Source organism: Varroa destructor, unplaced genomic scaffold (assembly GCF_002443255.2).
Source record: "Varroa destructor unplaced genomic scaffold, Vdes_3.0 BEIS01000002.1, whole genome shotgun sequence".
In the NCBI taxonomy this organism is placed as follows: domain Eukaryota; kingdom Metazoa; phylum Arthropoda; class Arachnida; order Mesostigmata; family Varroidae; genus Varroa; species Varroa destructor.
Genome location: NW_019211455.1, coordinates 1660932 through 1732574, shown reverse-complemented (window position 1 = coordinate 1732574; position 71643 = coordinate 1660932). Strand labels below are relative to the sequence as shown.

At 40.2% G+C, this 71643-nt stretch overlaps 7 protein-coding genes and 1 long non-coding RNA gene across 27 annotated transcripts in view; 6 read left to right on the top strand and 2 right to left on the bottom strand.

Moving 5' to 3' along the window:
- The window catches only part of LOC111245905 (uncharacterized), a 71664-nt gene extending 64152 nt beyond the window's left edge, over positions 1-7512 (top strand). For 10 of the 13 annotated variants that reach the window (XM_022794893.2, XM_022794899.2, XM_086980729.1 and 7 more), the window contains 8 exons: positions 673-836; positions 1450-1685; positions 1927-2025; positions 2247-2338; positions 3037-3156; positions 4356-4553; positions 4852-4940; positions 5853-7512. In XM_022794893.2, coding sequence (XP_022650628.1) covers positions 673-836; positions 1450-1685; positions 1927-2025; positions 2247-2338; positions 3037-3156; positions 4356-4553; positions 4852-4940; positions 5853-5922 — 1068 coding nt within the window. In that variant the 3' untranslated portion in view covers positions 5923-7512. Of the gene's footprint in view, positions 1-672; positions 837-1449; positions 1686-1926; positions 2026-2246; positions 2339-2922; positions 3157-4355; positions 4554-4851; positions 4941-5852 lie in introns of those variants that run through there. The other 3 variants (XM_022794891.2, XM_022794895.2, XM_086980727.1) reach the window with 3 other exon arrangements.
- An 824-nt stretch (positions 7513-8336) lies between these two features.
- On the top strand, positions 8337-11705 carry LOC111245910 (scoloptoxin SSD43-like). The gene is made up of 3 exons (XM_022794905.2): positions 8337-9131; positions 10178-10422; positions 10674-11705. The coding sequence occupies exons 1-3, from the start codon at positions 8723-8725 to the stop codon at positions 10911-10913; spliced, it is 894 nt and encodes a 297-aa protein (XP_022650640.1). The 5' UTR covers positions 8337-8722; the 3' UTR covers positions 10914-11705.
- LOC111245906 (uncharacterized) lies at positions 11298-18899 on the bottom strand. The gene is made up of 8 exons (XM_086980734.1): positions 18876-18899; positions 18427-18493; positions 17239-17290; positions 16471-16827; positions 15165-16151; positions 14354-14699; positions 13871-14184; positions 11298-13614 (listed from the first exon to the last, which is right to left on the bottom strand). Exons 2-8 carry the CDS (start codon positions 18432-18434, stop codon positions 13450-13452), a joined length of 2229 nt encoding a protein of 742 aa, XP_086836860.1. The 5' UTR covers positions 18435-18493; positions 18876-18899; the 3' UTR covers positions 11298-13449.
- Positions 18900-26629: 7730 nt separating this feature from the next.
- Positions 26630-32773, top strand: LOC111245908 (uncharacterized). Its single transcript, XM_022794903.2, has 7 exons — positions 26630-27441; positions 28478-28856; positions 29232-29339; positions 30362-31072; positions 31399-31535; positions 31951-32106; positions 32506-32773. The coding sequence occupies exons 3-6, from the start codon at positions 29233-29235 to the stop codon at positions 32064-32066; spliced, it is 1071 nt and encodes a 356-aa protein (XP_022650638.1). The 5' UTR covers positions 26630-27441; positions 28478-28856; position 29232; the 3' UTR covers positions 32067-32106; positions 32506-32773.
- A 5694-nt stretch (positions 32774-38467) lies between these two features.
- On the top strand, positions 38468-41499 carry LOC111244666 (uncharacterized). Its single transcript, XR_002671004.2, has 4 exons — positions 38468-38928; positions 39264-39374; positions 40528-40644; positions 41130-41499. It is a non-coding gene; the product is annotated as an uncharacterized LOC111244666 (long non-coding RNA).
- A 5267-nt stretch (positions 41500-46766) lies between these two features.
- Positions 46767-47549, top strand: LOC111244831 (uncharacterized). The gene has a single exon (XM_022792314.2). It carries the CDS (start codon positions 46891-46893, stop codon positions 47536-47538), a length of 648 nt encoding a protein of 215 aa, XP_022648049.1. The 5' UTR covers positions 46767-46890; the 3' UTR covers positions 47539-47549.
- Positions 47550-61521: 13972 nt separating this feature from the next.
- LOC111245477 (uncharacterized) overlaps positions 61522-71643 on the top strand; it is a 43254-nt gene continuing 33132 nt past the window's right edge. Inside the window, exon 1 of the mRNA XM_022793870.2 lies at positions 61522-62118. The gene's annotated coding sequence lies outside the window, so the exon portion shown is untranslated. The remainder of the gene's footprint in view (positions 62119-71643) is intronic.
- Positions 62834-71643, bottom strand: part of LOC147757234 (uncharacterized) — a 14029-nt gene continuing 5219 nt past the window's right edge. For 4 of the 8 annotated variants that reach the window (XR_015321069.1, XR_015321070.1, XR_015321067.1 and 1 more), the window contains 2 exons: positions 64443-70466; positions 62834-64082 (listed from right to left, as the gene is read on the bottom strand). Coding sequence is in view for 3 of the 8 variants with exons in the window: in XM_086980047.1 (XP_086836173.1) it covers positions 63939-64082; positions 64443-64582 (284 nt within the window). In the remaining 5 variants the exon portion in view is untranslated. The remainder of the gene's footprint in view (positions 64083-64442; positions 70467-71643) is intronic. The other 4 variants (XM_086980047.1, XM_086980048.1, XR_015321071.1 and 1 more) reach the window with 3 other exon arrangements.

The window sequence follows — 71643 nt, the reverse complement described above, 5'->3', positions numbered from 1 at the left end:
AATACTACGGTTTCACTGATTACGGAAAATGATATGTTACAGCATGGGCTGTGACGATTGCAACTTTCCACGCTATCGAACTTGGGCTTCTATTAATACAACTTTAATTCTGACAGATCTATAAACTCTCTGTCTGCCATCTGTTAGCTCAATACTGAAGTATAAGGTTAAGTGTCGCAAAGGAGAAGCTTCTCGTTAGCACAAAGTTGTGGTTCTTCCTAGCGTTAAAGTTTAGGAAACTGGTAACGGTCTGTACTGATTTGGTATGATGATGCATACACCCACCGTGCAATATTTCTGAGAAAGTTGGGAATACAACATCGCACTTTCTCATAAGTTTCTTTCCTGACTGTGCTTCCTGATACTGTTCGGACGTTTTCAGTTATCCTTTTAAGACGAAAACTTTGTGAAATGGAAGTTGACCTGAAAAGGTTTATGAGTATGAATATTGATGTCTAACGGCTGAGGTAAGGTAGATTAAACGCCGATTAGAGCTAAATTGTATCAATTTTTCGTTTTAACACTTTCAACTTTAACTTCAACTTAATTACTTCGCAAGTAATACAGGCGACATACGAACGATATAACAGTTAATGTAGCAAGTTCATATAGTAAATGACTACACTCTCGCTCTTTTTTTTTTTTTTTTTTGTTGTTTCGATACATTTTCAGTTCACAGACTGCCTCGTATACATGACGCAGGTGCAGTCCACCCTAAATACATTCAGACTCAATCGGGAATTGCCGCTGGCAGGTCTGACTGTTAAGCGTGACGAAGCATTTCCAAAAGAATTTCAGGTTCTTTCAGCTTCTAAATCGTTCATTCTCATCGCACAGTAAGTAAAAGTGTTTATATAATACGGCATCTTTAAACGCCCACTCAGATGCAGGTGGCTGAATGACGTTCGCTTTGAGAAATCTAATTAAGGAAGACGTATTCTGACTACAATGGTAGCAACTCCTGGCGAAAACGTTATTTAAATTTGTCTCTATCTATTACGTTATGTTAACTGTTTCTGATAGCAGTACATAGTGATAAAGAATCCGTCAGCTTGATTTAATATTTATTTTAGTCAATTACCGCAAAAATATTATTATCCAGAACAGATTTCTAAGAAGTATGTTTGGGTATAGTGCTATTAGAGTGCAACTCGTGCTTATAGGCAAAATTAAAATATGGGGACATTTTGTGAGCTCATACAGATTTTACATTGATGATATATCTATTATTAGAGTCAGAATCCAGCTCTCTTCACGCCAGTTCTGCTAGAAAATTTCACTTGATTACAAGTAATTATACCTAGTTTTTATATATAGTAATTATATCTAGTTAAGGACAGGTCCTTGATGCCCCGATATGCCTAAGAAATGATTATAACCGAAGGCCATAAAAAGATTAAGGCCGTTCTACTTACTGCTAATTAGACCTACAAATAATTTGCTGCTCAGGACTTCGGAGGAGCGCGAAGAATGGATCGAAGCGATACAGGCCGCCGTAAACGACTACAAACGAAAACGGCTTACATTAGTCACACCACATGAACATAATAATCAGGCCATTTTGGAAGGAGAATCGATAGTGCAGCAGGCCCCCGTTTGGACACCCGACTGTCGTGTCACAATGTGCCAGAACTGTCAGGCGGGTTTTACGACTTTCCGTCGAAGGCATCACTGTCGAGCATGTGGTAAATAATGTAGCGTGTGTTCATATAAGGACAGGCGTTAGCAGAAATGGCTCGGCTAGCGTGAATGTGCCTATTGCAGACCGGCAAGGCAATCTCGTGTTTTGTATTGTAGATATTCTTTCTTGACACTGTTATACTTATATGACAACCACTTCGGGCAAACATATATATAAGACATGATAGCTCATCTGTCTGATGGTTGATTGATTTTGCTCGTCCACATATATTTAACGTGAAACAGGACGTGTTGTCTGCGGTTCGTGCTCAAAACGCGAGGCCTGGCTAAATTTCAACGGAGGAAGCTTTGAGCGCGTCTGCGATAGCTGTGTCATCAAGTTTCGTGAGTAAATCATAAAACATACTCTTAGATCTATTACATGTATGTCATACACTTTTTAATGATTCAATATTTCTTATTAAAGATATTCAATTTAAAATAAGTGCACGCAGCATCAAAATGTCTTTCCTTCAAGATACGAACAAACTATGAGAATATAATAAAAATGTAACTTTGAATATGGTAAAAATTACTTTTCCAATTTTTTTCGTGGGAAATTATAGCGCGCGAACGACTAAAATCGTCGGCAGGCTTGCCTGAGGTCACCCCTGATACACCGACGCCAGATCCGTCGAAGTGTAACAACATAATTTTTGTAAGTTAATTTTCACGTTTGGTTCCCTTGAATGGCGCGTAAACTTGTCGAGCTGCATAGCATTAGTGTTCACAATGAAAACAGACACATGGAACTAAGAGAAAGCTGAGAGAGTGTCTTCGAACTTTTGTTGTCGAACGAATTGTTTTGTGTACTACTACATTCGTCTCTATTTGTGCAAAAATTGCTTTGTTATTTAGGAGAATTTAAGTTTCCATTTTCAGTCTCAAGTTCTGTATGCCAGAATTTCAGTTAGTACTGTCAATCCTGCTTACATACCCTTAGCCTGATTTATCTTAATTACAATTTTGGTAAGTGGCAAATTAGACCCTGATTATTGGTAATGATTTTATTGTTGCGTTGTCTTGCCTTGAGCAATAACCCCAACCGTCGTAACAGACTATCTGATACGTGCCCGTACATAATGTGTTTTATGTTCTAAGTGTCATCTTGTGCGCTAACAAAAACTCCTGGGAGCCAATTACCGAAAATAGAATTGTTTTTACGTGTGTCTTCTTTTAGCTTCTCCAACGTTGCGACTGGATGTTTTAAATCAAATGTAACGTTTTTTTTTCCGATTTTAGCTGGACGACGCAAGAATAAAGAGACAGGACAAAGAAAACGCCGTCCGGTTTTTGAATCATTGTTTTAAATCATCATCATGTTCGTAATATCGCGCTCGATATATTCTGTTCTAGTTCTCAAGGTGTCTAACGTTTCTGTGGCCGCCAGCTGTCCAGACCTGTCGTTTTGGTGCGAATAATCGCAGCGGAGTTCCTGTCATTGTGGTTACGCCCCCAGCCAAACACGAATGTTATGTGCGTTGTGACGTATTTTTCTTCAAACGAAAGAGATGCGCGTTGCACGAAATGGGGCGGTCTTCCTGATCGCACTGGGGGTTGTCTACAGTTTGCTCATTACCTCAGTCGTTCACATGCGCTCTAATTGTAAATAATGTCAATGCCTGCGCTGAGAAGCAAAAGACAATTAAACGTAGTAGTAATAGGATGCTGACATTTGTTGCGTAATTTCAACTCAGCAGAGAAACGCGTGGAAAAATGACTGAAGCAGCGTGTAGTGACAGGCTCCAGATATCTAGGCTTATGGGAAAGAGACTGTAGAAACGTGTATGGCTTAGGAGAAGACGACTAGTGAATAGTTGAGTGGAATGTTCAGTTGTCATTGGATGAGTATCTGACGTTCCGGAAAAATCATTTTTCACCAAAGGTTGTTCGAAAGTAGATCTTCCTCTGCTGGCTTTTTCGGCGCTTGTCTATCTTTTGCAATGGTAGAGTCACCGCTGTTCGACGCAACTGAATAGATCTCAATGCCAAACAAAATTTTCCGTCACATGAACTGATCCTTCTGCCTTTTTTTTTTTGGTTGCTGATGCTTAAAACAAACTCCCTTTAGCTTAACAACCCCAAACATCTATCGAAATTGCTTTAATCTGAAAATATCACTTTTGGCTGCGTTGTTAGACAAGTAATTTGCTTCTTTACTTTAATGCCGGTTAATTGCTATTTGATTTTGTATAAACGGATTTAAATTAGGCCATAGTGAAACTTCTGTTAACGAAATCCACACTTCTCAGTAAAGTAGACATTGAAGCTGCGATTATGACGCTCCAAGATACTTATCAATAAATAAATGCGTTGATGCACGTTTCTGTGTCGAAAATGCAAAAGTGTACAATGTAACTGTTTGCACAAACAGTTTGACAGAGAATAGTGTTTATTTTGGAAATAGCTAAATATGCTTGAATTTAGCCGCCACACTATTGACACGTTGGAAAACGTGTACATGCGAATATTGAAGGCGTGGACTCCACTATGCTTCGGTGCTTTGTCGGGTCGGCCTGTCAACATAAGTTCTGCCTGACGTTAATTACCAAATGCAATTCACTGCTTATCTGAACCACTATAGAAGTAGTCAAGAACGTCTAATTGCATACGATGAGAAATACTTTTAACATTTGTCGTCGTATTTGATCCACTTGGAACGTCGCGTCGTGCAGGAGATATGTGGCGCCAACGACGATGGGTGCACGATGAGTGGATATCTGAAATTGTTTAGAAAAGGGGGTTGGAAACGATACTGGTACGTACTGAAGAAGCGGGTATTGTTCGTCTACAAGGCGAGCGCGGACGTCGCGCCGATCAATCGGCTGCCTGTGCTCGGATACGAGGTCGTCGACGCCGACGACGCCAAAAAGGTACTGTGTGCCGTTGTATTGCGAATTTGAATTAGAGACGGTCCTAAAAATTGTGAAACAGCAGTAAAAGATATAGGTGCTCGCCCGGTGAAATCGAATAATTAACTCAATTTTTCTGACAGACGTCGCATCTGCATATGCATTGCCATAGGAAACTTGCCCTGTCCACTGATAATAAGACAACTAGTCTGCTTATATATCTAATGCATTGTTGAAAACTCTATAGAAGGAGAAAATGGTGGAATAGCAAGAAATCATCTAAATATAAGCTAAGTAAATAACTTATGGAAACTTGCAGGCCGATCAACAAGATTTATGTTTCAAGCTGCGTCACCAGGGCCTCGAGGACGTCGTGTTGTGCGCGGAAGATCCTGAAACGGCCGCGAAGTAAGTTGTCAAGAAAAACGAGGGGGCATTTTTGTCTATTTCCCCGTAGGTTGTCGATAATACGACGTATGATGGTGGCGATGACGGTGCTTCGGCTAATTAAGAGCCACACCGATTTCAGGCAGATCCTAAAATCAGCCAATACTACAACACATACGTGTCCGATGCCCTGCATTCCGCTAAACGTACCGCCAAATATCTCTAGAAGGGCACGCGAATAGTTCTCGCAGAGGCCTGAGGAAGCATGATAGAGCTTTGGAAGAAGTATTTGGTTCATACCTCTTCCGATAAGCTTAACCTTGATTTTACGCTGATGGGCTGACTTCCTATTCAGAGGTGATCACAGCTGTTCATCGTCAATTAACGTTTGATGTTGGATCGTTTTTTAAACTGGAAGATCTCACTATGCTTAACTAGTGCTATTTAGTCTCGCCTAGTTGCATAGATAGATACATTGTCAAGACTTGTATCATAACTGAAACTCCTTTAGAACGATATTTCAACTTAGACGGTCTTAATTGGTCAACTTAATTGGTGCAAGATACATAGCCTACCAAAATTCCTTGTTTGAGCCAAACGCACTTAATTATTAATTTCCTGTGTATAGTATGAATATATGTTTGAACGTAGATCTTAGTACGATTTCAGTATTGGGCTTGATGACGATCGTATGTTTGCTACTCGTCGAGTTCGATTGGTGCTGCTAGGTTTTTTTAAATATTATTGTGCAAGTCGCTATTATGAGTAAATGTATGAGCTGAATCAAGCGTCGGCAGAGATTGATGGTACGTCAGTCAGCTACAATGCACAGACCGATATATTTGCTTCAACAAAACTTTTGATAATACTTCAGTAATGCATTTTTGTACAACGATAGGCATTTTAACGCGTAAGTTTCTTATCTGGGCGCAGGTGGAAGCAGCGTATTCGGGATGCGACGCAGCTCGAACCCACGTCGCCTCATGAGCCTTCCGCGTCTTAGTCCGGAACGCCTCTCAACGACGAACCATCGCACAAAGCAATTGGTGACATTATAGAGTAAACCCTTATGCAGCTGATTTTGGCCAAAAACAGTTGTTGTTACTATTGTTGTGTACATAAGAAAAAAAAAGCTTTTAGAGTCTACACCCTCTCTAAAACGGCTTTTCTTAAACAGCCCGAGCTTATATGTATGAAAATACGTATACTTTGCGATTATTATGGCCATTACGCACTCTTACATACATACATACATGCCAGCTAATGTATTGGAATTGTCTGTCGTTTTTTTCAGTGTCTTACGTGCCGAAAACTAGGGAGAGACATTAGCATAATTTATTAGCTTATATTTAAGCTCGGTTATGTGTTAGCTGCTTTTTGGCCGAAGTAGAGCCTTCAGAAGTTATTGACAGTGTAAAGGAAACAAACTCGAGAAACGGATCAACATTTACTTGAGTGATAGTAGAATAACAATAACAGTACTAATTAATAAACAGTAGCACAAATGGCTTGGTTTTATACAATCCACATTGAACGTCCACAGACAGACTATACACCTTTACAGACACGTTCAGTTGAACGTGATACGAGATTCAACGCAATAACGGGGTTGTTAGGCGTCTTTAATTCGTATAGCTGATTGGACAGCCAGTGCATGAATGTACAGCGTTTGCAAGCGAGCGCCGTAGTAAAGTCATAGTAAAATAATTTGTGCACCTATGAAAATGCACTAGACAGATATGAGCTATACATATCAAAAGATAAGTAGTCGTACAGTCAGCTTACACCGAGAGAAATAGCAAGGCCAGTAATGTACCGAGGAGCTTGAAGGGGTTTATTTACTTTCTACACGTTGCTCCTACTTTTAATCAACCAGAGATCAGCGAATACCTGCAAATAATGCATAAAATTCGCGACGTTAGTGAGAAAGTGCAATGAATATACATGTTACGTACCGCAATTATTTCTCTCTACCCTGTTGTTTCCACAGGTTTCGATAAAAATACAGCATATTTGCGTGCAGCATACAAACAGACATGTGCTTTAAACACTACGAGTGATTAGATGCTAGAGAGATAAAAATGGCAGCGGAATGTATGTTAGTTGTACGACTCCTGGGTAGAGCTCGAAAATAGGGTCTCTAGCCAAATCGCCTCACCTAAATACGGTGAAGTGTTAAACGAATTATCTGTTGTTCATATAAATTATATATAAGATAAACATCATTATATTTATTATGATTATGATTTTTCTTGTTACTATGAAGTAAAAACACTAAAAGAAGAGCGAAAATCATATTTATTGCTCGAGAAGTCTGACACACAAAAGAAACATTAGGATCAAGGAAGCCTCGTAATATAATAACACTCGAAAACTATTGGGATCGGTAAAGAATGGATGGTGATGTGTTAATAATAACAGAGCTGCACTGTAGCTAAGCACTATATGAGGTGTTTTTGCATTGTTATTACGCATGTGATGATTATAATATGTAATGTAACGATAATCATAATGACAAAATAACCACTTTGAATAAGAAAACAAAACTGAATAAAAAAAATAATAAATACAGATAGATTTACTGTTTTATTAATTCGAACAGTGCTTTTTGTTAGACTTTAAATGTTTAGGTTAGCGGCTGATTGAACTAGATATTTCGACAGAATAAAAAGGGTCTATCTGAGGTGCGTCAAGATATCCTCAAAATAAGATTATTTAGAAGTCCTACAAAATCGTGTCGGAGTAAGTACATCGTGGATAGTCTGCTAGTCAAGGTATGATCTTCTGTCCATATGTTACGAATTTAGATTTCGAAATATTTTACTAAAAAGATCTTGATCATTTAAAAAACTCCGGCATTTACCACTGAATGAGAAGTACGTATCCTGAAATGCTCACTTTTTATTGTTAACATGATGAGAATTTTTTTACTTACCTTTCTAAGTTAGCGCGTCGTAAATGTGATTACCGCACAAAAAGTAGGAGGATACTGTATAATCAAATTCCCTACAAACATTGTGATCACAATCCTGTCACGTAAATGGCATCTAGACGATTGCTTTTTCGATTGCGAATTTGTAACCTGCCTACGACGCCAAAAACATTCAGCCTCTTACTCAAATTGGAGTTGCAACTGATGCTTAAAGCTACAGCAACGTACGTTTGTGGGATCCCTGTTTCGTACCATGTTTCGTTCTATAGTACATATATACATGTTATTTTTCACACTCTAAGAATATTCTCAGCGTTACGCCTATAGAACTAAATCAATACTGTTCCATATAAACCTTACAACTACGAGAAAAACACTTAATATCAGATTGTTTTCTACCTATTAATATTCGGTCCCTCTGATTAGTTTAATGCCGGCATGTACCAACATGACAGAAGTGTGCAGCGCATTTCAATAAACACTCTCCTGTCTACAGAGAGGATTGTTATTTGCAGGGAGTATCATTTTTATTACATTATCATTATAATGTATTACATCACTGATATTATTGCGTATGTGTTAATGCGATGGCGCGTGGTGGCAGGGCAAAGTTACAGAATTTAAAAGAATAGCGCATCCGGTCTCGCATTTATGCGTGAAACAATGAGAGGCACCGTGACGCAGACAGTTGACAGCTGAAATTTGCAATTCAATTTTCTGGTAATTTAATGGAAGTCATTTTGCTTCAGCGAAAAGTTTTCGTTTCAGAGGTAGAGCGGGCACATCACGACGAAGACTACTTGTTATCCCTCGATAGTGCAATACGCCGATCTGTAGATTCGACACACTGCGTAGCGATCTCCAGTATCGGATGTGTGCAGCTGTCGAAATGCTGCCTCGCTCGACGGTTGCTGCCTCTTTTATCGTTGTTGCCATGCTGGACCTCGGCCAGGTAATGAGCCAGTGTCCCAAGAAAGATATCAAGTGCATCTACCCCGTGCTCAAAGAATTCGATCCTTCGGGCATACAGTTGCTTGGTCACGCATCCTGCCTTCGTAGAGAGTGTCCCAATCTCGTCGATGACGATAAAGGCGAGTCAAAGGATGTTGTTCTAAAACTACATAACGAACTGCGACAGAAGATAGCGCTCGGAGAGGATGTTCACTTTAGACGGACAGCGAGAACCAGCCAGGGGGCCGGCAACATGCTACAGATGGTCTGGGATGATAACTTAGCTGAGAATGCCATGAATTGGGCCTTTCAACTGTGCTTGGATAGAGGTATACATACATTTTTAAGCCGTCAGCATGGCTATTGTATTCTAATGGTATAATTTTGGAAGTGAACTACTTGAGTCTCAGCTCCACCGTTACTCGTAGTGCTGGGTGCAATACAGAACCCAATGATATAGCTAAAACTTTCGTATTGCGGTGAATTTTTGGATGAAACAAAGCATCTCAGTAAGCGAATAAATAAGTTGGCTGCGTAGAAGTTTTGAGGGTCATCCCGTTGCACTTTTTATCGGCTCCCTTGAAACTTGCACAATTCCTCTTATTACGTGTGACGTTTACAAGCTTTGAGCGTAGATTAATATGGTGTTAACGGAATGCCCAATGGCGATACCAGACGTAAAACTCCAAACATAGAGATTAATACGGTGTCACAAATGAGCCTGATCACACATACCGCCGAAAGAATCTAGTTATTGCAAATGAAGTGGCACATTTGTATTCGTTTCGTAGCAGTCTTGTATGCTAAATATGTTGAGGTGGCGGGATGGTCCTCATAAGCGCGCGAGTTCCGTGAATCTTCTCCCTTTCGTATCGGTACGATTGATGCTTACCCGCAACTAGTCCGTAAAATACCACTCAGAAAATCAATAATTGTCTAATACCCGCAATATTACCGATTGATGGCCAGCACGGCTCGACTTAAAGTATATTTTCAAAGTTCATTGAATGTTGTGCACTAGTGCGTGGTAATCGGGCGCACTGCCGTCACTGATGTTGTAGCTTATGAATATCGTAATATAAAAACTTTGAAAGTTAGCCCTATCACCGCTTAACTGTCACCTGTTCTCGTTATGCCGCAGCTTTATGAAGAATTAAACTATTTCGGTGTCGTGCATGTATACAAGCTATCTCGGTGTAGTGCATATACAAAAGAAGTAATAGTTGAAACAAAAATACATTTGTCTTTATGAACTTTCAATATCATTCATCATGTTAATAGTAGCAAAAAACTTGCATGGATCTCAATACGTGAATTAGCACGTGAACATATTTGCGTATCCCAGGAAGAAAATCTTGCCCCATTTATTCCACAGGTAGACCAACCGGCCGATTATGGAGACATGACCAATTAAAATGCCGCAGCACAGACCAGTTCATGTATGTTGGTCAGAATCTCTTTTGGGTGCATGATGACCACGGCATTATCAACTGGAAACATGCCATCGGAACATGGTACAACCAACGTTTCAACATGAACGACAATTTCGTTGAGCAGCCACCGGGGCTATACACAAACGTTTCTGAGTTCATACAGCTTATATGGGCACATTCGTTTAAGGTAAGCTGTAAAGAAACCGGAATGGTCATTAGCCTTAGGTTAGGGCGCACGAATCAAAGATATCACCCAAATTCATCGAAGTAATGCACATACAATTCTTCGTCTTCTCTGTTCATTGCCAGAACCCGATTGAGATATTGTTTTTTTGATTCGATTGATAGCCCTTAGAAACAGTTGTCTTCTTAGTCACTTTTACGTTTTTGCTGTAACACTTCTTTGCTTTTGCCTTTGCTTTGCAAAATTTTCATCAGGTTGGCTGCGGCTATTTGAAGGCTACTTTTGATAATCCTGTGGATCCTGCACATCGCTACGTTCAGTCATTCTACATTTGTAACTATGGACCCCAAGGAAATAGGCCTTGGATCTATATTTATCGGGTTGGCAATCCAGCATCCAACTGTCCCCAAGGATCACTTCCAAGTAAAGAATACATAGGCTTATGTAAAGTCTACGACGAGGATGTAGTTCGACAGAATAATGGGAACTATTGAAATGAAAAGACACCGGCAGCTCAATAATAAAAAACCCTGTTAAACAGATTCCTTGCTAAAAGCACAGGCAAATTATCCGATTGAATTTTGATTGTCGTGTATTACTATAAATCATAGTATATATATATGTAATGCATGTAAAAAACATTAATTTTTTACATGCATTACATATATATATAATGCATGTAAAAAATATATTAATTTTTTACATGCATTACATATATATTGCCTATACATATCTACAGGGGTCGACTAAAGGGGTGTAAAAGAAATTTGTTAGATGTTCTTAGACAAGCGTTATGCTATCCGTTCGATTCGGGAGATTCAACTAAATTTTTCTCAAAATAGTTGTAATTGTATTAAAATAAGAAAAACAATGGGATCTTATTTTTGCATTCACGCGCCGTTTATTTAACATAAGCAGTGTACAGCAGAGTTCCGTTTGTCCGCCTACATAAAGGTTAGAAAACGATTGTCAATATACAAGTTCCACATAGTTACTAGTATGTCAAATATGTATATATATACAACTGCTATATATACAGTGGGAACAATAGCATTCCATCTAAATTGTTTCATTTTGCCATAAACCGTTATCAAAATTGACATAATGCGTTCTTATATTATACATACATATATGCTATTATATATACAAGGCGGTGAGATTTTTGAGAAGGCACCAATTAATATCGTTCAGTTTGTCACCCCCCAAGAAACGACCGGTAACAAGCAATCGTAGCGAGTAGCTTCGCCCCGACGCAGTCTTTTGCAATAAATTCATTTTAATTCTAATCGAATTGCGTATTTATATTTAACAACAATTAGTCCAACTGAATGCAGTGAGCTGTTTTTCGAGGATAATGACAAAACCGTAGTTTTGGTATAATTAGGTTCACTGTTCAATTTACGCAAAGCAAATTGTATTAATACTCATGTTTTAAGGAAAACAAACAAGTCACGTATTTGACTTAAAATTTTGGGTATCGAAACACAAGTTAATCGAAATGCTATTCGTAAAAATGACAATCACTCTTAATGTGCTCTAGCTGTCAAGCTTCACACACAGACACATCGTTCGTAGAAATGTTTTGCTATTTAACAATGTGTCCAGTTAACGTATACTCACGAGATAATTCGTTTTCGGAAGCAGCTAGTATTTATTATAAGCTGACACTGCTTTGTTGCCATTACTATTTCTTGCTTCGTACATTACTCGCCTCTTGACAGGTTCGTCATATAGCATCTTCAAAGATCGTAATTCATTATGCTTAATTTTGCTATTAATAAAGCCTTAATATTAATAAAGTACGAGGCCTAATTTGCAGGCTTAACTTCAAATCTCGATTGCATAGGAACGTTTATGTGGTGTAAGCATAAACCACGCACAATAAACAATTCCCTCTAAATTATAGTGATTATGTACATTTAATACACAAACTCACAGTACTGGTGATCTGATGAAGTCATGGGTATGTAAGCAAGTATGCTAAGTGCAAACATGAACGAGCTCATGTTTAGAATTGTTTAAGAACAGCCTTTTCTGCTATCGCAGGTTTTTATGTTGGGTAGCGGACAGTGAACCATTTCTTCTCCAAGGCAATTAACCGCTATTCTTACGGTAATGAAACGAAAAATTTAGCGAGACGATACCTCTCGCTGAATAAATCAGATTATTCAACACAGATTATCGTTTTGAGTGTTATTTTTTGGTGTTAGTCCCTTACTTGGGAATAGTTGCTTCTCACCATCTTTTCCTTTGCATAGCATTGATAGCACACAGGAATTGTAACATGGCGATTTTAACGCATATGTATATATTTAATATACTTATTGTGTGTATAAAACACCTATAAATCTATGTGAATTATTTGGAATCTAAGTAGAACATAAACCTACCATAACGGATATGAGTGGGGAGGCAACTCTCTTGGCCTTTTCCATGCACTCCTGTGCTTGAAGATCACCTTGCGTTACAGATGAATGCCCCTGTCAGCCACCTCGCCCTCCAAAACTTCTTTTATTTTCCGAGATGTTACGGATTTTGTCCCCGCTTGTTGCCCGCCTAGCGCCGAACATATTTGATCTGTTCCCTCGTATTCTTCATTTTCATTTTTTCCACCTAGTATCGTACGCATCCGCCTGCGTTGAGTCGGTGTCCCGTCGTTGTATGTAAACGTCAGTTTCGGGAAAATTTCCAGCTTGGCCTTATCATGATCCTTGTCTTTATTACACCCACTAATCGTGAATACGCCGTGTAGTACGCAGAAGGTCGCCCAGTATTGCGGCTTACCGAAGGGTGCCGCCGCGCGTCATTAACGAATTTAACGTTTTCGTTTTCGCCTTATAAGTTGTTGGGTTCTGCTGGTCTTCTGTCAATGCTTAATTCAAGCTAGTGTATGCTATGGAGACAAAGAGGATGGTCCGAAGTGAAATACCTCTTAAATCATTCTCACACATTCGCACGAATCCACAGATGCCGGTTAAGTGGTCCAACTATATTGTAGCTATTTATTATGAGATGCCTTGTCTAGTTTGCCTACCGCGCGTCGTTACGTTTCTTAGCGAGCTCAACCGCGTAGCTCACTTTGAGCACGTGAGGACCAACGGAAAATTCAGGATTGCGTCGGCAGAAGGTTTCAGCATCGCGAGGATTGCGCAGGAATACAAATGCCGCCTTTCGATCACGAAGTATACGCATCCTCTGTAAATCGAGATTAACATTTATCTATTAGTTATCTGCCGCTTGCGCAAAAGGAAACGAAAAACAGAGGTTCGTTGAATAGCATTTAGTTAACTTTGGGAGTAGGCCATGAATTCCCACAAGCACATACATACATACATTATATATGTATGTACATGTATATAAGTATGTATGTATATATACATATATATATTAAATACATATATATATTTGTATATAGTATAGCGTGTAAATCGTATATGGGAATTAAACTAACCTCAACATCGAATTTACTGAAAGCTTCCCCCAGCCTCCGCTCGTCCAGGGTATCATCCACATTCGTCAGAATCACCTGTCTCTTCTGCTTTTCTTCCTTTGTCTCTTTTGAGTCAGCTATTGCAACAGTAGCAGTCCCGGCTGCTAACTTTTGGGGTCGTCCGTTAAGGCCGGGCTGTCCCTGTCCCTTGTCTGTCCCTGACTGTTGTTGTTTGCTCAGCCTTTCTCTAACAGCTTGCCTTCGACGTTCTTCTTTCATCTTCAGCACTCGCTCACGTTCTTTCTTTTGCTCAAGCAGCTTCAGCTCAAACTCATCTTTAGAAGAAAACAGAAGCAGTGAACAAATTTTTTTGATACTATCGAAATAGAACCGTGCCGCTTTTTTTTGTATACATCCATGTGTGCGAAAATATCGAGCTACGACAATTCACATAACCTAACGTACCATGCCTTACACTCCTATAAGGCTTCTACATATACTAACCAAGAGGCCTGCTAGGTTCCTTGCTGGGCGGTGGACTTCGTTGTCTAACGTCACGCTTATCCCTTGATCCGCCGTGTTCAACCCGGCTTAACTCCCTGCATTCTCGGTAGCGATGGTCCACTCGACTGTCCAACCGGTCACGTATGCGAGAATCCCTATGGTAATCTCGGTCGCGATCACGTGATGCCCAATTATCGTCCCTGTCTCTAGATCGGGATCTGGACCGATCTCTACGATCTCGAGACCGTGTAATTTCGCGATCTCGCGGTGGCGGGCTGCGGTACCGCGGGGGACTGCGATATACAGGAGAACGACTCCGTTCCCGATATCCTCCAGTCAGATGCCCCTGCATTGATTAAAATTGAATGCAAATAACAGATACCGAACTCTTGATGTCAAAGTGAACATTCCTATTGGGAATCAATTGGGCGCAATTGATACATTCCAGGTTACGCTGGAACTTCCCAGCGTTTCTCTCACTAAACACCTCTTGCCGGTTGCTGTAAACTTGAATGATGTACTAATTAAATACGCAGCTAAACTGCGCAATTAATCGATGTTATTACGAATTCATCAATTTCTATATTGCATCACTAATTCAGCGACACTATGGGTAAAATTCATATTACACAGACTTGTAGCCATTGGAAAGAACTATATACGTACTATATAAGTCTTCACTTTTTATCTTGACATTTTAGAACTGATTTATTAGCATAACCACAACGCAATTAAAATAGGCAAAAAATGTAGCGAAAAACGAGAATTTAACAAATATATTTCAAATACTCGTAAGGACCAATCAACTTACCGTGGAAGTGATTGGTGGAGGTGGGATGCTGGTGTCAAATCTGGTATATCCTGTTACTTCTGGTGCAGACGTTGGGGGAGGGCGGAAATTTTTATTAACGTAGATTTTTTGACCAGGCTTATTGGCAGCAGGCAAAATTGTCGCAGGATGTCCGCCAATCGGGGGTGGCGGAACGCTAAGGTTAGGCGGCGGCAGGGGCGGTGGGAGATTGGTGAACATAGAAGCGAGCGGAGGAACCGGCGGCGGGGGTGCGTTTGGTGGAAACGCTGGCGGAGGCAGCGATATTGGCGGTGGTGGTAACAACGGAGGCGGAGGAAACTGTAACGGTGGTCCCCCAAGCGGAGGCAATGGTGGTGGAGGCCCGTTAAGAGGCGGAGGCGGAAGTGGTAGACCCGGAGGTGGAAATCCTGGTGGTGGCAAATTCAAATTGGGCGGCACCGGAGGTGGAGCAAGCTGTTGGTGGTGCGAACTGTTGCTACCAGGATGACCTCCATGACCGCCATGGACCCCTGAACCGGCAGGATTTGCCCCGCCACGATTTGACGTCGGACTGGTATTATTAGGCTGAACATTTGGCGGAAACCGCAGCAATGGTCCTTGGTGTCGCGGCCGAGGATGATGTTCTGAAGGGGCTCGAATACCGGCACGTCCTCTGGGACTATCGCCGTACGGCCGTGGCCTGTCGTGTCGGAACCGTCCTCCGCGACCTCGAAGCCCGCCACGCGGTTGGAACTGATTCGATTGATTTATACCACTCTGACTGTGCTGTTGCTGCTGGTGATGCTGTTGATGGCGACTATGGTGATGCCCACCAATCGTGGGTATTTCAACACTTTCCAAACTATCCGGTATACCCTGACGCAATTTACCACCGCGAGTTGATATAACGCGCTCTTGTTGAAACCGGCTGCTCCTACCCCTTGGCTGTTCTTCGTCGTCATCCTCATCACGGACTTGCTCTCTGACACGATGCTGATGAACAATCACCTAATGAATCATATTTGAAAAAATGTAAAAAAAAAAATAAAAAAAAATCATATCTTTTATAGAGTGAGCTCACGACGAGAGGCAAAAAATTGTCTGATCCGTAGGTGCACTACCACATACACTGCTTAATTCTCAGTTTGTCCTTAGTAGAATACATGCTGCAGCAAAAGTCTCACAAGGACGAACTGATAAGCACCACATGTACTGCTTAATTCTTACTTTGTCTTTAGTTGAATCTATGGTGCGGCAAAGGTTTCACAAAAACAAACAATCCTACTTGCATGTATGCGTGGGTTTACCTTCATGCGGCTTTTCTTACCTTTAACTGTGTCTCATCATCAGATTCAGACTCATTTGCTTCTTCGTTGGATGAATTCAGCTCTTTTGTAGGTTTTTCCTTTTCCTTAGGCTTCTCCTCGGCAGAATTAACCACTGGGGTTTCCATAGGTTGGGGAGCAAGCTCGGGTTTTGCAGGCTCATTGCCGACTGCTTTCTTTAGCGGTTCCTCTCGTACTACAGTTTCGACCCGAACACTTTTCGCGGGTGCAACCAAGGCTACTGGGACCTGTGCTGGCGGAGGCGGCTCTTTAGCCTGTGACGGCGGGCCTGCTTCCGATGGGTCTGGCCCTAATAAATCATCTTCCCCGTCCAATAAGGCGTCATCATCGTAATCATCCTAACCACAATGACAATCAGGTAAAATAAAATGTAGAGCAATCATCATAATTTTTTATTTTCGCATAAAATTATAAACAAGAGAAGTAGAATTAATTTATTTCTGTTTGTGGTAGGTTATTTTCTGTGTATTAACTGACCAATCCCAATTTCCCGAATATATTTACATGTTGTTTGCAAGCCCCAAAATGAACAAATTAAAGATATCTTTTCGCTGTAAATAAAAGCCCTTTCAAAGCACATGTGAGCTGAAACGTAAACGGCTTGCAGAATCAATAAATACCAAAAGCCTATTATTAAACATTATTAAAAATAATTAGGTATCTCTAGACGGAGACCATTATTAAAAATTATTATTATTATTAAAAACCTTAAACCTATTATTAAAAATTATTGAAGATTAGTTAAATACCTTTAGACAGAGACCACCATCGTCATCAGCAAGGAGGTCATCCTCTTTCATACTGAAAACGGAAATTTCATTTAGTAAAAAACTATGTACACCAACAGAGAAATTCTGCTATCTCTATTGCATTCCTCTTGGCCTTCGCAATTTTGTTTGTCAAATTTATAAAAACCTGGCTGCTTCAGCAGGTTTATTAACTGGTTAACTTTTTGCAGCGCATTTTGAACTCCTAAGACACTTGATTTGAGTATTTGAGAAAGAGTTAATACACAATGACCAAACCCCGAAAGTTTCAGAGAATATTATAATCAATAACCGATGAGAAAACTTTCTGCAGAAAGGATTATTAATCCTTTCTTGATAAAATACTTTCTGAAGGAAGAAAGAAATAAAATACTTTCAACACACGCATTTATATTTTTTAATGTTCCATACTGGGCTGTTCACCAGGGTTGCTAATCAACAAAGGTCGCGCTTGAGTAGCTTTAGCGATTCGCCATTCGTGCTAATCATTCAGCTGGCAACCACCTTAATGGGACACCCAAGCAAATGAAATTTTAGTCGTTCAAAAACGTGGGCTAGCCGTGGACGAGCCGCATAGTTTTGCTTCGAACCGTGAAGACAAGCTTGTTATTCATACGAGGTGTGAATCATCTCATTCGGCTCGAAGCATGAAGCAACTATAACAGCGGAAAGCGGTACCGCGCTATTACATGAAGAAAAACACTTCTTATTTTTCTTGACGAGCCAAACATCTCACCGGCAACTTAACGCGGTCAATTCGCTTCGACCCGCTAAAAATACTGTTCACTGCATAGCGCAGTGACATCGTTCGTTTCGACCAATCGTGGCTACATCCGTGTGTGTAATTAGGACTGAAAATATGCTGTCTACAATGCTTGCTTAGGCTGAATTGACTAGATATCCGCGAATGTGCATTATGGTGTCCCTTCAAGGGTTAGAGAAACAACAATTCGAAATGTTACCGGACCAAGTATCATTGGCTTGTTGAACTACCATACAAATACAACTAAATGGATGGTGCTCAACTGGATCAAGGATGCACAATATTAGCACAGGTCAGGTACGAAGTCGCGTAATTCTATCAATGGATGAAAGAGGTATGGGTATGCAACGAGTTCATCTACGACCTAAAACTATTAAGTGTATGCGCTATTTTGACATCACACTCACCTCATCATGCGGGGTACGACGTCGTCAAAGTCAATTTTGAAATTGGCTTGTCTCAGTTTCCCAACCCCTGAAATGCCGTACGTGAAGATCAACAAGGGGACATTGTTATCGCAACACCCTTCTGTGGAGCCAACCAACAATGACATTAGGCACAGCAAACACATGCACCGGCCTTTTACCAAAACACTGAGAAATTATTGCCTAAGAAATAGGACCACAGCTAAGGACTCGGCATGTGTCACACAATTTTATAAAAACAATGCGCGCTGCCTATTGAGACTAACGGAGCGGAAATAAGCTAACAGATCGAGAAAATGGAAAGAATTGTATGAACGCTATGGATGCTGGACAGTGTAACAAACCGGTAAACTACAGAAATGCTTTGTATGTTTTCATTTACAGTAGAAATTCACCAACAGGCATAGACATCAAACCGCGAAATAACAAACCGTCGCCTTCGATAACACCAAAACAAAACAACGACTCGGTGGCCAGTCACGCGGTGGTCTTTACGCAAGCTTGCTATCCGTCGGATGCGATTGAACTCCAAAGGCGCGAATATTTGAATCCACTTTTATACGATATTACTACTCGTGCAATCTACATAGTAGGTATTGAAATACTTTGTATATACACAGTAGTTCGACACTCTGCCACGAGTCGTGTCGTTATTAATATTAGACCACAGAATTTCTAAATTTAGTCACCTATAAACTTTTTTTACTGTTAGCTGGATTTCTGTTTTTCCACATCTATTAAGTTGTTTTTGTTTTAATTCAGTAGAACTGAGCCTATAAACAGCTTCAGGAAAAAAGCATTACATTTCACAGAAGAAATGCATTACAGTTTCTGCTTTATTCTTAAAGCAACTCATGCCACAAAGCTTAATTCTTAATATGCATTGTACGAACACCTGGATTACAGACTATTTTAGAAGATTACTTTTTCGTAAACACATTATCTTTAGCATTGCCTAGTCGAGATGTATGTATAAAGTACGAATGATTTATTTTTATTATTAGTCATACAAATTCATATAGAAAATAGTTCATATGACATAAATATCTGTCTATTCTATATTTATTTACTCGGTCTCATATTTGGTCTGCGCAGGCCCTACCAAATTAGGAAAGATATATGACGTTTATAGGTTTGTAGGCTCACAGCAAGGTCATACCCGCCTATTATTAAACTTACGAATACATGAAGCGGTCTAGGTTAGAATCTGGGCGTGAACATATTTCGTTGGAGGACGCTAGCCGTATGAAGGAATGCTTAGCCAAAGCAGTACCGAGCGTAAACTACTCCGGGACCCGAGCTTCGGAATGGAATTGGGTACTCTGCTAAGAAAGTCGAAAATCAGCTGTTGAAACAAACATAAGTCTTTAACAGTTAGCCTGCTAATTATCTATATTTATAGGTCCATAAGATAAATGGGCCTATCAGATAAACGCGGGGTCTATAATCAGGCTTCATAATGAGAGTAATTTATATTCACTTTATTGATTTTCTTTCTTTGAGAATACTTCCTTAGTTCCATTGTATTCAATATCATTCCGTGCGTAGTTCGCTGTGATTGGCTCTCCTATTACCGTTTGTTATCCACTGGAAACAAACATTCTCCCTTTTCCCAAGGTAACGCCATTATGGATTTGCTTATGAGATTAGACTTAGTTTGTTCAGTTACTTAGTATTCGTAAAGCTTTTTAATCTAAATGCGCTTACTAATAATAATCACCAACCTATTTATTCTCCACAGCTTCTTCGTACTGGTAAACGTCCCTGTTCAATCTAAGATTTCTATATAATAGACACAATATTGTATAGATATATACACACGTTTATAATATTTTTTTTATACGGCCGAGTGTATTTTTACATTCTTTATTGACAGAACACTGGATGTGTAAAAACTGGACGTGAGTATACACAAAAAGACGCTGGCTACACGTATCGATGCCAGGCTGAGCAAAAGAAAGATTTGCCGGGAACCATGTAGTCATTAATATGACACCGTAAAAACTACTTTTCGTCACATGATCGGATTATCGGATGCTAACAGTCTTTTCGTCAACACAGATCATGCACTGATTGACGAACATCTGCATCGCTGTGACTATTCATCATTAAGATGTTTTCTTTTACTTTTAAAAAATAAGTAAACGGCACTTACAGGCGCGTTACTGCCCGCGATGTGAAAAGTTTCCTTATTTCAATTAAGGTAATCTCCGCGGGGTTCGAGAGTAGCATGAAGCTGAGAAACGCGCAAAGTGAAATGCGAGGGACAGCCGAGCTCGCACCCAGATATCAGTGCTTTTTCCAGATTTTGTTTGAGCAAGTCACAAACAACTAATTCGCCCTGACTGATCGGGCGCATGGTCCTCCTAGAGCCGAAACTTTTTGTACAAAGTGAAATTGCTAGATCGGTCGTACACGTATGCAGCCCGTCGTCGACTTCACTGCACAGGCTGGAACTACGATTGAGCGTTCCCTTAATTTGTACATAAATGATTTACGGCTTTTATCAATGAGATCAATCACGTAAACAACGGCGAATAACAACATACGGCGTACTAATTGTTGTTAAGCGCATGGTTCAAAAAGACAAAAATATTTGAGAGAACGCAGTCATTTTTAACGTCGGCAACCTTATCCCGGTGTCTACTCTCGTAAGATGCAAGCGGAAACGGCTACACGCACAATCTCCAATACACCTCTTGACGAAGAAAAATCTGCTATTTATTAAAGATCTGCTAAGTTACCACAGTTTATAATTTGGAAGCTAATTTATCCCGAATACCGTTGAGTAGACCTATTGGTTCCACTGACGGCCTAGATGCTAGCATTAAAGGATGAAGTAGCCGAAGCTTTTGTGACTTTCTCGAAAATCATTCTCTAGTAGTTCCTTACCTTATAATTATACGGATTATACGTGTAAGTGAAGTAATTTCCGCCAATCGTTTCCATTCGCTTTGTCATAAAGCTTCCAATGCGGAACAGAGGATTCGAACGGCAACTCAAGATTTCTGTGTATAAATTACGGACATGAAGAGTTTAGGATAGGACACACGGCGTTCTCAATAGAAGCATAATCAGCAACACAAACTTGTAGAGGCTTAGATAATACACACGTTGCTTTCTCCCAAGCGCTAGATCTCGATATCCGCCGTTGCTGCCATTTCTGTCACGCGCAGAATACTTGAATCCCTGTGGCGACAAGACCGAATCATTACAAAGCTTTTGTCGTGCCTTGTATTCTGTATATGGAAGAGCTACAGAACTGATGTTGCACATTTCGCCGTCTCTCGGCATTTTCACAGTCACACTTGTCCGAATAGATATTCTCGCCAAGCGAGAATACGTTAAAGCATCCTCTTATTATAGACGCCCTGTAGGACAGATCACGTGCTGGTCATTATCGCACGCGCGTATTTGTGCGTCATTGCATCAGCACATGTTCGTTCGCGCATGGCCCCACCTTGCTTGTACACAGCTGCCTTTTCCCACCAGCTTTCAATAGATCCGGAAATGCGAAACAACCGCCTACGTTAAGGTATACAATGACGATTATGGCTTCGAAACCCGATTGCAAACTTCTCGGCTTCATTCATCGTCCTACCTCCGTAGCAGCTTCACCTCCTACACCCGAATTCGTCCTGTGGTAAAGCCTTAACTTGTTCGATTGAGATGTTTATAGCTTGTACTACCTTGCCGAATGCTAATAGACCTTTCACTGGTCGTTCAATTTCCGGTGTCTGATCACACCCTCCTGATGTTGTTCGGCACGTTCGCTGATATCACTGAGGCATCAACTTCGAAGGTCGTTCCCCCATTTTTGCTTATCTGTACTGCAGATTTTCTTGATTTCTCGTCCACTTCCTGACGGCTACTTATATTAGTGAAGGCTGACTTCGTTACCTTTACACTATAATAGAAGCTTTATCGACCTGTAAGCGCCTTATCGCGCGAATTCAAAGTGCTTCTGGATTTCTCTAGTTGCCATCCTTTATCCTCTATGTCCCCTTTTTGTCCACATAATCATTGCCCAGAGATCATACGCACGTCCGTAACTCTAAAAAGTTCCTCTGGAGCGGGCTGCTCTAATGCGCAGCCGTTCTTCCTGTTGCTGTTTTTATTGTTGCGAAAAGTTATGGGCAAGGGTATACGATTTAGTGGACATGAGGTGAGTGATCTTACGTGGCAAACATGTTATACGAACATGTTAACGAAATAATATGTTCTTACTATATAGAATCCCCGGAGAACAACGGCGACGACCTAAATCATGAAAACCCTTTTTAGAGGTGATTAATAACCTCATTGTTGAGGTTATTTCACAATTCTTAAGTAATACATTTCTATTTTAATGGTTGCTAAAGCTGTTTCGACCGATGAACTAGCGATCTTGAAGCACCCAAAGATAACGCAGGAGCTAAAGATCTGCACTGTTTATTATTTGTCACTATTTGTAATATTAACGTTATTCACGTAGAAGAGTGTGTGTTAACATATTAGAGACGCTTCAGCGCAAAAGCGAGCCTGAGCCCATTGTGCTTAGACTGGCATTACGTACAACAGAAATGGCTTGTGGCAGTGTTCCTTATATGCTGATACTGCAACCTAAGTACACTGTACAAAAACCGCATTGCTGAGACTACTTTTTTAGAGGCATAGAAAGACCAATTATGCGACCACAAACCGATGGCTGCCGGTTTTAAACAAGCTTTTTTTTTTTTTATACGGCTTTAACTTTACGGTTCGCTGTTGTTGATGACTGAGAAAATAGCGCTCCTGACTGCTGAAAGCGATTTCCCAGTTGGCGCTTGCATTATCTGGGCAACTCCCAAAATCACAGATAAGATGCAAAAAGGAGAGACATCAACAGGAGCTTGACATTTTGAAAACTAACGTCGATAATAATACAAACTTATTCAAAAGAGTGCCAAGCTAAATACAAGCTGATTCAACGAAGCTTTACAAGGACACGTCGAAGTGCAAAGACAGTACGTCGTACGGTAATAACGCCCCGCAAGTGCTGCACAATGAAATAGGATAATCCATCAAAACGGCCAATCACCTAGGCCAACGGGCTGATCGAATGAATATTCCATTTATACAAACGAACCATTTACTTAGTCTAGCAAATAAAAACTAAATTCATAACATTGAGCTTAGCCGTGTTCCTTAAAAAAAGGTTGCAGTTTTCATTCGTAAGTTGAAAAAAAAATGGGTACCTTTTTTCAAACCAATTACGTGCATTTTCTTTCTTTACAATACTTCCTGCCTGGACCATCAGCACCGGCCGTTGAGAGAAAGTGAGACAGAGTGTTTAAACACTCATAGCAATATCATGCCTTACAACATGAATAGTTTCTATAGACTTCAATTATAAGGTATTTTAAATGAGGCTAACTGGCATATTTGTTTTTTAGTTACTCGTTTAACCCTCTACAATTAGACCTAGATGATGCAAACGTAAACTTTTCTTTCGTTTGTTTTTTTGATTGCCCCCCGGCCTATGACAATAATCATTTTTTTTTTGGCCCAGTTCACATATAATTCTTAGTACATACAAAATATGCCTATGTGTAATACATTCGAACTCGCGCAACAATAAATCAGACTTTCCTATTAGACACATAGGAATCGAGATGATTTCAATGGTGGACCCTCGTTGAAGCTGGCATCGGGGGCTCCTTGTATGGAGGACGTAGGCGAAGGCGAATTAACACCGTGGTCACTCACTCCTCTATATACGTGTTTATATATCATACACGCAATGCCCAAGAGCGAAAATGACTTAAGGTGGCCGTTAAAAGCGCTCAGATCAGATTGTTTTCCAACGGTTCGTGACAGTGTAGAGTAATGGTGATTTCCTTTGGAAATTCAAAGTTACAATATGAGACACAGATGTTCCACGATCCCGTATAACCTTACGAGGTGGAGTCAGATAGGACAGAGGAATGATAACTTCCCATATAGTTGTCCCCCCAAAACGAATTGCCTTAGTACAAAAAGGTGAAGTTTAAAAAACACTAACTACCGAAGTATATATGAAACAATTCACTTGTCTTTGTGTCACTTAGCCCTATTTTATTCCACTGTCAGAATATACGATCCTCAAGTACAACTGTCTTTTAATGTTTATAGAGAAAAAGGTTCAATTGATATACGTCGTTATTTTAGCAAATAAATGCTGTTATACTTGGTTGTTTGTAATGAATAATTTTTTCTATAGAAAAAAAGAAAATTAGTGTTAAACTCTCGAAAACGGTAGCAGTGTTTAGAAAATTCAAGCGTCAATAAACGCGCTTTGAGTGAATCCAGAAATATTCTTTCCTTAAAAACGGGAAAAATGATTCTGTAACTGCTCTTATGGCGTCAACGTTCATCGTAATGCAAAAAATAGAAATTCATCAAAAGAAAAGAACGGTAGATGACAAACATAATTTCGCTCATCACATAATTACGATGTATTGAAAAATACAGCTTCGATTGAAAGGAGCCATGAGCCTGCTTCTTTTTCTCAAAAGCATTTGAGGTGTTTTGTAAAAAAAAAAAATCACTAGTAGTAATGTTTCGGACAACGAAGAACTCGATAGCTTTCAATAGCAGTTTTAAAACGAAATATCTCCTATAGTTCTTGGAAATCTTTTGAGATTCCACACATCTGTCAACCTAAGGGCCAATTCTTTCATCTGGTATCATTCAAACGCCAAGGGCACTAGCCAAGTGCTAAAATAAGATTCTATGACGAATCATTATGACTGTTTCGTCATTATTAAGCCTTTAGGTGCAATTGGAGAAGTAGCCGACCTTTCTAGCATCAGGACGACAGAGACTTTCAATTAGCGACCGTTAATCATAACATATACTTTATAATGACAAATAAAAAAACGATACGAGTATTTAAAGCTATCGGATATCTATAAAGTCATTCAGTGATCGGCTTGAATTCCGATATCGCTCTGCCTATTTGAGTAGGCCATTGGAGGATTAACCGACAGATATCAAGGGCTCATTACTTGACTGCGGGTAGCGCTCGTTCTAGCAAACATAATAGGAAAGTCTCTTATTCGACATACGAGAAGTGCCATCTACATAGCCCTTTTCAATCTCGTTAGAAATCCGACTGAATTGGTTGAATAAGAGTTTTTTTTTTCGGTCGGGGTTACTTTTACTGGCTAGAAACGTCCAATATTTTTGGAAATATGTTTTACTCTCCTACGCCGGAATGAACAGAATTTGAATGTCTATAAAGGTATCAGATTTGCGACGATTCAGGTCTCTTAATTATGCAGCGTTCGAAGGTGTGCCTGCCACGAATGCTGCCAATTAGATCCAAGCAAGTCGTATGCTACATGCAAATACGCTCACCTAAATAGACCTTCGAATTTATACCAAAATGACTATTACTTATAGTTAATAGGCTTAGCTTCCTTTGGCCTGAGCGGTTGTGATGCTTCATCCTTCTCTATTGTTTCTTATAGATGAACATAATACTGAAGGATGTGTAGTAAAGCAATATACTGTTTAGCCACTTATAGCCTATATAGCGTCTAAACAATATCCGCACACTGATTAAAATACATCTATTAATGTAATGATCAAGCCTCTCTCTGTAGACTGTTACTTTTACGTCACGTAAAATCGAAACCTATAATTAAACGCTCAGGATAAAAAAAAACGTACGTTTTTCATATCAACCGTTGTCGACGCTGCTCTCGGTTTGTACAATTAGCGTAACAGCAAAAAATATTAGGATATTTTTCTATTATTATTATTACTTATATTAATTAGTGTAGTTAATACTATATTAGTGGTACGGCTGTATCAATCAATGTAGCCGTCAGCCACTCTTTTCAGTCATCTTTTAGTGACTAATGAAACAAATCGATAGCGACCGGGTAATAATCTGCGGGTGAGTGGCGCTCCTCTAGTACAATGGCCGTATACACACACGCTTTTGCTGGTTGTTTACGTAAGTCATGTCACCAATGGCGATATCTACGGCTGCACATTCAACTTCTGTTTTTGATAACAAAACAGAGTCAGGGGCGACTGCTGCTTCCTTCAAGACCAAAACACCTATTCTATTCCCTGCACCACTTTACTCAGTTTACTAACACCATTTGGTAAGCCAAAGCGTTCTCTGCCCTTTCCGTCTGCAAAACGAAGGAAAAAGGTGACGAAGGACAAGAGGAGGTCACGAACAGGAGCGTCGGCAGCTTAACCGCATCACACCCATTAGCAGCAGCGAGACGAAATCTGCTGATTCAACTATCAACGACACATCCTGCATTGCCTAACGTCGGCCGCTGTTCGGCTCGCACCACTGCAGCTTGAAGAAGACCGCAGCAACGCCTGGAAATCCTGTCGGTCCCACTGGGTCACAGCACGCTCTAAAACAAGGCCGATGGTAAGGCGGCGCCGCATACTTACGCATCGCTATGGTGGAAGTGTGTAATTGCGTCTTTGCTGCACTGGCTGTGTAAGCGGTGGCATAGCATCCCGGACGTCCCGGCAGCGAACTGAAGAAGAACGATGCAGACGATCTTCGTGAGCGAACGCCATTCTGTCAAAGGCGCCACTTCGACGTAGACGTCACACGAAGGAAGCAGTTTGGCTATTTCATTCTACTAAAACGACGAATTCGTTCCCTCAGGTAGCCGTCTGGGTTCTGCCTGGGACGGCGCAGAATGTGGGCTGCGCGCACGACAACAGAAAGAACGAAGCGTACAAGTTAGTGAAATACGACTGGGGTCACTCACCCGGGGAATGTCTGAGCCTTAGCGTCGCTGTTGCCGACGGCGGTGAGCGGACCGCACTTCCCGGTGGCCGCATGCTGGCAAATCTCTCGACGTTTTTGTATAAGTGTTATAGTAGCAATGGGGCAGAGATTTGGGAGTCTGCATTTGACGGCATTTGCGCCCCAAATGTAGGCGCTTGCTTGACTGTGACCCAGTGTACCTTTGGCGATTTTAAGAAACCGATGGATTATTCGGAGCCGAAAATGTGAGTTATGCCAAATATACTTGACATTGTATGCGTAAAGCAATATTAAATGCGTGTGAAGAACCTAGAGCCACCGTTGTTACTATGTGCTAGGCTTTTTCCTACCATTCTCTAATACTAAAAGGTTTTCTAAAAGATTTAGGTGTTATTCGATATTGAAGAAGATGCAGTTAACGCTGAAAATAATGACTCTACGCGGATTAATGATGTTACTCTTTGACTAGGATGTGATTGCCCTTAGAAGTTTTCAATTTTCATTGTAAATTATCTGGAAAAAATGTGGTAAGTTCTACGTAGTTGATCTGCTATCCGGTCCATTAACACAAGATTTTTCGGGGCTGTAAAAAGTATTTTGTGTATGAGCTTACTTTTGATATTAGTTTAGTATATGGTCCGTTATTGCGAACAGCGTATGACTTATTTAGCGTCAAGATGATATTCATAGTAAATAAATTTCGAAATTCAATCGCTTGACGCTGAAAACCATGACGCTGGAATGCTCTACGAATGATATGTACAGTCGTATTTCTGTAATATAGAGGAACGACGGCGGCCTTATAGAGTCAGTATCAATTACGTTGACCTGTTAGAAGACTGGACGTTGGTCCAACATTTATATGTCCATAGAAGTTAGTCTTTGCTAATAAATAGAAAGATTAAATCGTTGTGAAAGGAATAAGGCTGTTGGATAGATAATAAGCAAAGTGTATATACTGTGAGATACGTTTTTTTCGTGCATTTTAAACTATGGAACAATACATGTTACTTCGGGAAAGATCAATGCGTTATAATAACATTAAAAAAAAAAAAAAAAAAAAAGAAAAAAAAACTATTGTATTAGCAGTCACTTAAAAATTTCACGGACAACTGAGCTTATCCGTAAATAATGAACAACAGCAGAGCTTGGGTCTATCGATTATGATGTATAAGAAACACGTTAATGTTTCTACCGAATCTGTATGTACATTCATATCAATTACGCAGTGCTCTTTCTATGTTAATGCATTCTGCTTGCATATCTTTCTTTTCTTTACAGCTATCATGTATATGGTGCTTCTTCAATGATCGTCGTTGGGACACGCTGCAGCGCAGTGGACACACTGAGAAAAAACAGGATCCCAGTGCTTAACTTAAGGATGTGATGTCCTTTGACGACCTTGTCCTTGTGCCCGTTTACGTGTCACGCGGTCATCGGTAAAGATGGTTGCCTTTGGCATTTTTCGAGTATCATGAAGCCCGAGTAGAGAAATATAATTGGCCTCCTCTCCCCCGACCCGGGCGAGGGGCCCTGATCCACTTGCTTTAACCCACATTACAAAACCGGTTCCGGCTCTGAGCTCTTGCACGGGGTCGAAGAGATACGCCACACATCAAGCACTTCAGTCTGAACACCGGAGCGAACGGAGCTCCCGAAGGTAAGACAGAACGTAATCGACAAACCAGCAACCGACCCGAATATCTGTTCTTTCTGGGAAAACCCAAAGTGACCTAGCTTCGAGTCAACGTGACATACTTGCGGCATATTTTTCGCCTTCTAACACCTGTCAAATGCTGAAGAGCCGACTACTTGGCCCTTGAGCGCGTAAAAGATTATGTACTTTTGGAAGGAATTCACATCGTACTGGTGCCCACAAATCTAAACTAGATCCAAAGATCTGCATGAAACCGACGCATTTGACTTTAGACCTGTGAGCTACAACACTCGTGATAGTTTCCAAATGTTCCCAAATTTGTTGAGGCCTACTTTAGTACACCTGTACTTGAGCCTAACGAGTTCAGTGTTATTTTAGGATGAAGGCGATGCTGGTGATTTCCGCTGCCCTTGTGGTGTACGCGTTTCTCCCGGGAGTGAGGGCGCAGTCGTCGAGACCTCAGCTAGGATACTTTACTTTTCTCAGGTACAAACCAGGCTTGATATATGTTTTTTATATGTTCCGGAACTATTGTGTTCTGCTGATACGCCGGATACGCTGCTGTGTATTTATTAAGCATATTCTTAAATAACGGTGCATTGTGACTGACAGTTTCGTCTGATTAGGGTAACGCGTTGATGATCCTCGATCGTTTTTTTACGTTCACCAAAAAGGATAGATTCTATGAATGGTTTTTTTGTATGCATATTATATTCTGCAAACGTATGCCAGAACCTTAATCCAGGTGTGCATCCATAAGATTATTCTGAAAAATTAGGGAAGTTTGACTGCATCGTGAGGCTTAAATGTCTTTTAAAGTTCAATGAACATCGTTCAACTTCGTAAACGCCGGTCGTTGAGTATATGAGTTGTATCGTAGCGATTCGGCGCTTCCTTCTTCATCTATGTTTACGGCCTTTGGCTTCTTTGGCCACGAAGAGCCATCCCGTTTTTTCTCTGCGATTTTTTGGACATCATCACGTCAGCTAGCTGGCCGCCACGGGCTTCATGATCGCCCGCTGCGGGGCTCTGCCGAACCGGTTCGGCCGTTAACCCGCATCTGATGTGGGTCACAGAACTGACGGACCCCGGCCATCGCACCTTATCTCTCACCAAGGAACATTCGTGCCCCTATTTTTGTCTGTTTCATTTAAGACTCATCAGAGTTTGTTGTAAAACCAATTATCTGTATGTTGGACCTTTGCAAGCCAGTAGCGTTAGCTCATCGACTATATTTAGAACATTCTAAATGAATACATGTTATGTTTTTGATCTATGTACGATTTAACATATTAGGAGATGATTAAGGAATTAGCACAGCCACTGAATGTATAGAGACCTTACTCACGAAAGCGGCACCTTACACCGCACCTTGGGAAGGTTGGGGGCAGTGATATTTAGTATGAAGGTCAATTCTATAACAAATTATGTACGCTTATTCCAAGTGAGGAAAAACCTAATTGAATATTGACACTTTTCTGACATTTCCTAATGTCCTACGTGTATAGGTACCGTAATCAAGAGTGCGAGGGTCGCTATGGCCAGAACGGAACGTGCGTTACCGAAAGTGACTGTCAGACTCGGCAAGGAATCGATGTTGGTCGGTGTGCCGAAGGATACGGTGTCTGCTGTCGTGTGGCCTTTACGTGCAAGATGGTGAACAAGAGAAATGAGACGGAATTCGTCAATCCGAGCTATCCTAACGGTGAAACTGGCACCTCGACTTGTGACGTGACCCTCGAAAAGACGCCGGATATTTGCCAGATTCGGTTAGATTTCATCGACTTCTCTCTTGCACAACCTGACGAGAAGGGTCTCTGCTCTCGAGATGCATTCATGGTGCGCAACACAGTCGGCGAAAAGTTTCCGATTCTCTGTGGCGAGAACAGTGGCCAGCATATCTATGTTGACATGGGTCGGCAGTCTGGCAATCCCGTTGTTCTCTCGGTAGTGTCGACGGGAGCCCACTCGCATGAACGAAAGTGGAGAATTAAGGTTTCTTATATTCCTTGCGGTTCGCTAGACATCGTGCCACCCGGATGCCTGCAGTATTTCCGCTCGCCATCGGCTATCGTGCGTTCGTTTAATTATGGCGCCCAGCTTAGCGGCAATGTGCGTTACCTCTCTAATCTGCGCTATTCGATTTGCTTGCGGGTTGAGGAGAACTTCTGCTCAATCAAATGGGAAACTGATGATAGCGATTCGTTTAACTTCGGACGGTGAGTAGTATGTAGAGCTGTCACCGCTGTGATTGATACCTTGTTTTCGTTTGGTTCCGAATGTCTCATTCGACAGACAGATTCAGAGACCGTTCTCTCTCTTCCCTCTTCTCCTCTCTCTAGGTTGCGCATGTGCAGCTTAATGTAACTACTCATTTTGCGAGAAAGGTCACACGATCCTACTGTCATCCTTTTAGATGGTGTAATATGTTATGATAAAATGCCAACGTTTCCAAGTGGTGGATCGCTGATATAATAGCATATATCTGACCTTATGTTTCCTTCGTATTCGATATCTAATTGTATTCGAATGTCCTGCTTTGTAGCCCGTACGACGGAGGTACTTCTGGTGCCAACTGCGAGGATGACTTCGTCACGATTGATCAAGGCTCCACTTACGGTATGGGTCCTGGAGAAGACCGTTTCTGCGGAAACCGTCTTCATGAGAGGAACGTCCTTATCTGTAAGTGCCGCTTAAACCATTTCATTCTTATCGTTAGTCCTATATAGCCTATATATCGTAATCTACTTTTGGTAAAGCACGGTGAGTCTAATGAATATCAACAATGTAGGCAAATGGGGGCTGTCTCAAGCCACGAGTCAATCAGCTCCTTTTTTCTCTTCAATCTAAACCGTTGATAAGGGGAAATTTATTTTTTTTAATCGTTCAGTCGAATTCTATAATACGCTTGCCTTTTTCATCTAGTACTTTTTGCTTATGATGTAATGGTACCTTGGCTAAGTTGTGTCGTTGAATGGGTGATTCCGGCCGCACATCTGCAATGGAGGATGCTTGCCATTTCAAACCGAGACGTACGGTTCAACCTTGTCTTTCATTCTTTGCTTGATGCTTCATTTTCTGTAACCTCTTCTCATAGCGCATAGCAAGCCGTTCCAGCTTCGAGTCACTTCAAATTCCGACGCGGCTGGTAACTCCATGGAAGCGCAGACGGGCTTCTCATTACGTTATACACAGCTGCCCTGTGTAGATTGACTGGGCGAACATACCATCGGCGAAAAGCCCGAAATCGACGGTAAGGCTACGTATACATCAAAATTTGTGTAATTTCCAATTCAGTTATAAACAAAACAAAAAAAAACCAATAGAATCGAGACACAAGTAGATTCAGATCTCTATAACACACGTTCAAATTTGAGATTTATCTACCCCGAAAATTACATATACTCCTTATATATACCATGGCCTTAGCTATGTTCAATCACGAAGTATGTGATACATTCTATCTGAATTAGAATAATTGTCTCACAAAAAGAGTCTTTAGCTAAAAACCTGATACGAATAAAAGAAAAAAATAAAGCTTTGTTTCGCAATAGGTATTGATTTACGTATTATCGTATTTCGACGCATGTAATGCCGAGGTCTAATAGCAGTTGTTCTCCCTATTTATTGTTTGCTGTTGTTGTTGTTTCAGAGGAGTCCAACTTCTAAAAACGAGAGAGAACGTATTTATTAATAAGAATGATTATGTATTATTTAATTTATAATTCTTTGCGGTATATAGGGTACTACCGATTGATCTGGTTGACGCGATTTGAAGTTGAACTGACGTCCGGTCTCAGTAAAATCCACGACCTTAGCTCATTGTATATAAGCCATATTAAGTGGTTTAATTCAATATTTATATGCTAATAAAATGAATTATAATGATTTCAACTATAAATAAACATTGTGAACCAGTTCGACGAGTTTTCTTCGCTTTTTACGCTCTAAACACAAATTCCCTTAAAAGCCTTAAAAAGGCATGACATTCCGAAAAAGGTACATCGTTCTTTTCAAAGCTGCAAGTCAAGGATATGTAATAATAATATAATTAAAAAAGATATATCGATGGTACGAAAAAAGAATGATCCAGCTAATATCAAAGGAGTATGAAGAACAGGCTCAAACGACGATTTCAGCTGGGCATATTCGAACCTCTGCGGCATACCGATCAGCGGCGTTCCATTGTGAACATATATCTCTTATCGTTCTTCTATCCAAAATGCAGCTCTGATCAATATTGACAGATCAACTATCCGTTTTACCACAAAAATACATGCACACCAATTAGGCTTACGACTTGAACGGATCTGATGGTTTTAACGGTGCACCGTATGATGTTGGTACATTTCATTCGTGGCCATCTGAAAGTTTCTTTATAAACTTGCCCATAGCTTCAATAAGAAAGAAAAAAAAAAGTCTTTATACTATCCTACCAACGGAGACGAATGTACTTTTTCTAAGTACATCTGCTCAAAGAGATGAGATTCAATCAGTTCATCCTCTGCTCTTGAATTTATTGAGAAATATTATTCATTGGGAGTTAAAAGGAAACTTTCACTTTTTTTCCGGAAATAAAAATAAGATTATAAGATAAATATAAGGATAAGATAAATCAAGTGAAATGAAGACATAACTCTCAACTCCGTAATAATTTCACCATTTACGATGCGTAAAAAAAATTCGGCATTCGAAATATAGGTATTGTAAAGAGAGAAATTAAATGTATTTTTTACCGAAAAATCGATTTTGTCCTGCTTCTACTTAGTAGAAGTTACGTAAAAAAAATCTACCTAGACGGATAACGGGCCTAGCCTGAGGAATCCCGTTAACCAATACTCTGCCTAATTATACTTCAGCTAGGGCGCATCCTTCCTAACACACGTAGGAAAAAATGAGAAACGCGGGAACCTGGGATGAAAACTGGTGTAGTTATCCGAGCTGGAAAAAGAACGCAGTGCTAAGAGGATGGTATACGTTAGCATTTTTTTTATACATAACAAATTTATTCCTCTTCTAACATAGGATTCCTCTAAATCTGATGGTTCCAGCCGACAGTTTCGTCGTGACTGCATCTCTAAAACATATGGTTGTTACTCGTTCCTATTAGTTTGTAGTATCTCGGGGCGAAATAAAAAGCATTGAAAAATGATACGATCTTCAAGGGCCTCCTTTTATATACTTATATATCAGAGACAAAAAAGGAGATTTCTATAAAATGTGCTTAAAGAAAATTGTGTAGCATTAACTATGCCGAGGCAAAAGTATTAGCAAGATCTTAAGTATTAACGCATGCAGATGTTCTATGTGTGTTCGGTGCTCAAACAAGCTCTGTTCGGTACCACGAGAGCAGAATGGCTGAAAAACCGTCGTACGGGCATTGGACAAAATATGTAATAATGTAGATTGGCCAGTCTTGAGAATGTTAACAGAGAGTTCCTTCTTATTGCGGATGCCTTCTCTCTCAAAAAATTCTCAAACACTTTCGTAAAGCAATACCGAGTCTGAGGGTCTTCAAGGACATCAGTGATGTAAGCTACGAATCCCAAAGAGGCCTGGCCCAGAAGATGAAGTTTTGTAGAGTACATAAATAAAACTGGCATATGTAAGGGAAGGAAGCTAAGTGACCGAATATGTGCTTGCGTATCAGCCCCCAGAGGAATGGAATAAGGCTGTTAAGGGGGAACAGTGCGATAGAAGAATTTTTGACGAGTATTGCGAACCAATCCCTGCCATATATGTCATAGAGATATCGTGTTCAACGCAGACCTAGAAAAGTAAAGAGGATTTGTGCCAGTGAAAACTATCGTGCTCTTAATTATAACAATAACAAGTAACAAAAACAACAATCTGCCGAGTCCGAAGCAGACAATTCAAACACACATGATAATAATATATCTGTAGTTTGTGAAACAACAAATTGGAGAAAAACATTTGAACGTTAAAATTAAAGATTGCAATTGATAAATATATATAGAAATAACATAACACATGCGTAGATGAAACACGCTGGACTTGAACCCAAGAATCGGCTATATATATATATATGCAAGTAGCTTCAAAGAATTATATATATATATAATTCTTTGAAACTGTAGGCTTGCCAAAGGCAAGTAAAGTTAGCCGTTCGCAATTAGGCGCCAGCTTTGTTAACGATGGTACATGTTTGTCTATGAAACAGCACATCATTCAGGATTCATCTTTGTCGATGTACTCTGCTTTGGCCTGATCTATCCTATTATTACTGTATTTTTTTTTTAATTTTACGTTTTATTTTATTTATTACACGTGTTGCTTAGTATTTGTGGATAGCGAAACCTGAACCAGCTTCCCTTCCCAAACTGAGATTTAGCTACGTATATAATATTTATACAAGCTATAATGCAGACAAGGATTTCCCGTACTGATAGGTGTTTTAGGCATCCTGGCTGTCCCATAAAGTTCCTTATACCCAATAGAAAACCCAATGCTGACTATCTGCATATGAAACTGCAAAATTATATAAATAGTTCTTGATTCAGAGGTCAACTAAGTCGAGGTTCGTGCTCGGAAATGGAAGCAATTGATTATGGTTTAGAACACTGTCTACATTGTCTCCGAAGGCCACCGACCTCTTTATGCTAGGTTTAAAATGTACGTATAAGTTAAACAAAAAAAGCTTGTTTCTTTTTTATAGCTTAAGTCTTCCACAAACACAAATTTTAATGATCCAAAAGCAATTCAACCTATCGAGTAGATACTTACGCAAAACGCCTTCAATTAAGATTTTTCTAACCCGAAGAAGCAATAATTGCGGACCAATCAGTTGTGATTTGCAATTATAACTAAATTATTTATGGAGACTTGAATGAGTAAGTGAAACGCAAAAGTTACAATTGAAATGGAGCTTATGACCCGATATCATCTTCTAGAAAAAAAAAATCTTGTCATAATTCCAATCAACAACGGGCGCCTCCTGTAACTAAGTTCGCCGTAGGGGAAGATAATAATTAATTTAGCAAAGAAAGACACAGAAGATATTTAGAGCAGGCGACATTTCACTTAGTCCTCATAGCCTGGTTACTACCAGAAGTTGTTTTGGTGTCTTTTGTGAAGAAACCAAAGAAAGACCTCCAAGATAACATTTGCTTATGTAGATACGATGTTTTAATAGAGTCGTCGTTATTTTACTTCTACCTTTGTAGAATTGGTATATCGAGGCGATTCCTACCCAGCTCTTACGGGCAGATATAGTAAATTCAATTGTTTAGAGTACGATTATGGAAGAAAGTGTAGCTAAATTAAAGACTCTACCCCATTTCCATTTGCAAGCCCTTACATTCGGATTCGCTAACTTAGACACATTTAAGGCCTTATTGTAGGGCTTTTCAAAATATCGCTTCGCGTTTGCAGGCAGATTGACCGATTGTTATCAGTCCTATTTACGTTGAATTTCACTTTATTTTATCTCGCCAAACTATAAATGTTTAAAATAATGTTCTGTGTTATCTGCACAAATTCTGTGGCATTTGTGTGTGTCACTAACAAGACTTAAAGTAGCAATTCTTGTTAACAACACACAAATACTATATAATTTGTGCAGATAGAACGTCACATTATTGTTTTTCTACCAGAGGATAAAACGTTAGGCGGTAACTAGCGCTAGAACAAGCAATACGGGTGGGTGGGCCATGGATGTAGGACACAGAATTTGTTCGAGTGAAGTCACTCGAAACTGCCTATTTGAGCCATTTGTGAGACTGAAGGGAACTACTCTAAAGCCTCTGAAGTTCAGAAAAAAACTCCTTTGAGATACGACGATAAGCAATAACCTGATCCGGCTTTGTTTTCCATAAACATTCCATTTAACAATGTGTGCGGCAGTTAGTTAACCTAATCATAGTAAATATATTCTAGCAAAATTTGTTCCTTTCACTCTCTCGAGGAGCGTCGGCAGGGCAACAGGTGTTTCAACTTAAATAATTTCAGGGCGCTTTTTTTCTATCAAATCATGCAAAAGCGAACGGATCTGCGACAAGAGGCCACAACGCAAGGTGGTCAGGCCGTCGCTATTACGGAGGACAGTAGCATCAATCACTCTAAGATTTGCCGGTGGCAGCAGAGCATGGATCGCTGAAGCGACGCGTCTTCTGCCCTTATCGAACAGTAACAATTGGATGGATGTCAGATTAGCGACCCATTCAGCTGTTACCACGCAATCGTTAGGACAAGCTGTGATTTCTCATTCGATTTGGCGACGACCGTTTATACGTCGGCAGTGTAAAGTCAAAATGGCAACAACTTTAAGAAAAGCAACAGCAGAAGACAAAAGGATGACTGATTGTCGGTATAACTGTTTGTCTCATTTGTAGGTTTGCGTTCATTTTTGCGGCGGAGGGCTAGAAACGTCTGTTACTACCGTCTTTAGTATCATATTATTGCTGTTATAGTGTTGTATAACAGAAGATTCTGTCAAAACCACAGCTGTTACGAAAAAAAGGGCCCTTAGGCTTAAGCGTAGATACGCCAACAAGGTTTGCTAGTGAACGAGTGGGTTTGCTGTGGCACATAGAACAGGCGGTTCTTTAATGTATTGTAGGCCCAGGGGTAACTAACATGATTCAAGCGAAACCCTTACCCACAGAAAACTTGGTAATGTCAGAGTAAAAATGATTTTTTTTTTGGTAAAACAAAAAGAGCAGGCGAATGCATTTACGCACTATCTGGGATAACCGGCGAAATCATAAAATATCTAAGCTAAGAATACACTGATTCTCGGTCTCGAGCGCAAATTTGTTTTGCCATCGTTGATTCAACTAATCTGATCAACCAGCTCACAAAGGATCAATACCGAAAAGATCACTCTAGACAGGCGAAAAAAACACATACATATACAGACAAACACACATTTTAAATACTATAAACGGACCCACAGGATTCATTTCGCCCTTTATTGATTTCGTATTCACTGTAACACCCAGCTGACGAACACCATAGGTCTGATTATATCGCGCTGCAGTTATTTTATTCTATCTATAGTATCATATCATTGAAATGTCCTATTGGTCCTGTTTTTTCACCGCAATCATTTTATCTGCCCGTTCCGTACGAAAATACTCGATCTGTGCTACACGAAGTCTAATAAAAATTATGGATTCATTGCGAATCCGCACTTTAATTGCCAGGCGGTTGCAGGGCGTTGTGGATCCTGGTTTATTCCGTTATTTTGTTGCACAGGTTAAAGTAATTTCAGTCAATTTCAGTAATCAGTCAATTTTTCTAATTGCATTATTTCGTTAGAGTTACTCTCGTTCCCCCGTTAAAATGATTTTATGATCCCCATACCCTGCTGCGGTTGTCCCGTTCCTCCTTTTCGATTAATTCTAACGTATTTCATTAAAAAAAAATAAAAAAAAAATCATTAAATAGCATTTCTAAGACACAGACAAGTAAAGTATTCAGCTTCATTTTTCGAAAAGTACTTTTTCCATCTGTCTTCTAGAACATGGGTAAACTAGCCTAACGCTTTATAAGCGAGAGAAACTAGTGTCTATTGGAAACCAAGTCAACCACCCTCTAAATCGCGCGCGCAGCTGATCTTACGGTAGGAACTCTTTCACTTCTCAAAAATCAGCTCAAAGCGACAACAAAGGACCTCTGCGGCGGACAGATGGGTATACAGACCGTCAGGTTTAATAATAACAATACTGTAGACTGATGAAGTGATTACAAAAAAATTTCCTCAGAACAGTTCCTTTACGGTAATGGAACTTAGCCCGTTGGTATTTTTCAATGATGATCCAAAACGAAAAATGCTCATGTTATTTGAATGAATAGCAGTGTACTGAGAACGTCAACACCTCACGCAACGAAGTATGACACCGATCCAGTGGGACAAATACGCTAAAATGTTCTCATCAACCTAAACGATCGAAAACTTCTCCCGACCTTTGTGCCTAATCGGAATAAGTTGCCTGCGAACAAGTTCGAACCCGATGAACAGCTTGCAGCAGCAGCAGCAGCAGCAACTTAATCTTACGGATATTATCGCCCGTCAAAGACCACAACTTAGAGCTCCGAGGAGAGCAGGTGGCAGGTAAAATATGAACTCTGGCTTTAACGGTGATTCGGTGTAACACCGGCACAGGTGGTCAAAGGACACATTCGGTACTTGTAAACCTTATCATAATGTCGTTTTAACAAATTCTCGAGTAAAAATCATTGGCGTCCTTGATTTAACATGGAACAACTTTGAGTGAAGTTTATGACAAGAAGCGAACTTTTGCCAAGTATTTGTTCATAGGTAATATTGTAGTTGGGAAGTCCCGTCTTATAGTTTTATTATTCAACTATGCATAATGTTTACGAATAGAAATCTAACAGTGCAAAAAAGGCAGTGGTACGTTTAGTAATTGAATTTCTATTTTGAAGTGCTCTAACGCTTCAACGTATGAGATGATGAGAACCGCTACTGATTCATTCATATGTGGCCTGTTTGCGTGCGTGCGTGCGTGCGTGAGAATGTCGAATTAAGCACGAAAGGTAAGTAACTTAATGACATTTTACTTTATTTTGTACATTTACTCGCGCCCAAAGGTAAACAGCATAATTTAATGAATATATTACAGTTCGCTTTTCGGCTTACGTTTCCACCTCGCTGTCACGATGTTCAGAGGCGCGTCTGAGTACCTTCAGCTAACTTATAACGAGAATAGCCCAACTCTAAAGCTAGAAACGAACTTCGATACAACCTAATGCAAGGCTCAGGAATAATGCGTTCGAAGTTTTTGCGGAGAGCTGACAGATGAGAATGCTTTAGCACCGCGTCAGACCCGAAACAGAGCTAAATGTTTAGCTCTTTTTTCCCCCCATTCATATGCTTTAACATTCGTAAACAAAAATACCCGACATTGAAAATGAGCATAATCTATCTTATGCGTTTGCCGCTTTATATCAGTTACACAAAGACATGTCACTACAATATATAGCTTTATCTCTTCCAGCTGAAACATCCTCACATGTTCCTTATCTGTCCTAGACAGCGAGATAAGGATGAGCAGTTAGTGACAATTGTTATAGCATATCATAACAATGTAGGTATGTTATGACGTTGTCGCCACCTAGGCGCTTATAGGATACAGAACAGAGTATTCATTCAATGAATAAATCTAATAGAAAGTCTTTGTTTCCTTTATTCTAAATGGTTGACTCACTTCGGTAAGTTACGATATTTTATTCTGACAATAATATTATCATCTTCTGCGCGATTTGCAGCGACATTCGATCTATTTCTATATAATATAGGCACTAAAGATCGTAAATTCTGCGATTCATACCCGCTCGATCATGTAAAACACTATATGTACTTAACAATTATGTGCATTCAACACCACGAGCAGAACCCGTTGACAAAGCAGCAATCTAATTAATCGACGACAGTGATAAATACGACGATGATAATCAGCCAAATACTGGCACAAACAAAAGACGATGCAGAAGTACGAAATTATTTGGTTTTCGGTCGCTAATAGCCTAAACTTGATTTTTTTTTTTTCTAAATAATGACCGACATCACCAGGGCTTACTGTAACCTTGAAACCGGTTCGTACGTGGTCGATGTTTCTTCATTGGGTAGAATGTTAATAATGATTCGTTTTTGTCAAGCCATAGCTTCCACTGTTTTGTATGTTATCAGCATTGCCTTTACGGTCACAGTACGACGTTATGCTGGCAGACCAGATCGAATCGTATTGCGGATCTGTGCATGGATTAAGCTGTTCAGTGACAACTACTGATCTTCCCACATTCCCAGGTTTGTACTGCCAATGAATTTGTAACATCCGTTGTCTTTCCATGTCTGGATTCGTCATAAAGCGTCAGACGCACTTGTGCGTCATTCTGCACGAATTCAAAGGGTCTTAACCCCCCCCCCCTCCTCCTGCCCCTCTCCTTCCCTTGAATATACACACACACGGACGGTGTTCGTTTTCAATGAAGCTTTTCGCAGATGCTCCGGTACAGCAGTTACCGAACGCTTGACGGCGATGCCCCATATGTAGGCTTTTGTTGCTGCATGATTGCATCTAGAAAAATGACAGTTGTATTCGTATAGTGCACCGTTATTATCGGGGCGACATGTTCATGGCTTAGTCGGAGAGACATTTGCATGTAGCCTCTTCTTGTCCATGACTCTTCGCTTTTTTTATCGCTTATTTGTTAGTGGTCTTCGAATTGTTTAACCCACAGTATCAGATGCAATAAATTTATTAAACATATATTATCTATCGTTTTAAACAGATCGTTATTAGCGATACAGTTCGCGTTGGCATTCACAGACTACGTGCGCCGGCCGCTGTCAGGCGTCGACACCACACTTGCTTCGAGGAAGGTGGGTTGGCGTGTTAATTGTCTTAATAGAGAAAGACAACGGCGGACCTGCAACCCCAACTTGACGTTAGAACGTCGAACATCCGACGCGACAGTTAAAAATCCCTTTCCGCTTTCTAGCTGCAACGCGAGTCACGCCCGAGGTATAAATGTTCTCTGGTTCCTAGAGAAACGTCAATTTGTATGTTTGCGTCCCTTCTAGCAATTCTAGCCCCTTCATCGGTTCTGTCTGCGTTGAATCTTGCTCATCCTTTAGCATTTACATTATAATTAACCCAATCAAAATGAAATCGTTTATTCTCGCTGTTTTTTCCAGCGCTGCCATCGTCTCGGCGGGCCATCTCAGCTACTCAGGTTCTAGTAGCGGTAGTCTGGCCTTTGGAACTAATGCCGCTTCAGCCCTGTCTGTAAGTTCGGCTCCAGTGATAGCTAATGGCGGCCTCGACGTGCAAGTAACGCCCACCATTCGGCAGGTAGGAGTCGCTAAAGTGGCTCGCGTCAAGTACGTGAAACAGCCCTTCATCAACGTAAACTACGTTCAGCAGCCGGTAACTTCGTATGTGACTCGTCCAGTCGAGTCGGTCTCGTACGCTTCGCGGCCTGTGGTATTTTATAGTGTTCATCCGATTCTGGTAGCAGGACGTGCCCCAATAACGGCCTCAGCGATTGCAACCTCTGCTATTGCCGCCCCTGCGATCACAGTGGCCCCTATCGGTGTAAATGGCTGGAAGAAGGCTTAAACGTACACAGGCGGTGGCGAAATGCTAGTCTTAAATAGATATGATGAATGTTTTTAATTCAATATTCGCTGAGTATTTCCCCGCGGTGTATAATACCTCGTTCGTACCTTATATTCATTTTGTGGTGGGTATGGACAATTGTTCAAATCATGCAACAGTCAAAGTAATCACTGAAAGTTCTCTAAGTTCGATCGTGCTTGAAAGAAATGGGGGAAAATAAATAAATTAATATGCTTCTGGACGGCGCTGTTTTCATTGAACTCAGATCTTAAAGATAAGCGCGTGACTCTGTATCTTTTTGTTGTGAATCGGGACGAGCCTTACAGTTAATCATAACGAATATTATTAATTATTATTATTATGAAACTGCTTGTAGGTTGCTAGCAGATCCTTTTATCCAGACCTGTAGGGGCAGGTAGCACTGTACTAACCTTCGATCAGAAAAAAAGCCTAAGCTCTGATTTCGCGTATCAGCATTTCATGACCTAAAATCTTCGTATGAAACCTTGATCATCATCGGTGATCTACCTTAATCAAGATGAAATTGAAATCATGTACGTCTTCAAAGGTATTCAGGCCGCCGAGGCAAATCACATCTGGCTTCTTAATGTTGTTAGCTGTTACACTATAACAGTTATATTGAAAAGTTCGCGCGCAGAAATACTGGATCTTATAGTAGCTAGCCCTAGAGAATTCTAGAGGAGATAGAAAGATTGGCTTAAATGTGCGTGCAACAATGTTAGCGGGACTCAAATAAAGTTTTTCATTTCTCTATTGCATTACTTAAATCGTCAACTAAGCATTAGGGGCGATCTCTCTGCAGAAGATTAAGGCCATTCGAATCACAGCTGATATAGGTGGAACCAGGCTCCACCATCGGTTCCTGTGGTTCAGAATAGAATGTAAGCCAGTAGAGTAGGAAGCGGCGAAGCTACCCTAGTCGAGCGGTTCCAAGTCCATTTACACTGCTGTGAAAGACTTTTAGGGTATGAACATAAGGGGTAACAGAGTTAACATTCCCATGCCTTCGGAAGGTTACCCTGAGAAAATAAAATAGCGCGCTTTTTTAAATTCAGACTTGGAGATATCCTCCCGCTGAAAAACAAAGCAGTTCAGTATTGGTCCCAAGGCGGTACGGCTTCTAGTGACAACAGTTACCACACGTGTTTTTAAGGGAGCAAGACATGTGCTTGAATCTTGGAAGCTGCTCTTTGTGTTTGCTCCTGTGATGTTGCGAATGTCGTATGTAAAGGACGAAAATAGCTCACGTGCGAAACGAACATTCTATCGAGGCACAAGCTTTTGCTATTTTATGCGGTGAAAATATCGCTAAGATTAGGCCGATCTTTTCAGGGCTAGATTTTTTACTTAAAGGAAAATGATTGCGCTATGCGGCCAATTACATGCTTTGATACCTTTCGTTGTCAGGCAGCGAAGAACGAAAGAGCAGGAAGCAGGCAAACCACAAAGATTTTTAGTACCCTTCGGTCGAGGTATAGAATATGAGGAGGGTCTTAGATGATATCGCATACCATATAGCTCTTCATTCAGTAATATCCATTCTCAGTTCTTATAAATCGAGATTTACTGAAAGACGAGAAAGGAACTGACTTCGATATGAAACGAGCTCCGCAGCGTGAACTTTCCTTTTTACACATAGTCATTTAGGTATATCGTTTGCTATATTTCACCATATCTGTATATTGAGACCGTCAGAGAAACTTCGCTGGGCATTGATTTTTTCTGTTTACCCGAATGACTTCCAGTAAGGACCTTTTGGCCTTCGTTCAAATAGGGCACATAGACGAGCATATATTAGCAGAAAACTTCTCAGATATTATAGTCAAAGTCAACCGAATACTGGAGCATCAGATTATTAGGAATCTGAGGGTCGATCCTGATAAACATGAAATCGTTTCACAGACATATACGCTTTAAGCTCACCGGCTATAATAATACGTAATAACTGGTCCAAGCTGTCAATTGATGCGTCCGTAGCCGCTCAAGCTGCGGAGAGTACCGCTTACGAATTAAGTTACGTTTCATTTCGTTCACAGGTGGACTGGTAACGCTAAAGGAAGCATCAATCAACCAAGGACTCCTTTTACCTTTGGTCCTCTTTGTAAGCCGCACGAATACAATACATGCAGAGAGAATCCTTAGCAAACTCCTCACTCCTCCGAAGAAGGACTCTGACTGATCAAGTTGCTTAAAAAGCATAGATGCAGGCGCGTTTTCCTGTCCTATGGAGAATGGCTAGATTTAAAAAAGGCTTATCAGTTGGCGGACTGCCTGCTATGGCTAGTCTCGTGCATCGGTAGTTGAGCTAATGGAGGTGGTCATCCTATTTGACATGTATGCCAGTATTTTATTGCCGTAGCACCAGATGTCTTCATCAAAACAAGGCTGAAGAGACACTTGCAAGAGCTCTATATGTTTTCAATGCACTTTGCTATGACAAGTTTTTACGTTACTGTTTTGGGTCCGTGTCACCCAGGGTTTTGCCTATCGTAGTGCTCGCATGTATCGGATGGGGAGAATCGATAGCTCCTGTGATAAAAGCTGCCGCGGTTTGTTATATCCATAAAATCCAAGTCGACAGCCAAATTACACTCAGCCAACACGCCATTTGCACGAGCTTGCTATCGGGCAATGCACGTTTCACACGAGAACCGTAACATCTATATTGAGTAGGTGCGGAGCAGGCCTGCGTCAAAAGTACAAGCAGTTTATCTAAAGAGAGACTTATATTAATATTTTCTGTATACTACACACATATTAGAAATTACGATGTTTTATATTGCTCAACACCTTCGGATCACGACTGCATATATAAATATATATACATATGCATGTTCTCCAAATCTATAGTTTCTAGTAGCAATTTCAGCATTAAATTTTACTGTTCAGTCAATTACTGTTCGCGCTGGGTTTCAATTTTATTGCCCAGGACCCTATGTACGTTTCGCCTGGACCAATTTCCATTATTTACTGAGGTGTGCTCTCTAGCCGTATATGCCGGCTTGGATGAAGGAGTTCATAAAAAGCTATCCTTCACACAGTCCTTCTCCTCATAGGCCTGGGACTGCGCAGAGTGAGTATAAGTGAAACAATTTTAAAGGCTACCGCCACAGCTGCTTTCATTGAAACCTCGTCCGAAATAGCTTAGGCGATCTGCCCTGCATAATTGCCTATCAGTTGCGCAATTATTTATTACCACTCATTGTTTACGGTTTACAAATAGTGGAGTTTTTGCAAGTCGTAATTGTGCTTCTGCTTGCTTAGCTTCGTATGTTGCCTCTATCCACCTGCCCATAGCAACTACGTGTTTCCTAGGAGGTCACTTCAGGCCGCGTTTTGCAGCGATAATATTATTTCGAATTTATTATACGTATCTCTGTTGTCCCTCCTTAATGTATTACAACTAATAACGATTAACATTGGCGCGCTTTTCGAATTTACGGATTCTACTCTTGATTTCGCGTAATGATAATCTCGGTAATGCACGCCATCTGTGTTCGTATCAGTGGGTCGATACCACAGTCACAGTGTATAATGCCTGTTCCCGAGCAAAGCCCAATGGCGCACGATGAACAGACACAGCATGACCCAAGCGTAACCCAGTTATCATATAGGTACTTCAAAGCCATTAGAAACCTATTGTTCAAATTTGAAATATTAATTGACACTTTGGTTTAGTAGTGACCAGGGCGTACACGACCCAAATTACCATATTTATCACCTATAGTACTGCATAATGCCACTGGTACTTTACGAAAGAAAGCTGTTTTAACTGTTTATGCTTTGCATAAACAGTTAAAACAGCTATGCTTCTAGTCTGACCCACTTTGCTCCGCGGTGACATCAAGTAGCTTTGTGGTACCGTTATCAAATATAACGGTAGTGAGAATTTTACGATATATATATATATACACAACTACTCTCTGATAGAAGTTTTCCGTCTTCTGTCCGTTATTCCCTCTAGATTAGCTTTTGTCATCAATTTGCCTTTCTAGCGGAATAATCTTTACCCATTATTCTGATCCTTTCAATTGATTTCATTCTCTACCATTCCATCTAGCATAATTGAAATGCATGGTAGTAATAATAGTTATAATGACAATAAAGGAATCATTCGTTCATAGTATATATATATCCATGATTTAGTTTTTTTTTCAGTAATTTATTTACTTTTAGTGGCGTTTATATAATTGTACTTTGCAAGTAGTAAAACTTCAAATGGGCATATCTTTTATGCGAGCTTTAATCGATGCTATCGCGTACTGAAATACTGAAAAAGCGCCATTCCCGATTGTAAATTTATAATGTTAGCACGTTCAAGACTTAATCGCTTTTACCGTTTACGTAGCCAAGTTTTCTACTGTCTGATTATGGGCAGCTGACAGCAAATCTCTATATACGTATGTGTACACGGGGCCTGTTCTGCTAATTCATTGGCATCATCGGATCGCTTCGGATCGTAGGGTAAACCCCGTACGGTTGCAGTCACGTGAACGATAGTCATAGTTGTTACTCTTCGACAATTATAAACGGTATATCATTAAAGCACACTGAAATGCTAATAAGCACTTAGATAGATTGAAAAGAGATAATTTTCGCCTGGTGTTTCCGACATAACGATGTCTCATGAATTTAACTACCAATGAATGTCACTGTCTTTACGCAAAGCGCCACGTACTGTACATAATTATATGACAGATAAATAAATAGTACGCCAAAATACTACTAGCCGTTAATATCTTTCAGGGCCTGGATCTGAACACCTTCGACTCACCTGAGCCTCACGCGAGTGCCGACTGGCATTATGTAATTGACGCACGAATATAAGAAGCGTGTGAGCCATTGCTGGCACAGTAGTTGTGTGCTGACATGTATCATTCCGTATACTTTATATCGCAGAAGAATACAACATGAATTCGCTCTCAGTGTTGCTCGCCATTACCTTCGGGGCTACTCTGATATCGGCTGGCGACATCGGTAGTTCGACTAGAAACTTCAGTGGCCTCAGGGTAGGTTTTATCGGAGGAGGTTATGGAGGCCGGGGCCACGTTCCGATTTCAGCTGTTCCCATAACCGCTCCCGCCCTCCAGCAGATCGGCGTCGCCAAGCTGCAGCGCGTAAATTATGTCCAACAACCAGTCGTCAACGTCAACTACGTTCAACAGCCGCTCATCTCGTACGTGACCCGGCCGGTGAAGTCGGTTTCGTACGTAGCCCGTCCAGTAGTTTCGTATAGCGCTCATCCTATCCTGGCCCCCGCCAACCCTGCCTTAACGTCGACGGCAGCTGCTTCAGTTGCCGCTGCCACTCCAGCCGCGATCGGGAGTTCTCTTGGTATCATTGGTGGGTCCTCAGGGATTGGGCATGCTGAGCCTCTTGAACTCGCTGGCTCCATTGGTTCACCAATTACCCCTGCTGTATTCGGGGCCCATGCTAAGATCGCTGCTCCAGGAATCTTTGCCGAGTCTATTGGGTCGATAGCTGGGGCTGGACCTATCGCTGGCCCTGTAATTATCGGTCCAACTAAAACAAGCTATGGTGGTTGGAAGAAATCATGAAATTTTATTGGTTGCACGACGTATGTGTACCTACTTACTTTTTGCTATGTAAAATGTATATTGAATAAAAATTGGGATTCAATTACAAGCAAGTCGTCGTCATAGGCTATCTTTATGAAGAACACACAAATAGATATTTTGTTTCTAGTTAGACTATGTAAGATTAATTTTTGCCTTAAAACTTTATTCGCTCTGAAAGACGATTCAGGTTCAGACAAGGTAATATATACACGGCGACCAAATAATCTGCGTCTTCGAATCTAGCTTGGAAACAGTGTCGTTTGACCAAGAAAAATGCGAGAAGGTAACGTGCTGACGACGTCTACAATGGCCTATTTGTCCTGGAAGGGATTGTTTTGATATGAGAGATGAGTTAGTTATACCGAGGAGAGACGTTCGGCTGAAATTATCGATGTTATCATCAACGTTATGGTATTTATTTGGTAGCAGATTAGATACCTGGACTTCAAGAGAGTTCCTGTCGGAGCTTTTCTGTGCTTTTCGCTAGGATAGGAGGATGCTTTCGCTAGGATAGGAGGATGCTTTCGCTAAAGTTGACAACTAATATATGGTAAAAAGCCATACGATTGAACTTCGTGGCGTACTCCACAGTGAACTGAAGGCAAACACAGAATGGAATCATCACTCTCGATAGAGACTGATGCACGACTTCGGGATAGCTAGAACGAAGACAGAGTAATGGAAAAAATATAAAGATAATTCTTGGCCCTGTAGTGGCAAGCATCGATTTCCAGCTTTAGTAGCTGTTCGCGTCATTCGTGCCCTAATTATAATCTGTGATAGCGGTTCACCTGTATCTTCTAGATAAACGAATAATTAATCATGTGGTATAAAGCGAAAAGTGAGTGCAGGCCTTATTCTGTGACTTTTCTCCATGGCAGTACAGCTTTTCAGGAAATTCTATGGGATTATTAATAAGCGAAATCCTGCGTCCAATAAGACACAAACATTAGGTTACACAATTGCAGAGAGCTTTACCTAAGGTAACTTAACGGTCTTGAAAGGCATACCATTACTTCATTTCTGATATTCTCGCATAGATATTATGCATTTATTTCATTAATTTTTTTTGCACATATTGGCCATTTTGTTGATTATAGATTGTTTCGACTTCCGAAATGATTTTTGGTGCATAAATTTTCGCCCTACTTGAGGATGATCTGCGATGGGTTCGCAGCAAACGTTGCACAGAGTGGACAGCCGCTACTGAAAGCCTGCAACAGCGAGACGTTCGGTTAGCAGATGGTTAGGGCCATTTGGACTGATCAGACCGAATGAAAAGATGCCATGTATTATTGTGTCCTATTCGAAATTAGACCAGTTGATGTAAAGAGTATCAAAAACGCTTGCATAGCTTACCCACTGCGGGTATGGCATCTTCAATGTAATAGCACTTACTGTTCTGACGGATAGCTGTCAGATAGTGGTCATGTTTTGGAAACGGTCAAATGTGTAATGGAAACGAGCGAAATTTAGGTGTTTTGCCCCCTGCGATGTATCTCCCAGGTTCGAAATTTTAATGTTTCGATCCCCAATATTCTGACAAGACGACTCGAAAGCGAACGACAAGGGTAGGATTAATAATCAGAGTTTTTCACGATCTTAATGAGAGGGTGCGTAGGCCGACGGATTCGTAGTTGTAATGCTAACACTTAGCGATTTTTTTTTCAGTTTAGTTAACCTATTATTGTCGCGCAGCGAAAATACTACCTGCACCCTCGAAATGATCCTCGTTGTGCAATAGACCGAATGGCCTTAGCAGGGATAAGAGATTTCAACCCTGCGTTATAAAGTGCAAAGAAAAAGACGGGCACGCGGATTTCATCATTGTCTATAACAGTTGTTTAATATAGGATTTTCAATTAGTTCTGGATATTTTGTTCCGGAATGGAAATAGCAACCGCCAACGATAGTGAGGAACAGAGTGATGGTATCGAGTTAACCGATCACCTTTGAAATAAAATTCGATATATCGCAGTTGCGCCGCTACAATCTCATGCGCTGTCCAAGTTCACCGAGAGATTTGAAAAAAAATCATTGCCATTATATCGGCAACCACAAAATCGTGGCCAGCGTATCTGATTGGAAGAGCAGCAAATACCGGTAAAAAGGACAGACACCACAATCCGGCCTATGTTTACCTATAGCAAAAAAGAAATACGTAAATGTGCCAATCTTTCTGACTTTTGTACGTCACGATAGTAATAATAATAATTAAACAGCTAATTCTGATTCATGCCTCTATCATCGTGTTTCCCAAAGTAACAGAAAAGGAAAAGCGTGCGCTTAATTAAAGGTGTCAGGGAATGTAAGTTACCGTCTGAGATGAACCGTTCGGTGACACAATAAAAGTCTTAATATTCTATTATATGATAAATTTAATCCCCTGTTGAGGTAGATGTCAGTGTACCGCTTCTTGGCAAACATACCTTTGCAATTTTCGATCATCGTCTATGTATATAGATGATTAGCATCAAGAAATGGCTGCCTGATAGAAGATGTAAGACAGGATGATTTATATTTGAGCATCTATCACAAAATCTGTATACGTATGTGTACACATGATGGCTTAAAATAATCATGCTAAGTTTACTTAGCTTTAGGAGTGCTATCTCGATTCATCGAAATTGTACATAGTCTTAGTCCTAGAAAGGAAGATTTAAAATTTATCTTGCTATCAAAATTCGTATCATAGCTGTTTGTCAACGCATTGTATAATAATCATTTTAAAAAATTGACCAAAATGGTAAGTTTGTTATGCGGGCAAAAATTGCACGCAATACACGCGCTCTCTCTGTATCGTACCTATCTCCAGCAATTTTTCGATTGGAAAGGCCGATGCAGCGGATGTATGAGAACCTCAAGAACAGTCATTAGTATAATAGCAATATGTCCACCTGCATTGATTTATAGTGCCCGCGAACAACAGGTAGGGTAATATTTTCTACGCCATTATGTCGCTTTTTCAAGAGTTGCATGCTTCTACTTAAGTTCTGAACAAGTTCTACTTAAAAGGCACGTGTATACCACAAAGTGAGTCGCTATAATTGGCACTACTTTCAAATTGAACTATTTGCAATACAGTTACATTAATCGGAACTTTTGGGATGCTTAAAAAACCTGCTTCGTAGTAGTATGAGTATAAACTTCTTGGAGCCTCAATTTACTAATTAACTGATGGATATTTTTTCAATGAACGTATACTATACATCAAAAAGTTCAGAAACGTATGTCTTGTCTAATTTTTACATTCGGGTTAGCTATTTAGACCTAAATCTATCGGATTAGTTTATGTGCAGGAAAAAATATTTTATACAGGCCAATAAAGCGCACCAGTGGGGGCTACTTTGGGAACGTGGTTTAGGATCATGATAGTTAATAAATTCACACAGTTTTTAGGTAACTTAAATGGTCAACAACTAACATCGAGTTAATTTTTATCCTGGCCTACCGTAAAAAAATAGGTGCATTTTATATCAAATAGTTTGCGAATATCGTTGCCATCGTTCGTGTGAGCGTTCTCAGGGGCAAAAATCAAGGTGCGTACTCGCGAGAACCGTCTACCTACCTCCGATCAGGTTTTTGGGAAATATTTTTTAAAAAATCATGGTGCACAGTTCACTTTAAACAGCGCGCTTTTTGCAATACTAATTTGCACGCATCGCCAGCCGAAAAAATAATACACAGCGTCGTTCTCGCTGGCGAAGTTACGCTAACTTTTTTTTTGATAGCATTAGTTCGAGTGAAAAGTACACAAATTATCTAAGGCTGTACACACGTTTTAGGCATATCATTGTCAAAAAGAATAAAAACATCATAGATAGCTTTTAAGCCTATAGGCTCTCACAGAAAAGAGAAATAGGCCACACCATAAGCTGCATTAAGTGCATATGTCTCAAGAGCCGCTACATAACAGTCAATGGTTTCCAGATACAAAAACAAAATTTGAAAAGAAATTCCGCTGATAATTTTTTTTATGGATTATTCTGTAATAGCTGCTATAGAAAGAAGAAGAAGTTCAAATATCCTGAAATTTTCCAGATTGCCTAAAGTTTGAATCGTTCTCCTCTTTACATTCGGTTCTTAATTTACACAGTAAAGTCATTGGTACAGTAAGATCAAATGCAAAACAATAAGATTATGTTCTGAGAAGTACTATCGGTGCCGTCTATTCTACCGATAAAGCGTAGCATTAACTTCCACGAGTTGTTATGTATGCGTGTCAAAAAATACATTTGTTTGTATTAAAAATACCTTTTTATGAATATCGGAAGCATTGAGCAGTTTTTTTCTGAATTAAAGGAACGCTCGCTTTGAACGCTCCACGCCTCACCAAACCCCTGTTTCTGCATTGGGTTTGTTTTTTTTGTGCTCGTTTCTAGTAGAGTACCCCACAACGGTCACCTTCGCCAAACAATTAAGAAATTGCCCGACCCGACAAACTGCTCTGTACATTAACGTGAATCTTTGCTAGCATTGGAGTATCTAAAAGTCATGGTACGAATCAGAGAGTTACCATGTCCTATCTCAGTCATACGAAACCCAAAATCAAGAACAGAGGACATCGTCACACTTCGATTACACAAAGAGAGAGAGAGAGAGAGAGAGAGAGATGAAACTATTCATCATCAATGGTATATCTATTGTTGGAGTATATATGGTATATCTAGGAGTACAATAAAGCACACCTAGAGCGTGAGCAGTTGTATTGACGGTATTCTGCAGGGCCTTCAACAGTCTCAGTCCGTCAGGCCTAACTAGCACCCGTCAACAAATTCCTGCGCACGGTTTGAAATCATCAGTAGAGCATTTATCCATGACAGTCCTGAAGAGAAGCCCTAAGGCAGCCCAAAAAGCATTATAACGAAAAGTCTTATTTCTTCAGAATGAATGATCATATTCTAGATTATGTTATATCAGCTTGTTTTGATGATCAACGCTCACTCCCATAGTTGTGCTATAGTCAACTTCTGTTTCATCACTTTCTGACAGGTTCCGATACTGATAGTTTTTGGTATATTTTCATGGGATTTTCACCCAATCGACTACCTTGATAAAACTGCTCTTGTTGCGTTTCTATCTAGCGTTCTATAATAATAATTACACGCTGTCCTATTACCCAGGGTCGATTTGTAATGCAGATTTGAGTCAAATCGAATAGACAGGCCTGAAACAGTTCGGATCAAAAAGTCCAATGTCCTGTTCCCACCTACGAAGAACCACATACTTGCATGCGGAAAAACGTCCAAGCACCCACAGACGTTCGTGTGAATTTCGCAATAAACCACCTATCTTCACCCATTTACAAGGGAGATTCCGATTTTTTTTAGACCCGATTCCAAAATTTGCTTACTTTACCCTAACGATATCTTAAATGTAATGCAGGACTACGTTGCGAAAAGAGCTAAAAACGAAACGTTCAAATACAAAATTTCGACCAATAGTTTCTTGCAATTTCCCTTGACACCACACTGACCACCGAAGTTCGTATAACAGATACAGATACAGATCTTAACTAAGAGAGAAGTATATTTTTCTCGTGGTCGGCGTACGAAAAATCAACGGCCAGTCTTTATCGACGTCAGAAGACAACAAAAAAGGGTATTGCTTTCTTGGCCGAGAACAGAACTCCCGTCTGACAGTATTGTAGCAGTGTTAGAAGTGTGGAAACAGTGGTAGCAAAGGGCATTCTCTAACTATAGTCTACCTAAAATCTGTTTACTTATTATTGTCCAGCACTGACATCGAATCTCAAATAAGTGGCTTTACAAGCATAATTGCCCCTATTATAATCGCCATGTTGGATAAGTTAACTTAAGAGTCCGTACTGTCTATCACTCTACGATATTATTTGCGTATTGATAAACTAAATGACTCGCAGTGATCATTTATGCGACCTTTCCAGTGTAGCTACTGCTATTGTTGTTTTTCTTCATTATGGTGTACAGGCGGCATTTATAGACACTGCCGTATTCTGTCACTGAAAAACCGGATACCTTTACAATGCTGCGTACATAGTGGGGCAAATAGTGATTTAAATTGTCAATAGGTGAAGTAAACATGAATAGAAATGGCGAAATGTCAGATTGTTTGTATTAGTTCGGGGTCTTGGTTTCACGAGAGTTCGATAGAGATTTATAAATTGCGTGATGGCACTCATAGCGGCTTACTCCGCTACTGCGACCCGGTCATCAAATTCGACCCTGTCTAGGTAATTTTGTCGTATTTTAATCCTATAACAACAATCTTGTTTAAAAGGCCCCTGTCAAACCTCGATTTTCGTTATGGGTCGTTTATGGACTCGGTATCTCAGCATTCGCTCATCGCGGGCTAGAACAACAATCGTAATAGGAAGCACTGTCGCAAGACGGTATCGATAACTGGCAACGGGCTTCGACAAGAGCGTTATTACCGTAATTGAGCGTAGCTGCCAAATTGCCAAACTATACAAGACCCTACAGCCGCACGCGAGAAACTTAGCTCAATGTGTTCTATCCAAAGAATCACCCTCGCGTAAAATTGTAGCACTGATCAAACCCAGGGATCAAGGGGGGAAGGAGCCGAAGAACTCGGTCGCTGGGTTTAAGGTTTTGTTGGACCGAAGCAGTGTTCGGTTCAATTGATTTTGTCGAAGATTTCGTCTGACAGCAAAGTACCTGTCACACAAATGCTCGATTAAGTTTCGTAGCATGAATATAATGGCATTGTTTGAAACGTCATAGAACCATCCATTCAACACTCTCCACTACGCTTACTTGAGCGGTTTCGGCCTCGAAGCCCCCGTGGCAACTACCGATCCACTTAGTACTGTATACTAAAAGATCGCTATCATCATTGTTATTAGGATTATCCGATTGCCCCTGACAGCATCGCCGGCACCAGCATTGAATGTAAGTATAGCGATTGTTGGCTTCGACTGGTGTTACCACACAATTCGGTCACACTTGACTTTGTGGTGGGGGGGCAACTGACTGTCTGATCAATGTAACATTATCCGAAAAATCCGATTGTTACCACATCACAAGACAAGAATCCCAGGTTGTCTCGGCTCCCTACTGATGGGGTGGGGTAAAAGGTGATTTAGGTCAGTTGAAAACATTAGCCATGTGCACTTGTTAGGTTATCACATGGCCAGCGTGACTATTGAAAACCAGAATGAAGAATAAAATAAAGAAAAGCACAACTAGTACTGTTAGGAAACTGTATAGAATTAATAATTTTATTTTCAAGTCTAAGTGGAGCAGCCGCTGGAAAAGCAGTGGGAGATTATTCTGGGGTTTGTGAGCGATTCTTCAAGTACAAATAGGTGCTAAATCCAATATTGCTAACTAAATATACAGAAAGCGTCTGTTATGTAAGGTGATTAGAAACCGCTCAGGAGAAACGGTATGAGGGTATCGATGGCTGAACGGCCAGTGAGTGAGTAACCAGTGTTACCTGATAGAGAACGTAGAATACACCAACTATCAGTCCCAGAGCTGTCTTGAGATTGTCAAGTAAAATTCTGGTTGATTTGAGGAATTGCAGCTTATTTTCGTTCGTTCGTTCGTTCGTTCATTAAGTTATTGCATTATGGGTATCAACATATAAAAATAATGTAATGTATATGGGAAAATACTATTGTTCCTTACTAACATAGCTAAACGTTGAGATGTTCACTTACAGTTAAGTTACATAGAATAAAAATCTTTCGTGAACGGGGATCAAATCTTAGATTATCGCATCTATTTGACTTATACTAAAATATATGTATCAATTATTATTATTATCAAGAATGTTTAATTATTCAGAGGTTCAAACTTGAAGCTCCATTCTTCATCAAACATCGAACCGCTAAACGTAACTTCACGGCGGACCATTTGACAGCACTAGATCATGCCGTCGATCCAGTTCGCCACTTAGGTGTAACTTTCAATATTAAGCAACTTTATAATAATAATAATAATAATAATAATAAGCAATATTAAGAAACTGCCTATGCTTATTTAATATGAATCGTTTATCCGTCATAGAAGGAAAAAGAGGTTTGCTAAAATATACACATTCAAAGGCCTTTCTAATAGCAGTAGGTATTCCACTAGATAGGTCATGAAGCATCGCTTATATTAATATATAAATAACAAAGCTTACTTACTTTTGTCAACAATAAATTTTAAGCCGTTTGACAGTCTCCTTATCTAGACTGACAGAATTGTTTGTGCACATAGGTGATATTTCAAATGTGAGAACAATATGATCATACCGCTGATGATAAACATAAATATGTGTGTCTTATATACAGTCTTACCATTATTTTCTGACGTTCAAGATAAACTACCAACAGGCGTATCAGACATCTTGGCAGAAATATACTATTCCCCGCTCTATCCCTTAATTTTTTTAGTACACTCTCAGTATGTAGACGACTGTTGCGTTTAAACGTAATTTGCTTCTAACAGTCAACGAATATATAACATGTACATATGCTATACAACATGACATATACCGTACACATTATTACATCTTCTGTTATCTACGTTACAAACGCCATATCAACGGGAGTGTTAAACGGGAAAGACTGATTGTGGCGTATCGGTCCCGGGTGAGCGGAGCGAGTAGTGGGTATGCAAACTAACAAAAGAGGAATCCGCTTTATGATCGAACCATGCAGGCTGGATGCCTCCCCCACAGCCGCTCATTTCGGGTCTATTGTAGCGCGAAAAATTGATCTTTTACTATAACTATAGCTACTATTAATACTTTGCGATGTCTGCTTCGCCTGTCGTCTGCTCTGGTCCTTGTAGCTTTTCTCTCATTCGTGCTGACGCTCAAGTACCACTCGTTGATGGCCGCTTACGCGCCGACTGGCGACAAATCGTAATCGGCATTTGATCTCAATACTTCACATATATAGAAGTGGGTTCGTAAAAGAATCATTTTCATATTTCACTTTTCTTTTCTTTCCTCAGAAATGTTTTCATAATCTTCAACAACAGCAGCGGCAGTACCGCCGATATCGACGCGCTGGCGACATCAACGCCAGCAGCAGAAATGAATAAAGCTGACAGATTCCGCAGCGGCCAGTTGGGGGCCACAACAACGATATATTCCCTCGCCGCTTGCCCGTTCGAATAAGCAGTGGATGTAAAGTATGTAGTACGTAAGTTAGCGTCGAGCGGCAATTCGCATATAGTCCATCGCAGTTTCGAAAGGTGTGGCAGCACCCCACAAAGGGGTTCGTCTATTACTTTGGCAGAACCAACTGCTAGTAACTGTAATCGCCACATTTCTGGAAGTGGGCTCTGCGCTTCGTCGTTGGATGAACGCGGCAGTCTCACACGGCGTGCGGTTAGGCTCCTATGAGTACGGGCCTACTGGCTCTGTTCAAAGGCATCACTTCTGCCCTGCTGAGTCCCTGGCCATCAGCCGCTGGGTCATCCGAGTGCTAACGTTGTAACTGAGATACTGGCTGTTTTTCTATATTATTTAAGCGACTGGCAAGAGAAAATTATCGCTGATAATGTTATACCGTAATAATCCTCCTGTATCGTAAACTTCATTCGAAAAATTCGGAGCGAAAAATATGAAGACCACTTAGATACGTAGTTACGTTGCATTACTTCCCTATAGCTTATATCGGTATATCATTGCAGGTGGTCAAACGATGGGCCTGCTCTAGCGACAAGTCTTAGCGTGGCCAACGAGATACCTTCCCTGGCATCTGCCACGATCCGCATTCTCGTGATTAAATTACCTGAGCTTTCTTACAACAATTTAATTAAGGCTACTGATTTAATGATGTCGTTCTCAGGGTTAATAATTAGATAGAATCTTGTTTAGATTGACTAACGGCCTTACTATAGGCTGCGAGAAAAAATACGGAACTAGCAAGCATTTAAATTATCAATATAAAAGTATAACACGAAATACATCAAGAGGAAGAATCATTCCCATAGCCATTATCATCAGCTGGAATCAAACGGTTTAATTGTTAGCTCGAACAGTTTTCCTGATGGTCTCTTACATTTTTTTTTTTGTTTTTTACAGAAAATTATAATATCGTCGCTATCGTGTGAATTAAGTATGAAATCAGAGCCAGGCGTTAGGATGCGCTGGGTCATTTCGTCAGAAAAATCCGATTGCAACTTGGCATACGATAGCTGAACTTCAGCGGTTGTTTTCACCAGCTGATGAGAGAAAAATGAATGATTTCACCAGACGATTGCAAAAAAAAACCCGCCGTCACAGGCTCAAGCTGCAATAACTGACAATGGCAACAACTAAGTAAACCATTAACATCGATTGTGGGTCACGTTTTCAAGGAAATAAATAGCTTAGGAATATCGTTTAACCGCTTTCTTAAGTACGCATTATATTCTATTATTTGTTGTAGGACGGATAGACACATCGAAGGATAGGTACGAAGATGCGACGTAAAGATATCATCACGATAGGATTATCTCTAAACAAGATAGGCTGAATGACAACCTATCAATATTTATTGTGGCCGTGGTTTTAGCCTGTACAAGAGAAACTGGTTGACGCTTGAAAAACCTAACCTAATAAATTGCATTTTGAAATATAACTTGACACACGAGAAGCGTAGTGTTCTCAGAATACTAAAGAGGTCAGTAAATGTTTCGTTATATGGATTTTTGATTATTCCATAGATCTACAAGGCAAAATAGTAGAAAGCAGTGCTTCGTAACTGCAATAAGAGACGCAATGCTCTCCATTATTTATCAACTAGCTATGAACCTCCGTCCGTTGATGATACACTGTTTTCATCAGCCCGCCATGGAGGTAACAATGTACGAACTTTGCTAGCAGGTCAGAATAATCGAATCTGTCTATCTACAATAGTTGTAAATAATAAAATTTTTTTGTACCTTTTATTGGTGCCTATTTGTTGTTTCTATTCCACTGCTGTATGTATTCATATCGAAACGTTGAATAAAACTATGTTGAACACCTAACGTCTCGGTTATATTTATAAAGCTGGGATAGTTTTAACATCATCCTAAATGACATTTAAAAAATTATTGATTGCGTTCCATGGCGCTATAGCAGTCCTGGAGGTGATTTGTCAAATAGGGGGCGACAAATATGAAAAAAACGCAAACCAATCGACAAACCTGTGCAAAACCTATTTTCGGCATTATCATATATGTCGTTAGTGTTGTGCGCGTTTTTTTTTTTTTACAAAAACAAAATATCCGTTATTTGCATGTTGTCAACCGTTTCGACAGAGCAGTTTCAATATGAACCTGCATAAATCTACATTCACTGCACGGCCGCTGTGATGACGTAAATAAAACAAGGAATCATCAGGCCGTTTTTGGTCGAGATGATCCGTTGCAGTATGTACATTTTGTTAAGGCGAAACTTCTAAAACGATTTATATACTATTCAGTGTTTTTAATGCTAAAAAAAGTACGAACTAGACTAGTAGACTGAATAATTTGTGTAAGAAGGATACTAAAATCCAACGTCGGTGTTACAACAATATTAGCGTCTCTTATAGGTTAGATTATGAAACTAGCATCTCCATTTGCATTTCTGCTCATGTCTATCTTCTGAGCAAAAAAGAGCCTGTGTGAAAATAGTTATGACTATCTTCATTAGCTCGGAGCATTGAAAATCTTCACATGCACAATTGAAATCTTATGTAGCCGTGTTTACGCTAAGTCATTAAAGAAATCCTGACTTTGTTGCTGTTTTTTCCCTGTACGATATATATATATATATATATATATATATATATATATATATATATATCGAATGTGTGCTTTATGCGAAAAATGTTCTGTCTAGGAGAAAAATAAAAAATAAGATTAGTCCGAATAAAGAGGTCTGCGGATGGACCATCCATAGTCATGTTAACTAAAAATGTTTATATTATAAAGGTTAGCACAAAAGATTATGTTTTCAAGATAGCTAAGCGTACAAAACTTGGAACGTCTGTTAATTTCTTCGATAAAAAATGTGTCCTATCATCGTTAGCTGGCTTACTTGGCCAAATGCACTAGAAAAATAAAAAAAACTGTCATCTGTTTATCGTTATCAAATAGTCCAGAGAATGATAGGAAGCTGAACATGTGATCGGCAATCAATTTCTCAAGGTAGGTTGTTCAGTGTGAAACTTAATATAGTAGACTCTAGATTTTTCGAATTTCCTGCAGAGACTTAGTTCTTCCATTTTCAATTTATTATTTTTTATGACATTCTACCGTTTGAATAATAACTTACTTATTCCACTGTTGTAGAAGCCTGGGGTATAAAAAAAGTCTATGAATGCTCAAAAAGCAATTTCGACATCCTGTTGAAACTCGAACAATTTTCCTATTAGCAAGTTGCCCAGATTTAAAAAAAAAGTATAGTCTGTGGTAGCAATGTTTGGCGTGTATGGATGATGGCAAAGAACTTCCAGTTCTAACTTCAACACTTTTGCCGATGATGATTTTTACTTTGTAGGGTCGAGTGTCATCTAAGCACGACAATAAGAACGGCACACCCCTGGTCACAAATCCTGGTTAAGGCCGAAATTGTTCGGCGTCTCTTCCAATCGTTCGTAGTGCACCTCAGCCATTATGGAAAAATTGGGACTGTAGTGGATAACAATCGCATTGGACCACGGAATTAACACCAAGAGTTTTAGAATTATGTATCTTGCTTTAGAGTAATGTCTTACCGTTTCGATCGCTGTTGATGTGAGCGTCTCCGATTATCGTAGAGGATCTAGTTAGCATCATAAGGCAGAATTTTATTCAGAAATGAATCAGTATTGCAACATCAGGGCAGCGTCTCTACGGTTCAATTTTCGATCCTCGCTCGAAATCGTGCGGAACCCGTTTGTCCAATTTGTTCACCCTATTTATTTGACCCAAGTGGAAAAGTACAACACATGCAACAAACGTGAGCGACAATACATGTGCACTCTGAGATAGAATAGCTTACCTTTTAGCCTTCGTTAGCTACTATCTCGCCTTCAAGTAAATTTTTCCCCTAATTTTTTGAGCCAGTGGTTTACGGTATTTCTAGTAGTAGAACACAAGACTTCTACGGCTTCGTTTAGGATCCAAGATGAAGGTCACACTAGGACGCCATTCGAATTTTTTAATATTTCATGGCTCGTTACAGTTATCAATCCAAGTTACGAGGTCCGAATGAGCGGTCTCGTATTTCGAAGAGCGCAAATACGAAACACGAAAAAAAGCATCCCTGAATGTCGCACTGGTATAAAATAAATGTCCGTTTGAAATATGCACTTGGCGGTTTCATACGGAAATAACTTTATATACTCAAGTGCGTCAAATAAACCCGTATCCGAATCGCTTCTTGGATTGCTAATAGTTAAATATTAAGCTGCTCGAGCAGTGAATATTCGTCTTATCACACAAAATGTGTCACAAAATGCACAATAACCCAACAAACCTAATAGGAACATATATTGTACATGTACACATATTAAGATCTTTCACTCTCTTTACAACGAAACTCTCTGACCCATTGCACAGTCATGCTTTATTCAATTATTTCATCGTTTTCAATAGTTGGGATTAGATCTCTGCGAATCCCCTGGAAACTCATTCACTGCACGGCGACTTGGGTGACGAAATCCCGGATTTTTGCACGGCGAGGCAAATCTCTCCCGCTGAACGACCACCTCGTAAAAAAGGACCCTATTAGCTCTAGCCTGAGCCAGTCTCGCCCGCTTGGCTCATCTATTATAGTTAGTCTGTTATACTATGTGTCACTGGCTGCCTGTATGTGTGCCTACGGGTGCATTGAGCATCCTTAGGGATGACAGTGTCGTCTCCCATTTCGTCGGCTTAGAGCGGCAGCGTCGAGCCTGTTGTTACTATTATCCCGGTCACTTAACAGCGATGCCCTTCCCAGGAGGCGTCACCCTCGCCGAGGGGGCGTCAAATGATGACCCTCTCTTCCTTTGCCCCTGCCGGGCATCCGCGCGTGGCCGTCAGGTCCGTTCGCAACTTCTAACGCAACCGCCAAAAGCGACAGCTTCTCTACTTCAACACTCTACCAACGCACGCCGTACGGTAAGGCCGCGGTCAAGTTCGTCGATGACCAGTACGTTGGCCGTCTGGCACCAGTTTAGGAATGTGGATGAAAAATGATTGCTACTCCATACGTCTAATCCGCAAGAATTGTTAAGCTTTTTTACACTGTCTCACACTATTACGACGACGAGAGTGGTCACGATACTGTCAAGCACGGTGTAACGCGTTGTAAAAGAGCTTAACGTAGAATGTGCGTTGGACCGTCGTGGAAGCATTGAGGTGACAAAGTAGAAACCCAATACAGCAGTGACAACCTTTCCTGGCATATAAAGTCCCACTGGCAGTTTCAGCTGGCAAGGACCATAAACCAGCGACTATCAACGGTGTAATCAAGCTTGAGGTTCGGGTGCGAAGGATACAGCCAAAGAGACATAGATCAGTTTTCTGCTTGGTATCCCAACACAGGAAGTTGAGTGATAGAACACAGAGAGTCGAAGTTCGATACGCTGGGCACATCCGATTCCTGTGCCAAAGAGGAGCTCGTCATTTCACATAGCCGGTATGTCGCATCTTATCGCAATTCGAATAACTGAGTGCATAACGTACTCCGCCATGTTTTTCCGGGTGCACACCCGTGTTACGCTGATTGGAAAAATCTTTGTTTATAACAGGTTCTGACCTCAGTGATGTTTCGACTCATCACTTGTGTTGCTTAATTGGCAACCGTATTCGGATTTTTTTAGCAGTGTTTGTCACAGCCGAAGCGCTGTGCTTCTCAATAGATGAACAGCGGCCGCCTATTCCGCGATAAGCATTATCCGCTTGAGCTAAACGGTAAACATTACTTCGAATATCACCTAATTAAATCTAAGATCTTTCGTTCATAAACGAAAGAGCAATAGTGTTTTTTCATAGACTATGATACATTAGCTTCAATTGAGCGTAAAGTTTGTACTTTGGCCTAAATATGTAACAGATAAGCTGTGTTGTCTGAGGTTTTTTTTTTGATAACTAAAGCGTAACAAGGCACACCTGAAAGCGCAAAAAAACACATACATAGGCACTAGGCTGTTAACAGCGCTGACAGGCTGTGCCTGCGTAGGCAAATTTATCATTCAATTGTTGGTTAAGTTAATTGCCGCTTTTCTGTTGAAAATCTTTGAGTACCATCAGCTAAAACGTGTCATGAAACTAGTTAATAGGTCTAATAGCAACAGTCACTATTAAACGTTAACTTTATCGATCTACGGATATTCATTAACGATCCAATACCGTACAATATACATAGAATCAGTTTATTTTGCTCCAACTTAAGTAAACGCTATATCGATCGTGAATAACTATTAAGAACTAATCACTGTTAGTTAGAAGAAACTTTTAGGGAACGAAATCTAATGATCGATAACGCGTAACGAAGTATACGCCTCATACTCTAGCGATGACCGGAACTCTAGCAGACAAAATAGATCCCGGCACCACTGTATATAAGACGAGTTATTTTTGTTTTACGTTCATCATCCCTATTGAGTAAATATTGAACCCGTCTATTGTATAAACGCTTATTATTGATATTTGGAGCGAACTATTAGTTGCAGATATATAGATATATAGATGAAATTTCTGCTTTTTTACTATCTATTGCCTCTTAACTGCCATCCTCAACTGAAGCACTATTAACGAGTCGTATTAAAACAAGCAATCCTTTGTAGTTTACGGGCTGTCAACTAAATAGCAACTGTCGGCCCTCGGACCAGCCTGCCGCCCACCTGTATGGTGTAACGGTGATACATCTAGTGCAGAAACAGAAAAAAATGTCATATATATATACAATGAATAATGAATAACATTAAAAGATAAAATTTTAGCTTAAATGGCTTCCCAGATCGCAAACGTGAATTAATTACCCACGATATATTTTCTAGCTAACGACGAAGTCATAAACGAAATCGTACATGTATATATATATATATATATATATATTGTATCAAGGCATTAAATAGGCTGAGGTATGTCTATTAACTTTACCTTGTAGTGCTATCATTTGATCACACCTGATTAAATGACAAAAAAAAAAACAGATCCGTCTGCTAACAAGGTTATCATGTTAAGGTTTGCCTCTGTACGCTCTTTTTTTGCATAATTTTCATTGCAAATGGTCGACGGGGTATTATGCATCGGTTTGGTCCTCTGTATGACGGCCAAGTCAATAGCAATGTTAATTTGAAGTTTTCGAAGGTTAAACATCGTAGGACGCGATAGTTCTAAGATGCGTCGGTGGCACCTATTGCAGATTATAGGTATACTTAAAGCGACGACCGTCTTTGCACTAATCCTGACACAGTGGAATATTATCACGGCAGTAATTATTATTGTCGTTCTTTAGAATCTGTTCTCTCGCGCTCCGTCGTTGAGAGGGCACCCGATGCCTTTGGTAGATGTCAAAACAAATTTGCAGCTCGTCTGCGAACGATATTGTACGCCGTATTTCTGATGGGTGAGTGACAGGGGGCAAAGACACGTTACCTGTGTGAAAGAAGAATAAGTTAATAACAATAAAATAGGGAAGGCGGAGCGCGTGCGGCTATAGACATGCCGTGTTAGACGTGGCACTAAGAGCGTACGCAGATTTTACGACCACGATATATTATGCAGACGTACGCAAAAATATTCACATATAATCGACGCTAGAAACCGAATGAAGGTATGGAATGGACAAAAGTAATGATTTTACTTATTATCCCAGTTCGTGCGGGTTCAGACAACTCTACAACGGCGACGTAGGTAGTTCTGCAAACGTCTCCATGTTAGAGCATCTTGTTCTTTTCTGTTATTTGTTAGTTGGTATGGGGCGAAGTACAGGGTTTATCCATGAATGAAACTTACCGAATTGAATGAAGAGGCTGCCGCTGCCGCTGCTGTGCGCAAGCAGACGAAGATAGACATGTATCGACGGCGGCGCACTTTCTTGACAGAGGCGAACCCCACACGCCTTGCACCCCCTCCGTTCTTTTTATTACGAAGCCCTGCTAGACGTTATACATTGCGTCCTTAATGAACAGGTAAACTGAGGCAGGCTAGTTTGATTGTTTGCAGCAGTAGCAGCGGTCATAGCGACGCTGATGACGCGCGTGAAATGGGCAGGACCAGGCCATTATTACAACTGTATGTTGCTAGGAAGACTAGGCACATTCTAGCTAATAACGCCTCTTGTAACGAGAAATAAGAATATGTGCTTTATTTTGTATCTTTTTTTTGTTTACGTGTAACTCATCTTAAAATTGAAGAAGAATCTAGATGTTCCATTTTCTCTCCTACCGCAAGTATTGAAAATTACCACTACTTTCATTAATACATGGACTTTTGAGATGTTTTTTTCATGTAACCTTGCAGTACTTTTCAGCTACTCTCTCTTGGCTGGTGACGCTTCCTGGTCTTCCGGAAAGTGGTATATAAGCTTCCTCAATACTTCCGTCCGCTTCAAATATCTTTTATTCTCTTAGTTATAAATCGCGGAGGCGGATTTGTATGAAACTCGCTGCGATATCGTCTTTGTACTTCTATAACACTTCCATACCTCCAACAGCTTTTTTTATTCAATTTTTCTGTTTAAAAATTAATCCACTCATTATTTCCAACTAAAGAAGAAGGACGGTCCGGAGGCTATGACCACTGAAACATTTTTCGGGATATTTTGTATATATGTAGAGAGAACTACAATGATGAGCTTGCTTCATTTATGCAAATTATATATTATTATAGATTCTCGTAGTCAGAAATTGAATGTAGTAATCATTTAAGCACTCCAAGGGATTCAAAAAGTGTACGAACTAATGCGTACCTCTTCGAGGGCGTTGCCATAATGGCCATGAACGTACGGCCATCGCTAATTTGAATTTTACCATTGGCAAATGATTACACAGGTCTACTGAGGAAACCCCAGATAAACCTACCAAGAACCACCTGCATGGCTATACCCCTAAGCAGGTTACTCCAAAACCTTGCTCACACAAGAAAAGTAGCAAGAAGCGTTAAAACGGTATTTATATGGGTGTGAAGGTTCGCTAGATGTCAATATTTGGAGAGCCATAATATCGAATCAAGCCCTAGCATATGTCACGGGTCTGGTCAGAGAGGACATACTCGACTCCTGATTGGCCTTAGACAGTATTTCGGTTGATCACAACCTTGTATTTCATTCATTCGTCTCGTCGTTCATTCATCCTATTCGTCTTCAGTAAAAACCACAAATGTGAAAATATTTCAAGAAGGATTCCATACCGAGGCATATAGGACAACTCGCAGTTTAGAAAATCGCTTGGTCCTAATAGTAATAATATAGATGTATGGTTTCAACTAATGACGAAAGGTACCGGCGTTCGGTTCGCAATTTGTGTGCATGCTCGTGAATTCATCCCATAGTTGATTCCAATCATATTCATAGTTAGGCAAACTTTTTTTTACACGAGGCAGCTTTGTCGAAGTTACTTATAGATACGACGCAATAAGTTTACTCAACTGAACCTGACCAGAGAAGGATCGATAACACAAAATATTCATTTCATCATCCAGTTCAGATCGAGCGTCTTGGTAAATCAGTTTACTACTACTGAGAAAGAGTGCCAATTGTTATTTGTGTCGTCAAGTCAGAGATAAGAACATTCTTAAGAGCGACGATAATAAATTCGGAAAGAGTTATAGTAGTTCACTGGGAAATCACTGAACGTCTCGTTCGGTAATAAGTTGAGAACGATTCAATCAGGGTTAACCAGACGGGAGAAAGTCGAAGTTGCAATAGCTAAAATAAGCAGAAAACTTCTGGCGTTAAAGCTACACTACTATACACTTTGTTTGTAAATTATTCTATAAACTAAAGCAAAACGCGTCCTGCAAATGATTTCTAGTCTATGGGAAGAAAGCCAAATGAATTGTTATCAGTATACACGGTCTATCTAGAGAATATCATCTGTGTGGGATTCGGGCGTCACCCAAGTTATCTGTGAGGAGAACAACCAGCCACTCAGCATCTTTCTTTTCATATTTCCTGAAGCATGAGAACTTACGTTTTTTTAGTTCGGTAAGACGATTTTCCTGTAAGTCAGGGGAATATTGTTTGCAGTTTAATGTAATATAAATAGTAAGATAATAAGCGCTTGCCATGATCACCGATCTACAGAAACCGACCGTTATTTGAGCGGAATTGAATCCCAACATGGCGCTTGTTGGAAAGTGAGCCAAAAGGCAACTACATCAATATTCTTAATGATTTGACATCGCATCATTGTTTAATTTATATTATACCCCATTGCCAGTATCTTGGGAACGTTTGTGTTCAACCGAACCGTAAAAACTATTAAAAGCAACTTCATTGATGCGTATATTAAGGAAATACGAACTTACAACCTGCTTTTGCCCCCTGAAAGCAATCAAGATTTCTTTTCAACCGATCTTTGCGCCGCGCTCAGAAGTTGTAGATTTCAATAATTCACATCTTTGATACATGCTAAGGGTGATTCTTTACAAACATTGTCAATGCTGATGTATATGTACATTCTTCGTAGCACTCGTATCACAGCTGAAGCAGGCAAGTGGAACGCATCGTATTAAACACTTGAGAAGGCTCTTGGAGATTTTTCATTTTATTGACACCGCTCTGAGATTTTTTCTTCATAGAGAAATATCGGACATATTATAACATAATTGTATTAGTATATAAACGGCACTGACAATGAACATGTCTCCCTGCAAACAAACGCGTTCGAATTTCTGTTATACTAATACCTTCGGATTGGCGTCTGATCGCTTCCTCAGATAACAGACACACGCACATACATTCGCTTGTGAAGCTATTAAGGTTTAATTGAGAACTAACATCCAGCGGCGATGTATTGGGTTGAACGCGATGCGACCGGGCTACGTACAGCTACCGCCAGACCTACGAATAGCGTGTCTACTTATATATGTATTCTTTTATCAGCGCCGCAACTAACTCTTCTTCACTGTATAAATGATTATGCGAAGGCGATGTTGTTAACACGAATACCACTCTTGTTATTATTATTATTAGCACTACTGTTAAATATCTTCCTGCCACCACAACTGCACCCATTGCCAATACCACGTTACGCATCGATTGTGATGAACCCATCGTCAATGTAAGCGATAAATTTCCGTCCATCTAATAGAATCAGTCACCAATATGGCCACGGTGACGTTCTATGACTTCGTTCTTATGCTGCACTACGTTACGTGTTTGAGCAGAGGTCTTTCCAAGCAGAAAAGAAGCGATGAACACTGCTACAGTGTGTTACAGTCTAGCGGAAACAGCCATCACCGTAGCTCGGTAAAAAGATCGCCGTAGTAACCGTCTTCTTGGAGCGCACGATTTTTGGTATCGATGGCGTCGATCTAGGCTGACAGAACGACCCTGCTGTCTCACGTTAATTTTGGTGACATTTTTTTACAGATAGCTTGATGTTTTATGGAAACACGTTTTAAGTGATTATTTAAATAATCTTTTATATTCTAATGACATGTAATCCGCTAAATCAATAGCGAACAGTTTGAATGGGGATCCTATTTCTGTGCCTGTCGGTCAAACTATACATTTTTACTGCTCGCAACAATCAGCCTTGTTCGTCACAAGCATTGTAACTTTGCCAGAAAAAAAAACCTTTCTTTGACCACACTAAAAAAAAGACGTAAAGCTACGAGATCACGCCGGCCTGTCCCGAATGCGCTTACTCTTCAATAGATGTTCCTCGCGATTGCATACGACATAATATTTACTTCGATGAGGCCTTGACTATTCACCGAACGTCTCTTTACCGATCTTGTTCTACAAAGTAACAACGAAGTCCTAATTTAAACCTCATACGTTTGTCCTTTGTACAGTGTAGGGGGTCCTTGAACTTTTTTATCCATTTATTAAGAAATTATCAAATTTTGTTTGGTTTTGTGGACAGTTTGCACTGGTGACAAGCGTCTTTTTGGCGTCCCCATAGAATGAATCTGCGCATTTGTCAATATTCAGCATTTGGGTCCATTACAACCACAGAAACCAAGTAACGTATTATTATAATGTAACCACTATTTAGAACACCAGCTGCTACTGGAAATTCATAGGTAACGTATATATACGCGCATTACTTTGGCATTATCAAAATATTTACATTTTATCGAAGAAGTCAATGATCATTCGAAAATGCCATTTTTCATTAAGATAATGCCAATTTAGATCAGATCTGGGATCACTGAGCATGATCTGATATGGATATGTAGCTTTGCACTATTCACTATGTGGGGCACTTTGTTCCCAAAGCTCCTTTATCCAGGAACTAGTCATCTTCGCGTTCTCGTGAGAAAAAAACGACATGTTTCAACGTAATATACAGACCCTGTAATTAGTCGTGTGTAATCAATTATAAGCGAAAGATGACGGCCGGCGACACCATATACGTACAGTCGATGTTCGGACCTGAATAAAAGCAAGTACTTAATTCTGCCAGTTTTAACTAACTAAGTAAGTAAGTAAGTTAACAGCTTGTCCTCTATTTAGATACTCTCTACTATAGGCTACTGCCACTAAACGTTAATGTTCATTGACGGATTCTATACGCTGCTGTAACAAATCGTCTTAACTAGTAAAGTGGCCTGAGTAAGCCACTGATATAACGCCGTCATAACTGTGTACGAAAGAACGATGCCACTTGATGAAAAAAACGATACAAATCGAGTATTCGTACTGTGGTAACACGGGCAAACGGCAAAGCATGTATTCGCTATTGGGAAAACGACTTTATTTTTTGTTGGACTGATCCTTGCGGGGCCGTAGCACACATTCTGTCTAACTTCTATAACGACGCATAGAACAACTAGAGCCTGGCATGGTGCTGCCATCCGCGTTGACAACAGTATCCATCACTGCAGTAACGTTTAACTAAACGCCATTTCTATCCTCTGCTGCGTTATAAGCGGCAGCAGAAAAACTCGGTAGCGTTTTTCTGAGAAAATCAGAAACGTCTCTTAAACAAGATGAAAACGCAACAAAAAAAAAAGGCAAAAAATACATGCAAATTATTAGTAATTTGCTCATTAGGTTCGCGTGTACCACCCGATAATAGGACGCGTGATCGGACGAAGCTCATGTTGGCCGTCATGTTGACGATGAAGATTTGTTGAATATCCGTAGTAAATGCGGTGGTGAACTGCGAGGGCAGTGGCTTTACGCGACTATTAGCGTTACGTTCATTTTTTGTTCTCAGCCAAACGTAAACACATAAGAGGTATGTATACCACATTAAGGCTGCCTTCATTGAGCATAACATACAACATATCGCCAAAACGGTGTTGAAAAATGATCTGAACATCCCTGCCAGATGGACAGGACAATCTGGCGTTCATCTCGTAAAACCACTATATAATATTGGAACTTGGTCTGTATGTATTCTTCAATGGAACAGATAAATATTCAATTACTTGGGAGTCGTTGTGTGACGGCGGTTGGCGACAACCATTCGGTCATCTGTTAACAACCGCACACGTTTGGCACGAGCTTATGTTTGTTTCATATACAATCGAAGTAGGTATGTGTAAGCATACATTCTACATGAATTTATTATATATAATAGATACTAAAAATACGTGATAAAATACGTGATCCCATAATGCGATCTTCGGTGGACTCGAGGACGTTCGTTCGACGTCAATTTGCTATGTAGTGAAAAGGTAATTGAAAGATAAAAGTAACTTAACGATGGATGATGAATGACGTCAGTATCGAGCATATGATCTTTATAATGATGGCTGAGTGATAGATTTCATCTGTCTGCCAATCTCCGACATGCCCTCCATTCAGATGGGATGAGTTTAAAGGGGCATTAAATAATGTCGTCGTCGTCGTCGTCATCACTGTACAAACAAACTCAATGTTAATATAGTTTTGGCAAGAATAAAGTCGTGTGTTTTAATCGGTAACATTACCATCGTTACGTCTAGAGGATCGTAGCGGGATATAATTGAAAGATTGGAAAAGAAAACCATGTTTCTTTTTCTGTAGTTTCTGTAGATTTACATAATGCTATTTATATTATGCCTGTATCTACATTGATCATAAATAGATAAGATGTATTGCTGGAAGATTTTTTGAAAGGAAGTAATTTTACTATTATACCAATATCACGTCAATATCACGAGCGCAAGGTTAGTAATAAACTTTTTGCCAACTTTAACGAAAATTTAATTTTATTCAACCTAGCCGATTTTGTGTAGATTGTTTACTATTTTGTGTCTCGTTTCTTCAAACGTATTAGATATTCTTATGGTCTCCTCTGTTCGGCTGATCGTATTGATAACAGCTTAAGTACAAGAGGCTGTGTGATTGCAAACTGCGTGTTTGGGTCACTGGATTTGGATATCTAGAGGATACAAGTCGGTGATAGTTTCGAAAGCTATTACTTGAAAAACCCTAAGACCTTAGACTAGAAAATGTCACAAACGCGTGTGTAGTCACATTTCATCCTTGACCAGAGTCTAACTGAGATCTGTAATCCGGAAAAGTTATTTTTGGGAGATCCCGAGAGATTCGTAGGTCCACTAGACATGAAGGTAGTCGTCTCGGGAATGATCGATTCATGTTGACTGATACAGGGCAATGAGTAATCAGCGTGACACGTATCTATATTACAAACGTACGGTGAGGTTCCGTCTGTGACAGGTACATATTTACCCTCGTGATAACATTTTTAGGGAAGCATTTAGAAATATAGCTGTACATGTTCTGTGATTATGAGTCATCCTCACAGAACCCGCCTAGCGTCTATTTTTGCTATGTTACTTTGGTTACTTACTTATGAGCATTTAATGAAGTTGTCCTTTGGTTAAACGAAAATGGGTCCTGCTGGAGATTACGAGCCATTTATCTAACTATCTGCGATTTAATCTTACCCGCAGCCTTCTTCATAAAACCTTACTTCTATGAGAAACAAACAAATTACTACCAAATATCGTATGATTCTGAAATCTAAACTCCAACACTTGAGTACTACTACCACCCATATCAAAACGAAGCCTGTCACAAATCTAGTTT

Coding starts and splice junctions, on each gene's coding strand:
- LOC111245910 (XM_022794905.2), top strand. CDS start 8,723: ATGTGTGCAGCTGTCGAAATGCTGCCTCGCTCGACGGTTGCTGCCTCT. Junction 9,132..10,177: donor TCAACTGTGCTTGGATAGAG/GTATACATACAT, acceptor TTTATTCCACAG/GTAGACCAACCGGCCGATTA. Junction 10,423..10,673: donor TATGGGCACATTCGTTTAAG/GTAAGCTGTAAA, acceptor AATTTTCATCAG/GTTGGCTGCGGCTATTTGAA.
- LOC111245906 (XM_086980734.1), bottom strand. Junction 16,828..17,238: donor ATGGTGGTCTCTGTCTAAAG/GTATTTAACTAA, acceptor CATTGTGGTTAG/GATGATTACGATGATGACGC. Junction 14,700..15,164: donor CTCCACCAATCACTTCCACG/GTAAGTTGATTG, acceptor TAATCAATGCAG/GGGCATCTGACTGGAGGATA.
- LOC111245908 (XM_022794903.2), top strand. CDS start 29,233: ATGAAGGCGATGCTGGTGATTTCCGCTGCCCTTGTGGTGTACGCGTTT. Junction 31,073..31,398: donor GATTCGTTTAACTTCGGACG/GTGAGTAGTATG, acceptor CCTGCTTTGTAG/CCCGTACGACGGAGGTACTT. Junction 31,536..31,950: donor TGAGAGGAACGTCCTTATCT/GTAAGTGCCGCT, acceptor CTCTTCTCATAG/CGCATAGCAAGCCGTTCCAG.
- LOC111244831 (XM_022792314.2), top strand. CDS start 46,891: ATGAATTCGCTCTCAGTGTTGCTCGCCATTACCTTCGGGGCTACTCTG.